The following is a 72,089-nucleotide window of genomic DNA, read 5'->3' as shown; positions in this document are numbered from 1 at the left end:
TGTGGTTATTTTATTACAAAAGAGAAATGTCTGAGCAATTACTTGCAAAAAAAATGTGATGTTTCTGGGTGTTTTATTTTGTTTGTCCTCTGCAATGAGAGTTTGAAGCTAATACAACTTGAGCAAACTGCATTGCATTTCTTTATAAGATAGCAGTAAAAAACAACACTACTATTTTGTTCTTATACATAATTTTTCATTAAGGGATCTCAATATATTTTCAAAAAGGAAGGAAATGTCACTAACCCATTTTACAGGTAGATAAATTTCACAGATTTCAGTTTTTCTCTGCCTATTCCACATCCTCCTATGCAAGGAGGAACAATGGATACTATATTTAGCAACAGCTTCCAAACTGTGGTCTGTGAGAATTCAGTAATTCCCAGAACCATATTCAAGAGTGCTTTTAGGGTACCCTTTAAAAAGTATGTATTGATCCAGAAGTTCTGAAATTTGATAGCTGTTAATTGGGCCTCAAAATTTTGCAAGCCACTGATCATTTATACACATCCCCATGTACTATAAAGTGTCAACGTACAGAAAATTAGATCCTCAACTCCAATATCATAATACTTAAGGCCTACCCATTAATAATAGTTACCCAATTTAGGCTGAAGTTAAGCTGAAATTTTTCTGTCTGGGGAAATATTTCCTATCTCCAAAACTGTTTTCCTTTTACAAATCAAAGACAAAAATGAAAGTCATAAAAATTTGTGGAATATGTATTCCAATGTAATTGAATACTTTGGTTTTATTCTAACAGAAATTTTGTTGAAACAGTGGGTGTGAATTGAAAATAAGAGCTTTTAAATTGAAACTTCCAAGAAAGAACTCCATTTTTTTTTAAATGAGAAATTCATCATCATTTAATTTGGGGTGGTGGGTGATGGGATAAATCTGACAAATTGCATTTCTGCATTGTGTGGGGAGGAGTAAATTTTGTTAGTAAACATCTTTAGAACTCCCTAGGACAGTAATGCTGAGTATCTCCATTTTTTTTATGATGGACTCTTAGTATTCATGATCCCAAAGAATGGCCTGGGGTTCACAAAACCCAGTCCCAGAGTCATGTATGCCTTATTAGCTGTCTCAGGCTATATGAAGGTCTGTAGTTTTAGCAATTATTTCAGCAACAAGTATAAATAACTATGTATACAAACCCAAACTTCATTCAAGTTCCCAAACTATCTTAAATGCAGGACTGGAAGACTAACTTTAGAAATTTCAGAAATGAAAAAAAGAAGAATCTTGAATTTGTAGGGTTTTTTTTTTCCTTGCCTCCATCCATTCATTTATCAAGCTAAATAGCAACACCAGCAAATTATACTAAGTTCAGACTCTGGACACTTTTCTTTAATCATCAGAACAAGTGACTGATAGTTATGGATTATTTGGAATATATGGAATATAACAAGTTTCATATCTAAAAGCTCAGTGCTGTGTCAAGGGAAATCTTTGCACACCCAACCATCTCCTAAATGCTTCTTGGCAGTAGTTGATCAGGCTCTCACTGAAAGATTGAGGTCACCTCAGGAAACAAAGTGGAACTAAATGTTTCCACATTAACATTTGCAAGAGTTTAGGTCGTCAGAAAGATGTTTTTCATGGCTATTGCAAAACTCTGTAATACACATCTTCCATAAGAAAATAACAGAATAAGTATCCTTCCTGCACTCCAGTGTCACCCTCTCTGCGTACAATTTAAGATGCTGAAGCACTGAAATTATTCACCTGTATCAATCCACCAAAATCCACAGAGATGGAAGTCTGTTCCCAGTGTGCTACAGGGCTTAGTTCCCTCAAGCTGTATATCAGAGAGGAAAACCATACCCCATGGATGTAGGTTTGGAGAGCTGAATGTCGGCTGTTGTGCAGCAAACGCCTCTAGACATCAGCTCACTTCTCATACTAGAAAGATGAAAAAGTTCTTAGATTCACAAACAGCTTGCAGCTCCCACTGTCTCTACCAGTGAAGTTGCCATAATTCAGTTGTAAATTTTCTTACTGGGAGACTGCAGCTGTTCCCAGCCCCTGGTACCTGCACCCCCACGCAGCCAGCTGTGGCTAGGTCTGCCCTACTGGTCTTGTCAGGGGAGCAAGAGATAGCAGGAGCGCAGAGTTGGAAGTTGGAAGTGGAAGGGCTTCTGCCAGCCCTCAGAACAGCAATGTAGCTCTAAAGGTTCCTGGCAGCAGTTTTAGGCTGTGTCAAGTCTGAAATAATGCAACCTGTTGTCTCTCACCACCAGGGCAATTTGGCTTTTAGTTATACAGCTTTATTGTTGATAAAAACATTGGATACTCTAGGTTATGGAATTTTTTGCTCCATGGCAAACTTCTGAATATCTCAGGAATAAATATAACAATAGATAAATTCGATTTATTATGAAACACAGAACTTTTAAATGATGAAGCTCAAGAGTTACAAGAGATGAGGGAATTTAGCCACACTATTTGTAACAAAAAGAAGAGCTGTAAGTTTAAATGCCTAGCTACAAGTGACAAAAAAAAAAAAAAAAAAGACAACACAGAAAACAAGTAATCACGAGTACTAGCTAGTATTCTGTTATTCTATGTCATTTTTAAATGCTAATACTTTTAGAATGTCTACACAGATGGAACCAGGGCCAGAAGAAAGACAATATTGTTTTGTGCAAATCTTTGTTATAATCTTTTTCAGGATGAAAAGGTCTTCAGGATTCCACTCAGCACTGAAACACAATCTGCCTTAGAATTTAAAAGAGAAAAGGAAGAAAATTTAAAAAAAAATCCCTCTTCTACCACTCTCACAAAAACTTTGGGCTATGAAGATGATGCTATAAAATTCCTAAGATTATGGTTCTTTCTGTAATTACAGTTTGCAGTTTAAACTTTGGCTATTACATCGAAGACAGAACTATGTAGTAGGTGACTGTATGTATTTTTATCCCAGAATGTAATGCATACACATAAAAATTAAAACTGTTTCATCCATTATGATCTTCATTATTCTGTACAGAAGTGAACCTCAACATATCTAATACAGGAAAAGGACATTGTCAATGTGAATAACAAAAAAATAAATCCTGACCACTTACTTCCTGCAAATACTATGAAATATCAAACCTAATGTCAACAAGTAACTTAGCCATGAAAGCCTTTAAAAGTATTTTCTAGTGATTAAGAAAAGGAGGTATTTTACTTATATGCTAACTTTCTCCAATATTGAATGTTGTTACTTGCACTGCCAAAGTGTTTTCCAGCACTCGGTTTGTACGTCATAACCAGATCAAAGAGCTTGCAGGAAGTAAATCTGAAGTAAATCTAAGCCCTAACTTACCTGATGACAAAACCAAGTAGTAACAGATGTTCTACTTCTTTTTTTTAAGATGTAAGTATTCTACATACCTAACATGTGACTTGAAATCTACATATAGTTTCTTGCTCAACTGAATGAAGTTGAATTTAAAAGAAAGATAAGCTCAAAAATATTTAGTGGCCCAAAGATCTTAAACAAATCCCCATAGCAACGATGCCCAAACTGCATGTTTCTTGACCTCCAACAGAAGAGTGCTCATTTCCAATTACTATCATAAAACCCATTTCACTGCACATATTTTTAAGAAAACACCTTCATGTAGAAGAATGGGACGTTAAAGTCATAAAATCCTTTTTCAAATTTTAATGAAAAGAATGGATGGAAATTCAAATTTCATAATGCAACTGAGACTCCTGTATTTTTTAAGTATAAAAGCTTTGGCTTCATCTGAATGTTCAATATACATATAGAACTGATCCATTCATAGTGTTGTGTGTATAGTATGTGACAACATAATTGCTTTGACTGAAAAATTCACATGCTTTTTCTTGTATCTACATGAATATTTAGCATCTGCTAAATATACTGCAATGTATTTTTATATATATACTGCAACTATTTTTAACAAAATATGTCTTGTGAGGAAAGCAACAGTGAAGGAGTGTTATTAAAAAGCCATGCATCCCCCTAGTTAGAATGGAAACATGCTTTGTAAACTAGTTGGAGAATTTCAGCAACCAAAGCACGAGGCAGAGGAGCCACATGAGGCCCAAGGGACACTTCCAGGGAACACAGCACCCATCACAGGGAAGGCAAGTAAGAACCCCCTCAATTATTTTAATCTCAAAGGTTATACCAAGACTGACATATTTTTTGTTTAGTAACCATGCATAGACCTCTTTTTCAAGTAATTAGCCCCCCTGAACTCAGGTAAACAGTTTTCATGCCATTCATTAACATAGTCCTTGTTCTGCAAATAGTTCTGGAAGCAGCTTCCAGTTGAAACAGCTCTAAAGCCTCATTGACTCCAAACTTAGAGAAAATTAATCACTGCAGAAGCAAAATAAAAGTGACAGAATTATTTTCGAAAGTCAGAATATGAGGGGAAAATCTAATATTCTTTTAGGTTTCTTATAAGCATAACACTTGCATACACAGAGGAAAAAACCCTAGAATTAGGCCTTAGAGAGAAAAGGACTAATTATGAACATCTTAGAGTTAAGAAACAGTTACCATTTGCCTCTTAATGTGAAGATCTTTCTTTATTTCAAATATGCATGTGGTCACTACAGACTCTTCTGCTCTTCTGTTATTTTCATACAGAGTAAATTGCAAATAATATCCTAAGTCTATTCCATACAGAATTGGTAGCCAGAAACTTATCACTTAAAATTTTTGTAAAATTAGGTGTATGAAAACATTGACAGTAGAAAGCTTAAGATATTATTTTCCAGGTTGGTTTTTGTAAACCATGGTTTGCGTATTTTTTACCTGTTTTTCCTGCTACTGCTATCAAGAACATACAAATACATTCCGAATTCTTCAGAGGTGAAAAAACACATGGAAGATTCAGGTCCAGAGTGACAGAGCTGACCCTGAGGCACAATTCTGCTCTCACGTTTTGAAAGTAATGCTAAGACCTTATAACCCAAAGGGAAAGAAGGATGGGGGAAGGTGGGACCTCATGTCATGTTACCTAGGCAATTGGGTCAAAGATTATGGAAGAATGAGAGAACATTTGTTTTTAGCTTTTGGATGAAAAGCTGAAGCAGTCTCTGTTGCAAGATTTTGCAATGCTCGTTCACATCTTTCTCATGTCTGGAAGAACATAAGGGTTGCTCGAACCGAACAGGAGAATTACATTAAAACATTATCCTCTGTATATAAACACTTCAGCAGCTTTTAGCTTGTTTGTAATCACAACTATTTCGTTAAATCATCTTTATGAGACAGCCAAGTATCTGGTCCATTACGTCAGCAATAAGTAGCAATTTCTCTTATCTATCTCAAATCAGCTTCACTTGGATACCACAATTTAATCAATACGATATGTGTCATAATTTATTGCTTACTGAGACTTACATTTATCTATATACAGGTGTATCTAATACCGTGAGGCACCTTCTGCCAATTTACTGGCAAAATTAAATGTTTAGTTAAAAGAAGAGCATTCTGGCACTGCTAAGCTGTTTGCAGCAGGACAAATACCCGTCAGCGGTTATTTTCTTACCTATAGCCTGAAGTCCTGTTTGTGAAAAGAAAAAAAGAAAACAAGCCACAACCCTTACCAGATCTGCATAATGCCTAATGTTATTTCAGATCTTGTGTAACTTTGTGTATTTTGAGACACAATACATGCCCATTATTTGATAAGCAAAGGCAATTGTAATTAGTAGCCTCAAAGCCTTTTGGTAATCTCTGACAAAACAAGAGCAGGCTTTTGTAAGGCATCAATGGAACTTACACATCCTACCTGCAAAAAACTCATTTCCAAGTGGCAGGCAGGCACTGGCCAGTTTGTAACTCAACACAGCTTACATTTTCATTCACACAGGCAGTGAAACAGGCCTTGTCTAGCCCTTTTTGTGATTTTCTGTTCACTTTTGCCAGAAAGTGATGCTATTATTTTTATTCTGTTAACTTCACCTCTCCACTGTTCACCTTCTTTCTACCATCGCTGGTAGCTGTCCCCTCTCTGCAAGCAGATCAAGTTTCCATGTTTTTTCCTACAAAACCTGAATCATGTTTCCTGAAAACCCCAGTTCTTTAACAGTTTCAAAAGTCATTTGGATGCTGGACCCCCTTCCTATAGTGATCGCAAGTCTATGTGCCCGTTTTGTTTAATTTGGTTTTTGGGGACACTCACAAAGGATACCATGGAACAGGTTTCAGAGAGAAAAAAATGTATATAAATTTAAATATTTGAGGCAGGCATGGGGGAAAAAGATAAAATGTCTTCAAGCCAACCTTAGCTTCCCTGATGAAGAAGTGGAGACAGCTGTTTGAGCAGGGATCAGCATAACTGAGCTGCTAGGTCCTGGCCACTGGAAATTTGTGTGCATGTATGCTGGTCTGCATCAGCTGTCATGAAGCTCTTTGAAAATAAACTAATGAACCATTAAAACTTCCAGTGAGGTAAATAATTATCGTCCTTCTTTCACAGATGAGTAAATAAAGATAGTAAATAAATAGCTGGTCTGAAGCCACAGAGAGGATTCGGTAGTTCCAGAAAGAGAACAGCAGTTTCCACGTTTATGTCTTCCCTTTTAAGGGTTTCCATCCCACCCTACTTTTTGGATCAGATTACAGATTCGCCTGTCACTGCTTCCAGCTAGCACACTGAGCTCCGATTCACAGAAAAGCCTCACCAGGGAACAGAATAATGTGTATATTACACAGTGTAATACAACACAGAGATCCCTGAGCTCGATCCAGAAGGAGCAACAGGACAAGCACATGAGCACAAAGTAGTTTATTAGCAGAGGGAAGACTCAAAAAACTGTTCCTGCAGAGCTCAGTTTTTAGTCTATGACAGCATCAATCATCTTATTTGCAACACAGGCACCTTCCCCCTACACTCCACTACCTGCTACCGGCAACAAGTGACTTACTTCGTTACTTGTTTGACACCGAGCTCTATAATGAAATTCCAGCCCAAGATATTTAAACTATAGCAGTACACTGCTTGACAGACCAGCTTTCATGCTACTTAATTACATCCACATGAACCAGAAGCTCAGCACAGGCTTCAGATAGCCTACTAATTAATCTTTTTGTAAAGGGAAGCACTGCGAGGAGCACAGAAGAGCCACTAACTGAGCTGCTGCTAGCAGGGAGCTGGGTTTAAAACACTCTGGGCTACTGTATAGGAACTGCAAACAGACTGCTTCTCTAGAGATAAAACAGAAAGCTTGGCACTCCAGGTTATTAAAGAATAGCAGCACAAAAGATGGCAGCATAAAAATGATATATTTGAGAAAGAGTACAACTCTTAGCAGCAAATCATGGCTAAAAGATAAAAATAGTCTGATCACTTCAACTGTTTGTCAGTACGATATGATCAGTGAAAAAACCTTGATTGAACCACAAGAGGCTGCTTGGTAAAGATGGCTACACAATATTGTGTGTGGCATATAGAAATGGAAAGGAAGGTACATCATTAAAAATAAAAACTGGGTGACACTTGAGGGCACTGCACTTAAGAACGGGGAGAAGTCCAATCTTTTATTTCATGGGGAAGCAGAAAGGTAGCTTATGTCTTACTTCATTCGTGTACTGCAGAATTAAGAATAGTGCTAGATGTTCTCTCCTTCCACATTCCATGCTCCTCTTACAATGAAAATTTGAAATGAAAACTTGCAACACATAAAAGCAGGAAAGTGCAGGAAACAATGCAATTTTTCAAAGCATTAGGATTTGAATTTTTTTACAGCCGATGCATTTTAAGACTTTTATTTTCCAAATGTTTTCCTTAAAATTAGCATCTTTCTGAGAAATGTTTTGCATTTTCTACTTCATTTCTCTAATGATGAGACATTTAGAAATTTAAGAATGACATAGCAGTGTGATCCATTTATAGGCATCCATCTGAACACAAAAGCATACTGGTATGCAGAAGGAAATGTTCACAGAATTCAACCATATAGCCACTCTCTCAAACATTATCTCATTTTACTGATACACTGCATACCTAATAAATATCATCTATATCTCTATATTTAGGCAATATTGCTCTGTCAATTTGCATACATTGCCTTTCACATTTCACTACATCTGCACATGGTCTGAGGTTGTATTTTTATTAAATTGCTCACTCTACAATATATTCCAAGATCTGGAAAAGGTTTTCAGTAGACAATCACTGAAATATCTGGTAACATTAATACACCCACTTAAAAAAAAAAAAAAGACTTAGCATGTTTTCTACTATAAAAATAAAAAGTCAGAACACGTACACAATTAGAAGCAACTCTTCAACTCTTCCAGATGACAGTTTAAAGAGTTTGCCAAACATAGTTAAGGAGCACTGATAAATTAACATGGAATTGGCTGTGTATGACACAGTATGTTTTCTGTTTAGTGGATTAATAGACAACTTTAGCCTATTAGTGTTCTCAGTGCTATATACACATCAAATCACCACTAAAAATACAACTTCTGTGATTCTAAGTTCAACTCCCAGATAAACAAGACTCCTTTAATATGACAGCTACAAGCATTCATGAGAAAGTAAGTCTTCCAAGCAGTCATGTAACAGAAGCCATATGCAGAGACACATACCAGCAGCAGATAAAAATCTTACTACACTGAACTAAATTTCCCCAAGATATGATCCTGTTCTATTTCCAAACACAGAAGAACCACTATTCATAGGAGCACGTTCCTCACATGCTAAAATCAGGTACATGACTTAGTTTGATCCCAAGTGTAGTCACAACGAGGAGCATTTGGAAAACTCCAGTGGGGCTGTACACACCAGGCAGGAAAAAGACCTTTAGAGAACTTGGAGAGAGAGGGAGTTGTGTTTGAAAACGTCACAAGTTTAAAGCGCATAAAACTTAAAACATAAAAATCCATCACATTCTGTGGCTTATCACGTTACAACGCGTATTCTTCTTTCAGTCACTGTGTTCCAATACTGTTACACTGAATGTAATGTTTTAAAGACCTAAGCCCTTGAAGTATTAAACATATTCTACTAAACACTTCAAAAGAGAACTCCAAAGAGTGGAGAAAACACCAGAGAAAGCAGTCAGGTCTCTGCAGAATTCAACTCTTAAGTCTTCAGAGAAAGGGCAGTCTCTGAAGGCAATGATTGGGCAAGCAATTATAACACACCATTAATCCAAAAAAAGTTCAAAACAAAAGTACAGGCAGTTGGGGTTATCTCTCTGAAAACAATACTTTGCATGCTATAGTATTTCTTCAATATAATTTTGATTTGGCTAGAACATTACTATATTTAGCAATTTGGCTATAACATTAAAGAGTTATCTTTAGCAAACCTTTTTTGAAAGGTGGGAAATTCTACAGCACAGACTTTGGTTTGAGTCACTACTATTGTTTCCTTTAAATTTTCTCACCAGCTCATCCTGCATCACTTCCCTTGTTCTCATGAATGAGCAACAGTAATGGAAACATCCATTGGTAAGAAAGACTGAGAAAACTATTGTAATAGATTTTCAAATGCCTTGTCAACAAAAAGTTAACATTTAGTTAACGTTCTAGTGGTTGACTTTTCGAATTGTAGGCAGGAATTAAGAAATTTGTTTCCTTGTTTAATATGAACTTATTTAAACTTAAGTGACTTCTTAACAGCAAATAAAACGCATCCATCTTGTGCAATATTGTTTTATGATCCATTACAGTAAAAAGGAAAGGGAATATGATTTTAATCTTAAAATAATATGCCATTTGTGTAAAGTCAATGCATCACCAAGGCTTCATTTCCCCATAGCATCTCTGTATTTCAGCACAAGGGGAAAAAAACCCACATCCTTACATACCATGAAACCTTACCTCCCTTCAAGATTAATGGGTGCTAGTCTGTACGTACATTAAGAGGTCACTTGACCCCATCTGTTGTGCAATAGTCAGGCACGCTGGGATAAGCGAAGGAGACTGAAAAGCTTAGTTTCCCCTCTATAATTCATTGCATGCAACCTTTGTGTTGTGGGCCCTTCGTGTGCTATGCCTGTGGAACTCCCTTCGATACCAGTGGAATTTCTGAGCATGACATGGTTACAGGACCATCGCATCAGGCTCTGTCAAGTGCTGCTTTCCTGCAGCAAGTTCCACCGTTTGTTGGTCCCTCTTAATATTGGGTCTGGAGGTTAAAAAAGAGAGAAATGAACCCCCACCAAACGAACAGAAACACACACTTACACCCCCACCACCTCACCCCCCGAAAATAAGGAGAATGATCTAGTTTTACCGAACATGTGCAAGCTTGAACAGGTTGCAGCCTGGACACAGGGTTACTCAGCTACCAAGAAAAACAGCAGATGCCAACATCTTTCAGGTTGCCCTTCCACGAAGCAGCACTCTGACACCAACTGACCAGACGTACCTAGCGCAATTTCTATTCCACTGTAACTGCTGAGAGCCCTCAAACACAACTGGCCACAAACATTACTAACACTTTTCTTTCACAACTATAAATGCATGGTTCTTAGGGAACAGCCTTGCAACAAGATTCTCTCTCTTCTCCTTTGCTGCATTTTTATCCATCTTGAGAAAGCCATCCCCAAAAGCTCTTTTCTCTCGATGTTAAAATCTTGTACAGTTAAGCCAAAAGCCCCCGATGCCGTATGTGACATTGCCATCTAGTGACATACCCCAAGGGTGTTTTCTGCCTATGAACTGTTCTCAAATCACTTTTTTTCCTAATGAAATCTAGCTCAGTATTAGTTTAATGGTCCACATAATCTTTTATTAACACTAATGTAGTTTAATAGGAAAGGAAGTTTTATTATTTGATTGATTTTAGAATATTTCCCACTGTGTGTTTGCATTTCCATGATTAGCGCTTCGGAAGCCTGGTGGGTACCTTTTGGTACTGCTAATGAAAAAGACCTTTATATTAATAGGAAGGGGAGGGTAGTATTTTCTCCTTAGGAAAGAGATCACACAGGACTGTTTGCACGGTTGCAGAGCTTGCTGTTAGTACACTGAACAGTCATACGTGGCTTTACTTCTTTTACATTTAAAACTCAAACCTTCTCCTGATGCACGTCTTACATGCCATCATCTTAATCAATACAAGATACTTTCAAAACTATATATCTAAGACCCAGGAGCCTAAGTGGAAATGCTGGAATTAAGTCAAAAATGAACGGGTTTGTGCTGAGGATCAGCGGCATCCACCCACCGCTGGGTTACAGCCTTCTCCTGGGCAGAAGTCAGTCCCAGCAGGTCAGGGGAGCCACCGTGCCACTAGCTCACCTCGCGGACACACCGCAAATCCCCCGCAACAGGAGCACAGTCTTCCTAAAAAAATAAAAGCTCTGGGGAGTCACAGTCAAACCCCCACCCCACCGTAACGCTGGCACGCTCCCTCCCTTAGCTTTGCAAGCCTCGTGGTGTGCACCCCAGCCTGCCCAGCCCAGGGGACACCCGGCTGCGCTACCTCTGGCCGCTGTCATGACAGGTTTATAGCTAACAGTCCCCCACACAGAGGGCATTTCCAAGGGGCTTGTCATCCTTTACACGATTTAATTGGTTGAGAAGGTTACCATTACCTGTCTCTTAATGTATTATTTGTTCCAAGCAGCCTCTGAAATACAGCCTCTTGCCAGAAGTTGTTGTGCACGTGCTGGCAGAGTGGGATGCCCTGGCTGAGTCTGTTTGTAGGCTTTGGACCAAGCCACTGAAGGTGACCATTTGGCTGGCCTTCTTGCAGTTCAGAGATGAATGAATGCGGTCCAAACAAAAGAAATGGAAACCTAACCATGCTACCTGGCAAGAAAGTAATCCTGAGCACCACAAACTGCTAAGTGCAGTGTGGAGCAGATGCTAATTGATTCTCTGTGCATGACTACAGAAGTAGTTACATTTTTTCTCTGAATAAATAAAGTATGTTTTATCAGTAAGCTCTTTACTTCCCCACCAGTTACCTGGTGCTACAGAGGCATCAGCTCTTGGGCCAGGATGTAAGAGGTGGAGGAAGTTGTAAGATTTTCTTCCAAGCCTGTTACCTTTACGCAAAGTCATCCCCTGCCGTAGCTTACCCGGGCGCTCTCAATGTGCAGCACGTTCAAAGCTGTCCATGAACACCACTGATCCCTATTTACAGCGGATCTAGCCTTTGTATTTCCATTCTGGTTTTGATCAAAAAGACTTTCTTAGTGCTTGTACATGAGGGGAAAACCCACAACATTCTGGAACGGGTACAAAAAAAAAGCCCAATAAATGTAGTCCTCCCTCTTTCTTTCACATATATACAGAATATAATATTTTCTTATGCCAGTTATTTTGGTCCCTTTTATTTGTAGTGGCTAAAGCTGGGCAGGGAGAAGATAAAAATAGTGGGTTTGTTGCTAATACAGTGGGAACTGCCAAGGCAGCAGCTCTCATTTCATGCTCAATTCTTTCTGTTGTTTTTAACCAAGGCAGCTTTGAGACTCGTGTTCCTGCAGCAGCAGCGACTGACTTGTATCTTGTCTCCTCGGGAAGCAGCTGTTCCCACTTAGCAGGGGTAGATGCTCAGGACACAGACATTTACCTTGAAGAATGGGGTCAATGCGGTTATCTGTATAGAAATACCACCCCACTTCAAAGGACAGCTATTCGTGCTCCACTGCCCAAATATTTAGGAAAAATATTTGTATTTGGTTTCCTACAGGAAATATTTAGCAGGCAGTTATTTAAGGCAATTTTCAGTGCATTTATTATGTTCACAACAACAGTGGAGCATTAGAAAGAAGATTAATTTGTCCAGTCCTGTCATTCTCTACAGCAACCCCCGCCCCCCTACAAATCCAAGCTGAGAAATTTAACTTGGATTCACAATGAATTAGGTTTCAAAGTGCTTGTGAGAAAACCAACCCTTGCTCCTATATATATTTTAAAAGCCTGTACCGGAGTTTTGTCATCTGAAACTTCTCCTTCAGTCCATGAAAGATCTGTAGGAGCCAAGAATAAGATCCCAGAGCCCTGACTTTGTGATGGACTTTAACTAGAAGGATTGTTTCATTTGCAGCAGAGGACTGGTCAAATCCCAGGGATAAATTAAATAGTACTCTCTTAAATGTCACCAGACATTGAGTGTCTAGAGAAGATAGATGCAAAGATGCCACTTATGTACACGTGTATGTCATTCTGAATTTATTTTTTTTTACCCTATTATATATGGCTTTCATAAATATATCAAACATTCGGAAAGATGTTGCATTAAGATTAAGCCCACCACTGTCTAACACAAAACACCCCGCAAATTCATTCATTGATTTTAAATCTCTCAAGTTTAATGGGTAACAAGCTGCACAATAGCATTATATACCTAAATTTAAAATCAAAGCTTCTTATAGTCTACTGTGAAAATGGACACTCAGTTGTTTTGTAAAGTGAATGCCTGACATCTGCTGGTAATTATACAAACTGTATATTGTTGAATGAAACTGCCTTTAGTAGTTCAGTTTTTAGACTAAAGGAAGATGCTTTAAAAATATATAAATTATTCAAATAAATATTTAAATTATTTCAATCATGATGTAATGAGTTTTCAAAATCAGCTGCATCAATACTGCTATTACTTGTTAGATATAAGATAGTGAGTCTTAAAATTTCCTAGGAAATTTTCCAGCAGGGTTGATCAAATACAGTAGTCAGAAAAACATATTTTCCCCAACACGATTTTTGTGCACATTATTTTTAATAAATAAACAGGAGCAATTCTAGTGCTACAGTACTTCACATTGCCTTTTGTTTAGAGTCAATGTTTTTTTAGAAAGCTATTTCTGTCATCTTTCAACCATGCTACCAAAAAATGCAATTGCTAACTGAAACAGCAGGACAGCAGGAATGCTCGTTATTACAGAAGTCCCACCTGTGATGAAGGCTACAGGTGGGTCTTTATCCAAGAGGGCTTCTTAGCAGCCAGCGAAGACATGGGAGACGACAAAGGATATTCGACTAGAAAAAGCAGCAAATGGGGACTGCACCAAAACTGATAAACTGAAGGCTTTCAGTTTTTCACCTTTTCATGAGTTGCACAGTTCTTTTTCTAAAATTTGGGGACTTAACAGTATCAATAAGTAGGACTCAGTTTTACAAAATCTAAGCACCTGTGATTTTATGAAGCAACTGTGTAACATGATGTCTTGGTAAAACATAACTCAGAAATTATTTTTGAGCAAGAAGGGGTCAGAAAATAATCCTGCTGGAACACAACCAGAAAGGATGAGAGAAAGAAAGAATATACAGAGGAAAATGGGAATTTTAAAAATGTTTTATGAATTCTTTAATATGGATGTAGCAAATAAAATGCTCGGTTTGACAAAGTTTAGAGGAGAAAAATCCTCAAAGCTTCCAAAGTTAACAACTGACCTTTACTGAAAGCCTATGCAGATATCAAATAGCAGAGCTCCTTCAGCCACAGAAACTGATCCTCCATTCCAAACCAACGAACAGAAAATTAAGTATTTGACAAGATTTCCTCTTGCCTTGCAGAAGCATCACCGTGAACCCAATGAAATGTGTGTGTGTGGAAGCTATTGCCTCTGACCATTTTTATTTTTTCATTTTTCCTCTGTACCAACAAAAACAATAAAACAGAATCAAAATCTGGTAGAACATCTGCTGAATCCCTCTATGCATAGTTCTGGTGGTGTGCAACTTAAAAGCTATTTTTCACTACTATACTGCCAAAAATAGAGCATAAAAGAGTTACCTTGAATTTGATGACACATGCATATTGGTTTTCCGAATGCAAACTATGTGCAATTCACTTTGACAAAAGGAAAAAAACCAACCCCACCCCCCAAAAAAAAAGGGGGGGGGGGGGGGGGGGGCGGCGGGCGGACGAAAAAAAAAATAAAAAAAAATTAAAATCAAAGTGAGCAAAAAACTTTACTTCTTGGCTCCAGGAAATTAAGTCATTTACACCTTCTATAGCTCCTCAGAAACAAAAGTGTTAAATTGGTGTTGCACCCAGTAGAATCGGGCAGACGAGTCTCAGTGTTTGACACTGGTTCCCCAGACATATAAGCAGGACTGAAAACAGATTGCTAAAATTCCTGGTATTGACCAGTTCTTGAATGATTACACTGAACTCCAGATACACCTATATACACGCCATACATAGTTGCTGGGTGTCCCTGAAAGGGTAACAGTTTGTTATGTAAAATACAAATGGAAGTTCCACATTATTTGTTTTCTTTAACATTAAAAAATGTTAAAGTACTTGAACAATTCCTCCTTTTGGTGGAATAGGGAGAACATTAAAAAAAAAAAAAAAAAAAGAAAAAAAGAGAGACATGACTAATGTACTCATGACATTATTATTATGCCAAATACCCAGGAAAAAAGACCCAACAGATATACCTTATCTGAAGACATCCACTGACTTTGATGAATATTAATGGATTCCTACATGGAATTATTTGCTTTAAAGGAGTGGCCTACCATCCATTTTCAGGAAGTCAGCAGCTGTTTTTCAAATTTCTGATCAGTTACTTATAAAACTGGGGGAGAGGGGAAAATAATAGTCCTGACTATTCACCAAGCCAAAGACAATATCTTATATTGTCTCTTATATAACTATAAATTATATATAAGTTATATATATAACACAAAGTTTCCTTCACTTTTTATATCAATATCTTTTTGGACAATTTAAATATTTGCAAGGAAAAATCCCATCCATTTGAAGAAAAAGAAAAACTTTAAATCTGCACACTCTTACTTTAGAGACTTCAGACACGGTGTAGACTACTGTTATTATGGAATAGCGTGGTAGGGAGCTGCTTTGTCAGTGTTTCTACTTATTTGTTACACTTTTTAAACAGTAAAAAAAGATAAGGTTATATTTTTGTATAGCAAGGAATTGCATTAAGAATCAGCTTGTTGGGATGCAAAAAACATTATAACCCACAAACATATATCCTGTATCTGGGTCAAAGATGTTATTTTGAATTTTAAAACTAAGCGGCAGGACATCCTTGACGCAGCACAGACCACTGCTTTTAGTCTTTCCAAGCAAGCTTTTTAGAGACACACTTCAAGGTCTTGCAAAACCAACTTCACATGCTGTCATAGAGCTGCTCTCCAAATACACAACAATTACAAACTGTATCACAGAGTCAAGGGTTTAAGCAACTTTCTAGATACAAGGATTTTTTTTTTTCTTTTTTTTTCCCCTTCTCCTTTTGACAGAAAGATAGCAACTCCAGATTCCAGAGCATCAAAGAACCATAGACTACTCTCTGCTTTTTCCAAGACACAGCACTACTTCGTTTGGAGCTATCCAGAACTTATATTCCATCCATCTCTTTGGATTTCTAGCAGTTATAGGCAAGGCATTTCTTGGTCCCAAACCCAAGGGTGAAAATCCACAACTACAAGGATGAAATATTTATTGACATTATATAAGTGGATTTCTGCCTGTACTGAACCGTTTTCAGTGACGTATGCTAAATTGCATGTAATGAATTCTCCAACCACTTTCAGCTTGAAAGCAGAAATTTCCTTTTAAATATAATTATTAGCAAAAAGCACTTGAACATCATTAGAAAGCAGCATTTGTAACACTTCTACTCAGTCCAGGACTATTACAGCATTAGCTGAAATTCAGTTTCAGATCTGTATTTAAGATTATGCAGATACAATTGCTCCTACTCTTACATTGCATGGATTTTTGCAATGGGATAGCTACAGGGAACAAGACTAAATTAAACACAATACGGGAAACTTGCATTAAGTGTGAAGAATATAAATATCACATAATCCTACTGATTGTTAAATCATCTTACTGTTAAGATTCACAATAGCTATAAAAATAGCCAGAGTCACATTCAAACACAAATACTTAATGAAAACTCCCACCCCCAGTAGATGTAACACTTATTTTTCTTCCCACATAAAGTAATAGGCATTTCAAGACCTAGAACTCATGTACTTTTAAATGCACACCCGTGTAAACCATATTTTGTAAAAAAGCACCCCACTGATCTCCTATTCTGCACTTCAAAATGTGGAGTGAATGTACAGCCTCTAATGGCAAAAAACACTTTTAGAGTAACCCAACTCTTATTTTTCTAGAGCCAGATAAACAGGGAGAATAATTTAATATTATTTACTGACTACCTTTGCTTGAATCTCCAAACAATTACAACTTTCTACACCAACTGTAATCTCTAAGTTTCATTAGGCATACATCCTGTTCCATCACCCATCTATTAATGAGTAGTGAATAGCATGAGATCCAGGAAAAAGCAAAAGAAAGGAAAAAAAACCCAAAAACAAATAAACACACACACATACCCCCAAAACATGAAGTCCAACACAGTTTTCCAGTCTGTTACTGAAAAACTCCTAGCTACTAACTCTGTGTAATCTTCCAAATAGTTTTACACCTATCTTCAAGCATTTTCCCCTTTATAGTTCTTTTCCCCATAGCTCATTAATAGCACTGAAGACAGTGGCAAAAGCCTTATTTCAATCAAGATCTCTTGATACAGTCTTCACTGTTTTTAGGGATGCTCCTTTGACTAATTCTCCAAATTCCCCTTTTAAATGCCTTTGGAAAGGCGAGTCCTAATGAGATACTCCATTTAGGAGTGAGACCTGACAATACAGAGAGGTGACAGAGGCAAAGTTCAGTCTTTCTGTGGAAGTGGATCAGAGCTTGTGAAATGAGATAGTCCTTACAGAGAGCTCATATCTGATGAAATATTATGATTTTATTACAGCTTGAAATTCTACACTATTTAATCTTGACATTTGTAAACAGAAAAAATCCCAGTCCTTAAAAAGAAAAATGCTAGTGTTGCCTTGCCACATACACAGCTAGATTGCAGCTGCTCTTTCTGTTTCTTACCGTGCCGATTCCTAAACCAAAAAAAAAAAAAAAATTAATAAATGAACAAGTAGTATTTAATGAGAAATGAGGGCTGGAAGGGCAGGGAAGAAAAAGAAACTCTGACCCTCTCCTTTGCTCGGAACAGGGAGAGAGAAGAAGAAATATAACAGGAGGAAAATTACCTTATAGAATTAAAATTGAAAAAAAAAAAGAAAAAAAGAAAAGACTTCAACAGCCCCAATCTCATCGCTATTATTCCCCAATCACAGTTAAAGTAGTTCCATCTTAATCTTTAACTACCTTACACACAAAAAAGCTCTTTTGTCTGCCTGCCTTGTCAGCCACTCATAACTACACCTGATACAAGTCATTAAAGGCAAGTATTTCTTACACTTAAACCAAGCACTCATTTCTCAACTGATCTCCCATTCCCACATCCAACCCCCTTCTTTTTCTCATAATAGCTCCTATTACCACCCTCTGAAACCACTCCTGTGTAGCAAATCCAACCCCCTCACCTCAGCACAAGCACCCAGGACCACAGCAGTCACTTGGGGGAAAAAAAAAAAGAAAAATAATAAAGAGGCGCCGATAAAGCAAGGAGGCAGCCTGAATTAATAGCACTGTACCTGTTGTGACGCAGAAGCAAAACCCCACAGCAGCATCCAAAGCCTGGATTTTTCCTTTTCCCCCCTTTTTCCTGGCAGCCACCCGTGAAGCCGGGCAGCAGGAGCCTGCGGCAGGTCGGTCACACGCCGCCCTGGCAGTGGCGTGGAGATGGTCACCCGCAAAAGCACTTGCAGGATAGCTTAAGAATACCAGCACCTTTCTGGAAATAAATACAGATTTTTCTTGTAAAGCACTTGGAAATCATTGGATTCTAACTGCCAAATGCATGACAACTACTGCTAACAAAGTTAGGGGCGTAATATAAATATGTCTTCACATTAGAAAACACTATCCTAGAAAATTATCATAGTCCTGTAGCGCTGGAAACAGCTATATTCCCTCGAATCCATTTCTGCCAGTCTTAGGACTGTAAAGGAGCATCAGCTGTTGCCCCAGACTCTGGTCTGGAGGTGACCTTGGTTGGGTCAGCAGCACCCAGCCGGGGGAGGGAGAGGGGTCAGGAGGTCTGCTAGCACTTGTGACCCTGCCCGAGTTTTGAAATATTCTCTTAATGATATATTTGGGTCTGTTGTTTTTATTTTGAATCAATAGTTTGTAAGTTTGGATAATGTAACTGTATTGATGCAGAGGGCCCTTTTTCTTTTTTTGTTTTGTTTTCTCAATAGCTTATGCACAGAGGTTTTAGAATTTCGTTATTAGACCATCTCAGTTTGGAAAAATAAATCATAAACGCAACTTTGTTGCAGCTTGGAGGAAGTGGGGAGGGGGGGAGAGGAAATGTGTTCTGAAACTTTTTAAGTGAAAAAGCAACTTCAACAACAGAATGCCTATTTTGTCTTTACCTGTGCCTCATCTCTTCAAGAACGTGCAGAGTCACAGAAATGGCCCCAGGGAACTGGTGGACAGTGCCAGAGAAAGAACCAGCAGTGGTCTGGCTTGTTCAACCAATGTTTTGGATTTCTTTTGTATAATAAAAGTATGCCTGACGTGACTACTGTCATATGAGCATTTACCTGTGTGCTTAGAATAGGACTCGTCATGCTAGAGTATATGCCTGTTCGCTTGTTTGTCTGCATAAACAATTTACAATATTTTAAAACCAGTTTTAAACTGTTTTTCATGGAGAAAATACCAATTTTAATCCAAAATAAAGGAGCCAAGTAAACCAGAACATTCTTTAAATACCAAAGACTTACAAATAGTTATTTTTGGTGTATTTTCTGACACAGATTTGGAGTAAGATTGCTCCTCCAATACCTGCATTTTTATCTAAGTAACTTTCATTTTACAGAACTGTTCCTGCAAAACCTCTCTAGAAATAATTTCCAGAAGAATAATATTTGCAACATTTGTAATCCAAAAACAATGCAGGCACTCTACATGAACCTGGCTGTTAAGCGGTATAATAGCTAGCTTTAATTTTGCTGTTCAGAATTTGAAAGAATGAACAACCAATAGCTAGAGGTAATTTCTTTTCTCAATTTCTGTTTCCAGTATCTACAGTGCCAATCCATAAAGAAGACCTGATGTGCAGGGGAGCAGAGCTGTAAATACAGATGTTTAAGTTACGTTCTTTTCCTGTGTAGGGCTTTCCATGTTGCACTGCAGGCTCTGAACACTAAACGGAAACCCAAGGCTACTTCAAGAGTTTTTAGTTCTTAAGACAACAACTCCTGTCTCCAGGACCTCAATAAATCACTATCTGAAATGCATCAGAAGTGTTTTTCATTCAAATTTCCTACAAAAAAGGTTTCAAACCCTTTCCCATTAAGTAAATCAGTTGCTAGGGAATACATCTTTTGTACACATCAGAAAACACCATTATTTAGCTAGTAACACATTAAGAGAACAATCAGCTGCCAGCAATAACGGTACTTCTTTTTTAAAAGAAGTATTACAAGACACAACAGGAATGTTTCCCTTTAAAAAAAAAAAAATGTGCGTTCATTTTATAAATGGTTTGAGAATTGTCACAAGATGCAGTAGTCACTTTACTTTTTGAAAGGCTTTAAAGAGCCCTACTGAGGAACTTGCTTCCTTGCTCCCTGAACCAAGAGAACCGTCCTGCTCGGTGGCTGAGAAGTGAAGAGGAACCTATTACAGTATCATTGCAGTGCTCATCTACCCCGGCCTTTCCCTCAGGATAGGTTCTTCTCCCCAAGAACCTGAACATAAACTGACCGACGGTTTCTTCTTCATCTCTTTAAAATGCTCATTTAAGGGTAATTTCACTGGGAGAGGCTGGAGAAGATTCAAGCATCACGTTTGGAGCTACAATTTTAGTGTCTTAATATTCTACCGTTTGCTGCGAGGAATATACCATTTTGGAGGAAAGAAGGTAGATTTCTCTCTGATGGTTTTTGACAGCAGATCCTCCTCTTTGTAGTTAAAGCACCTCTTTCATCGGCAGTCTTTATATTCATTGGGAGGGGACTGCCAAAGGAATGCAGGGAAGTGGTTGAATGCCAAGCCACAAGAAGTAAGTTTAAGTAAACATTTCAGGAATATGATTTATGAATAAACCAACGGCTTACTTGGCAATTAACAAAACAAAACTTTGCCCTATTATTTTAAAAAAAAATATTTTGTTTGTTTTCCTTCTGTGTGACAGTATTAAGTTCTCTATAACAGTGAAGTTTTTAGAGCAATATATATACATACACATTGGATATCAAAGCACAGGAAAAAAATATATTTGTGTGCTGATTATGCTAATCTGTGGAAAACAGCACAAGTTCAGAGAACTGAAATTCATGTAAATGTGCTGGATACAAATGAAAAATTGTCCTAAAATATTCTTGTGAAAAATGCTCGTTTAGTTTTCACACTTAAAGAAAAATTGTTTATAAAAAGACAAAGCATTTTTTGGAAACTTTTTCAACACCTCTGCAATTAATACACCAACATGGGGAACATACTGAAAATAATTAAAGATTTTATTTTTTTTTGTTAGCAAGTTAGCTTCCTCAAAATCCATCAGCTTTTAGGTGAACTCACAACAAAGGGGGAAGACACTGCTCCAGTCTTTTGCATCTCTTTTGAAAGATTTGCCACACTGCAGCTCTTGTAATTTTTCCTATTATTTTTGCTGATTTGCAGTATTTAAAAACTCAAAAAGCAAACATAGTCTGAAAATGAAAGTCCCCAACACATTCAGAACAGCCCATGTCTCACAATAAATTAACTTCTGCCCACCATACTTCATTTGAATATATACAGGTACATTAAGAACTAAGTCAGGAAGGTGACAGTGGCAAGCGCACTCCTCCCGAATATTTGATGACCAAGAAACACCAGCTAACTGGCATAAACCACTGCTATGGCCAAGAGGCAACCCTGACACCCTGCCTCCTCCTTCCGTCCTCTCAGCTACGACAAGCATTTGAAGCTGCAGCTGAGTGAGGGACACAAAAAGCAGGATGCGCAGCCACAGAGGCTGCTTCTTCAGCGGAGGTGCTGACTGAAATTGGTACACACTTCTCCCTTTCCTTGATGCAAATCAGGAAGGCTTGCAGGTAGACCGTGTCCATTATCAAGCTGGTAAATCTGTCTGAATTTCTCTGTGTTCCCATGGGAAATCCTCTACGCGGATTGTTATTGAGAATGTGTCCCATTCCTCGCTGTGGAAGGGCCCCTCTAATAGTAGTTGTCCCAGCCCCCCCTGCAACAAGTTCATTCCTCCTGCTAAGCAGATCCAAATAAAAATCAAGTGGCTGCTTTGTAGACAGTCTTTCTTTACCTAAAGCTTTTATTTTTCTTAATGCCTTATGCTCAACACACTGACAAGATTTCTTTTTATTCTTACAGTTAGCTGGATTATTAGGAGTGATTAAAATGTTTTGTAATGCAGAATTGCACGTGGGCTACATCAGCGGCACTCAAGATCTACAGGCCGACTGACAGATAATGAACTATCAGTTTCAAAGTAGCTGCTGGCAGTCCTAGAAAGGACCAAGCTTACCTTACTGTGACACCCTAAACATGCTTTTAACAAAATGCTGTAAAATATGGTAGCCATTTCTTTCAGGCACTCACACAAACCAAGACCAGAAGGCACATCCCGGTTCCACACAGACTAGGTAAGTATCACAGGACCCCCAAAAAAAAAACCACAGTAAGACTACTTCCTGGTTTAAAAACGTTTATTTAAAAGAAAAGGAAACTATACCCAGATGGCCAGGAGAAAAAAAAATTTCCTGTATTTTCCCCCCCAAAACCATTACTTTGCAATTTACTTTTCCCTTAAGTTTCTGCTTCGATGTTTATTTATTTTTATTTATAAAAAAAACCCACACACCTGAACTTTCATTTCCTTTTCCTCTGCTGTTAGACCTAAGGAAATTAAGTACCTTTCACTGAAGGGCTGCATGGGATGTGAGAAGAAACCGCAATAAAATTTATTCACAATATACAGTATAAAAATATCTTGCTCAGGATTCAGTATTATAATTTAATAACTTTTTGTTGTTTCATAGGTATCTGGGAAAGGTACAGACACATGTCCAGATCCTGTTACAAGAGGTAGAAGGCCAGCATTTGGTACAACATTCCAGGAGAGAGTCAAAGTGACATTCCTGTTTCCCCTGCAAAAGCAACAAAGACTATCAGCACAAATACTCAAATCCACCAATTTAGTTAGTAATTAATAATATGAAATAAATTAGATACAGAAATTAATAAATTAAATACACAAGAAACAGGGCATCTCATATCACAAGGTCATCTGCTAACAATCAAACTACAAAGATGCAATAGACTGACAGAGTATGATATATAGGTACCTCACCACAGCAATAAAAACACATATAAAATGCAAAGTATGCAAGTAAATCAAAGACAGCACAAATAATATAATAAAAAAGGATTTACTTACTTAAGACCATTTCCATCATCAAAGAATAAGTACTTTGCCTGCATGTCTTTTAAGAACAGCCTTGGGTTGTCTCCTCTCAACATGACCTTATCCCAGAGGACCACCTGGTTTAGAGCCTAAAAATACAATTGTAATTAAGTCAGCAAGATACCTTACAAGATCATATTCAGTCACTGGCATTTCATAGCATTACTCATCTGAAAACCCTGAAGTATGTGCTTGCAATCCATAACCATTTTCACAAAATAATGGTTTACAGAGGGGAAATGGTTTACTACCAATACTAGTACACACCGAAGCCTGGCACAGAATAAATGGAAACAAACAAACAAAAAAAAAAAACCCCACAAAAAAAACCGAGTTCAATAAAACATGTGAAAGCCGTTTAAACGAGTCATCAGCTTTCTAAGACTTACAAGTATGATGGGGTTTCCTTTTGAATTGCAAAGGAAGTTACTTTTAAAGCAGTATTTAGACTTGGTTTCAAATAAAGGGCTTGAATTGAGCTATCATGACCCTGTCTAGATATCAAACATTTTTCCAGCTTTCATGGAAAAAAAATATCTCTACTTGAATTGCAAGCGTAATCCCAAGATTTGTATGAACAACTAAACAGACTGATCCCAAATTCTGAAATATTTGAAACTTTACACTGTTAAGTAGGTAGCTGCTAAAGGGTTTTGTTTAGTACCTTATAGAACAATACTAGAAAAAAATATTTCTCAGTATTTGTGAGAACTAGTGATTTACGGAAAGAAATACGTAAAAGATGAAACAAGACAATGAAGTCCCAGATGCTAATAAAGAACCCTAAAAACTATTTTAGCACAAACACAATACCCACATATCCATCGGCATGTATAAAATAATTAAGGTACTTTAAAGGCGCAAAAAAAAAAAAAAAAAAAAAAAGAGGGAGAGAGAGAGAGAGAAAAGTAGGGAGATTTTTTTTTTTAACTTGCTGCTCAAAACGAAGTCTTCACTATATCCTTGCAGTGTGACCACAATAGCTTAAATTAGAATTCAATGGTACCATGGCAGCTTGGTGTTTCATTAAAATAATTTTTCCATAGGCTGTTCCACACAGCTACTATCAAATCAATGAAGAAAGCCTTCAGCTCCCCAAAGTGACAGGACAAAACAAGTAAAAAACCTAAATTACAGTGCACTGTTGCAAGTGAACAACAAGGCATGTGTTACTTTTCTCCCACTCTGCTGGGCACGTATCAAGTTAGGTTTCATGAGGGTGAACCTCCCACCCTGCAGTTAAACTGTCAAGAAAATAACAATCATGAAGGCCAGCAGAAACAGTCCCAGCTAGCAGGAAATGCTGGTACCTTAACTTTTCCCAGCAGAACTTCAGAATGTCAAAAATAGCTGCAGTACAAAATGGGTAATCGCTTCAACTTTCTTTTTGATACTTACATTGTTTTTCGTTGAGTATTCTGCAGACAAATATAGAAACAATTGTTTAACATTCCAGTCAAATACACTCTCCAAATGTATGCAAGTTAAGAAAAATACCATACTGTAATTACATAACCTTGTTTTATTTTTACTAGACCTAAATAGACCATGAAAATTACAATGAGTTCTTACCTTTGAACATACCTCATCTTATTTATACATCAGAGCACTCCAGGAGTTCTAATGTATATTTTAATCATATTAGAACAGGGTTTTCGTTTGGTTTGGGGGTTTTCTGTTTTGTTTCTTTTTTGCTATTTATGAAATTTAACAGCCATTCCCTCCATGATTTAAGAGTTCTATATTTGACACTGCAAGCTAGTAACTATAATCCACTACTAGACAATCTATTATAAAACCTTAAACATAAAAGGCAAGACAGAATTCTTCAGTAAATACCTTCAAAGCAATTATTTATACTGTCAAAGAACCCTGGTATTCAACTGTGGATCAAGATAAAACAGCATTAAACAATATATAAATACAAAACTGTCGGAGAGTAGAGAGTTCAAAGAGCCTGTAACACCCACACTAGGGAAGTTAGTAGAGTTCATATTGGAAGGGACACCAGGAATTAGGATATTTACCTGATTACTACAAAGAAAGTCACCTTCTTATACTGGAACAGAACTCCGCTCAGATTTTGATCAACAGTAAAGAACTGATGACTGCCATTTGAGACTGTCAGTATAATAAAGCTGATATTCTCAATACTTGTCTATTTAGCAATAAAATGCACCATGTGTGACTGTTAAGCAAAAAGCTTTTTAACTCACAATAAAGATGAACTGTAACCTTTTATGTCCCAGTCCTTCTCTTTATTCTATTTTCCACTATCTCAAAGAATAAACTAAACATATTCCCCCGCCAGCCTCAAAAATCTGTTCTATTTTGTCCCACTCATCCTGAGACTGAACCATGGTTTTAAGCTGCTAATTCAAAGGGCAAGTAAGGAAAGAATTAAATAATTAACTGTTGCTGCTGCAAGAACAGCTGGAGCTATTTTACTTGAACACTTTTAACCATCTAACTCAAAACAACAAAAAAGATTCTGAGATCTCTTTTGTAGGATTTCTTAACACTTGCTAAAGTTACTCACAAATTAAGTAAGCTAAAAAGTGGTTTTGAAAACTGCCTCCTCCCCCTTTTTCCTTTCCCCAGTTTCTTTTTCTGTCATTTTATTTACTTCCTTCTAGGCCTAACAACTTGTGTCTGTTAGTTAAGAGAGCCCATGTACCAGTACCTCTTTACAAACTTTGTCCAAAAAAAGCCTCCCAGAAAATTTCATACTGCAAGGTTTGTTTATGCTGGGCATGAACAATTAAGTAAAAGTTTTTATAAAAATAAACGTAAAACTACCACTCCTATTAGAAGTTACTAATACACTGAATCTTTATGTCCGCATACTGCAGACTAATCCTTGTATAAGAACATTTCTTTGAGAGGTCCTGTACTGTCCTGCTCTGCCTCCCCCTGTATACACTACATACAATTCAATTAACCTGCTTTAGAATTTTAGTTTCTGGTCATCATACATATAGGCATTTCAGAGGTAAAACTCAAGACTTGGGAGTTCACCTCTTCTGCTTCCAGCTAATAAAAATAAATCTCCCTTATTCCTGCGCAACACACGCCTGCAAAATCCGATTAACCTGTTTACCCAGTGTTCACATGCATTCAAGAGTAGTATTTTGCTTAGGTTGCTTACACAATGCAGCATTCTCCAAAACAGGGAAACAAACACAGAGGTAATCGGTCTCTTGCCTAACACAGTGACAAAAAACAGCAGACAGGGAAAAATTCCAGGTGTATCAGCCCAGTTGCATAGCAAGACTTAGTGTAATCAGCTGAGGTAAAGCATGCCGCCTTGTATTTGGTACTGACTTCTGCAGAAAAACAGATCTATATTTTGATGTCAAGACCCCTATGAATGATTCCCTGTCAAAAACCTACCCCAAACAAAATGTAACGAACCCACCCACACACAACCCTCTTTGACCCATAAATATCAGACTAACAACAGGAAAGGAAAGTTGCAGTAAAGAGGCCCCAAAATAACGCAATACATTTTGTAGCACCTCATATGCTTCCAATGAATGTCATCCTATGTTAAAGATTACATAGTTTAAAAATCTAAGCAAGTAAAGGATTACAATGTCTTTTTATTTTTAAATGGAGACAGGTACTGGTATGCAACTATATGGCCAGAACTTTGAAAGCCTCACAACTATTCTAGTTTGAAAGGTGTATTGGGAGTGTCTCTAGATTCAGTATGACAGTCAAAATAGTATGTCATATAAATCCTACAATTAATTAACATCTCAAACCATCAATACAAACTTCAGTTAACCACAATACTGTCCAGATGTTAAACCACACTTCCTATTACTAGATACAGTGCACTTCACTACAGTTTGATGTTAAAAACAGGCCTTAAAGAGAGAAAACAACTTGTCCTCTGTCATCTACTAGAGGCAGAAGGTTATTCCAAGTTCCATTTTACTGCCCTAGCTAAGTAAAATACTACTTTTCACTGCTTTAAATTTGTATTTTGAGACAAATTGCTAGTTTTCCTCAAGTTCTGAATATCTGAAGATTATAACAAAAGTAGATGTCAAGATGTTCTTATTTCATCATGTGCACAATTAAGGATATCTGCAGTAATGTCAAATGTGACGAATCCCAAATCACTTCTTTCTCTAGGTCCAGTGAAATCTTCTACATTTTTTCTAAGACAAAACAAAACACAAGATTATCCTCTCATCATTTCTCTTTCATGCATTACATAAATTATTATGTATTTACCTCATCCATTTTCTGTACTTTCTTTTAAATACTTCTGGCTAAAATATAATCAACATTACAAAACAAAACCTGCCTTCCAGAAATTATGGAGCCCCAGTTTTGAACAACAGGCCTTGCCACCACAGTAGTCTAAGTTACACAAATAGCCTACAGACTTTCTCCTGGTAACAGAAATTTGCCTCTTCCTAAACTGCACTGCATTTCATTTTAGTAAAACACGTGTTAGCCATCCCCAAATATATAAAGCTGACTGGAACACCAGAGCATAGCTGTCTGCTGGCAACCACTTGCAATATCATTTCTCAACTTTCCATAAAAAAATAAAAAGCCTCTAGTGGTCAGTCTTATACAAGACACTCCAATCATTCTGATAAAACAGAGTTTATGTCCATAGTTCGCTCAGCTTACAAGATTTCGTCCTGGAATGCATTTAGGTAGTGGTATAAAGAAAACGCTTAATTTCTTCTACATTATGGGATGTCACGTAATTTTTTTAAGACTATTACAAATCCATATTTGGAGGATTATGTGACATGGCACACTAAACCGTATTAGAAAAAGAAACTGGCAAATTACAGAGACAGCAGCTATTTTCACGCATATTCACAAAGCTTATCAATTTACCAAACCTACCCTCTACAAAGAGGAATACCATAAGCAGGTGGCAATCAGCTATGAACCTTAAATCCTCATGCTACAAAAATTTCTTGCTACATCTCATGTATGATCTTGTGTTACAAATGAATTTCTTAATTACATTTACTCCAGTTTCAAAAATAGTCCATTAAAACATCACGCCGTTAAAACTAATCTTAGTAATCTCAAAGACAAAAAAGTTTACGAGCAGATCAAATACTGTTGGAGACAGTAACTAAGAAAAACACCACCAAAACTTCCCAATTTAAGCCTTGTTATGAATTTTCATTCCTCTGCAAAAAGCAACATCTTTTAGTAACCCATAGCAAGCACCTGACTTCGTTTCTGAACCACTGTCAATCTGGTGGAATAACAGATTGGGGTCTGCAGAACTTCTTACGACGTCCAAGAAAAGCAATTAAGGTATAACGCCTCTCGTTAATACCAGATCTCTGCTTCATGGAAGGGAGGCAGTATAAATTTCATCCACTCAAAAATATGCTTTTATGCCAGTTTTACGCTGTTTGCAATCCTCAAGTCTAGCGTAACCATGGGGTTTCCTTTCCTGAGGTATTAAACCAAACAGCGCTGGCCACTATTTATTTAGATTCACCTTCCCTTTCAAACCCTGCTGTTAGCCATCTATTTGAGCCTCTTGCAGCTCATGGAGCTTCAGAGCATCCTGAGATGTCAGCTCACCGACTCGGCCCAAACTAAAGTCATTAGTTGAGTTAAAGCAGCTCAGTAAAGCATCCTATGTGCCCGATTCCCCTGTGCAGCTCCAGTAAAGCCCCATGTGTATAGGGGCAGGTGCGAGGACCACCACTTCAATTGCTCGTGGAACTACAGCCCTTCGCATCATACATACTTAACTGGATGAAAGTTTTCTGTGATAAAATTTCCTTCATGGCGAGAAAAAAAACAACAAACCAACCAACCAAAAAAAAAAAACCAACAAAAACCAAAATTGAAAAAAGTTTGCCCTAGCGCAAGCCTGCATCAGCACACTGTGTCTCGTGGGCAGCACGCTTCTGAAGCGGCGTTACGTGTTCGACACCCGGGGCGTTCCACGGGAAGGTAAGCCATCCCGGGCAGTCTGCTGTCACAGAGCTCGCAAGAAAAGGCATGAAAATACATTACCAGTGGGGAAAAAAAAAAATCTAAGGGAACTACCGATTACAAAAAGAAGGTACTAGGGAGCCAAGTCGTGCGTTCGCTGAGGTCCCTGCACGCCCCAAACCCGCCAAAGCCGTTCGCTCGGCTCCCCCGCCGGCCACCACCCCGGTGCTGGCCAGCGAGGCGGCCCGCGCCCACCGGCGGCGCACCGAGCCGAGCGGCAGCGCAGCGCCCAGCGCGGGCGGCACCGCCCCTCCCGCCCGGCGGCGGAGCGCCGTCGTGGGGCTCCCTCATTGGGCCGGGCGGGCAGGAAGCAGCGAGCCCCGCGGGCCCGGCCCGTGCAGCCGCCCCGCAACGGCGGGCCTGCCCTCGCGTCCGCGGCGCCCCCCGCCGGCCCGTACCGTCCCCTCACGCACCGCGGGCGCTGCTCGCCACGCAGCGGCTCCGCGGCGGCAGCTGCCAGGCAAACCCTTCCCCTCCCCGGCCCGCAGCCGCCGCCCGGCCCGGCCCTCCCCCGCCGCTCCCTCCCCTCGCCCGCCCGCACTCACAGCGTGACGCGGGAAACGGCGATGCTGACGGGCACGCTGCGCCCCTTGAAGGCGGTGGTGATGAAGCAGCCGAAGGTGAGCGCCGCCATCACGCTCAAAGAGAAGGCGAAGAGCGAGTTGGCCCGGGACAGCACCGTGTTCATCTCCCCGCTCGGCCCGGCCGCCGCGCCGCGCAGGCTCCCAGGCTGCAGCCGTTGCTCGGCGGGAGGGGGGCGGCTCCGGCGGGCCCGGCGGCGCTGGGAGGCGGCACGGAGCGGGCGGCGGCGCCGGCGCGAGGGCCGCTGAGGAAGGGGCGCGCGCGCGGCCGGTGGGGAGGGGCGCGGCCTCGCCCAGAGCCCGCCCAACCAGGGCGGGGCCACGCGCCTCCCGCACCGCGCCTGCGCCCGCGGCTGGGCCGGGCCCCGCCCACCCCCGGCACCCGCCGGCCCCGCCCACCCCCGGCACCCGCCGGCCCCGCCCACCCCCGGCACCCGCCGGCCCCGCCCCTGGCCGCCGGGGAGGGGGGGCCGCGGCTCGGGGCCTCCCGGGTGGGCTGCGCTTGGCGTCGCTGCGCCTTTTGCGCGCCGCACCCTGCCGAGCACCGCTCACACGGGGGAGTCCGGAGGAAGAAGGTCCTTGTGCCCTTTGGCTGTCGCGTACCAAAGGTGACTGACTCCCAAGGGAGCCTGTACGGTGCTTCTGCCGCGGGCTGCTTTACCGGCGAAAAAGCCCCCGAAGGCCGGGCGGCCCGCTCGGCTGCGCCCCGTTCGGCTGCGGGCGCTTTGGTTTCCTTTCGTGAGGAGCCGGTGCCGCCGCGGCCTGTCCGCCCTCTGCGTGGCCGTGGAGGGGTCCCCGGGGCTCCCTCACAGCCGGGGCCCCTCGGAGCAGCGCCCGGTGGCGGCGCATCGGTGTCCCCTGGGAGCGACCCCCGGGGCAGGGCTTCTCGGGGCTGCTGCTGGGCGCTTTCACCGTTAGCGCTCCCAGTATGTGTGCCTGTCCCGGTCCATTAACAGCTGGGGGGGGCGAGAGGGTTGTTACGTGGTGGAGCGTATTTTTGTGAATTACTTGTTGCCACGGTGTTTCTAAGGCATTCGGGTTTAGAGGGAAGTTGGTATTTGTAGCTCTGGTGGATTTTTGCATTTATATAATAAAACGTGAATAATATTTGAGGTGATGGCTGGTTTTTTTCACTTGATATCTGTATCTTGCTTTCATTGTGCTTTGCTACTCACTACTTTGTTTCCTATGGGATGTTCCTGTTAGTATCCACTTTGTTACATACATGCTCACTATGTAAATCATCTTGCCAGTATGTAAACTGTCATTAGGTAAGTCTAATCATTTAGTAGCTGGGCATGGCGTTGGAATCCTTTTTCTTTACCAGATGGCTCAGTGATTCCACACCATTTGCAGGCTAAGGCAGTCTCTCACCCTCCTTCTCCACTTAAAATAAGGTGTGCTAGCACCAATTTGATGTGGCGAAGTGGTTTCTAAGTCCTCTTCCCAGGCCCCTGCTCCCCGGACCTGCAACATTATGAATCTGAGAACTGGGGGAAGACAGAGCCTGTACAATGTTTTTTTCCCCCATATTTCACTGTATCAAGTACAGCAGGCCGGATCAACACAGATTTCTCAGGGCGGACAACAGGTGTCAGCAGTGGCTCAGTTAAATATAACTCCCTCTTTCCAGTCCTAAGATTCCAATGGTGTAAATATGGGGAGTAGGAACAGGAGCTCAGACACAGGGGTCTGAAAAGGTGGGAAGCCCCATGGTGATTGAAGGGATAGGGAGGAGAAGGTGTAGACTGTCAGGTTATTCTGAAATATGTGTGTTCTGTGCTGATGGTGCTCTTTCTTTTCCTCCCCTGTAACTGAGAGTCAGTTCTGTGCTTCAGGGAAGAAAAATCTTTGCAGATAAAGGTAGGGAATGGAAGAGGAAAAAGATCATACTCACGCTCTGTGTTTTCACCCAGCTTGAGCAACTGTAGCACATCTCTGTTTAGAACTGTTATTAAATGTAGGATGTGAAAGTACCTACGGGCACGTTCCTTGTAGTTGGAAACCTCTTTTTCACGATGCTGTTGGTTTCTGTGTGCCTGTGCATTTGCCATAATGAAGCCAGTCGCAGGCCCATGGAGGATAATAGGTTCTTCAGCAATGTTTTGATGATAAATGCTTTGCCATTTTCCGTTTGGTAATTCTCCATCTTCCTGATACTCCAGAAGAGTTCCAGAAACACAGAGAGTTTCTTGTGTAAAGGTTTTTGTTGGCTTGTTATTATGTTTTGATTTGCCATTGAAAACATTAATTGTTGTGAGGTAAAGGGGTTTGATTTATGGTCTGTAATGTAGTGTTACTGAAACCTTGGATAGCTGTTACTGAAACGTGGGTCCTTTCCCCGCAATATTTGAAGACTTAGAAGCAACAAGGAAGCTTTTACTGCAAACTGAGGAACCTAAAGGTTTCAGAAGTTGTGAAATCTCTGCTGTAATCAAAAAGATAGTTATAAATGTGAACGCAATCCTTTTCTTGTTTCTCCAAACAAAAGGTTCATTTGCCTTTGGTCTTGTGTTCAGTTCTTGTTTTTGCGATTTGGAGTTTTTCATTAGATATTAAGGAAATTTGCTGTTGGGGATAACTTAAATAACTAAGGCAGAACTTACAGGAGTAAAGTAGTGAAATTTCCCAAGCAGCAGTTAAGTACCTGAAGAAGACCAAAAATCAAAAGGTTTAGCCAAATTCATGTTAGCATGTGTTTTTAAGAAAAATGAATAAAAGTGGCTGTTGCTCATGTGGTTTTGAGTTTGAATAAAAGTGGCTGTTGCTCATGTGGTTTTGGGTTTATTTTAGTAGAACCCTTCAATAAATGTCACTTAAAAGCACAGTGTGCAGGGGAACACAGATGGTGCAGTTTATTCAAGGATTGATCCGTTACTGTTTCAGAACAAAGAACCCTATAGCTTTTTTATGACTGAAATCTTGCAAAATCAAAAGAGGAGAAAAATTTTGAAACAAAGAAGCCAGTTGTGAAGGAAGAAGGGAAGATGATTATTCAAAGCAGCTGTTTGTTGGTAAATTCCAAATTGTTCTGTGAAAAATATTAAATCTGTTTTTTTTTTTAAACAATAGTGGCATAAGTTACTGTCAGCTAAAGAAGTTGTATTAGCCTGAATGGATCAAATACTATCATTATGAAAGCAAATTTATAGAATCTTGGGGAGGCAGGAAATTTTCGGTGACCATTTCCAAGACGCAGTGGTATAAGGTATTCAGTGTGCCTGAGCACAGGCTCAGACCAGCAGAGTGCTTAAGGCATGGCAGTGCTCAGGCTGATTCTTACTTCGAGAAATTTCATAATTTTTCATTACAGACTAATTGAACGAAACGCAGAGATGAGGTCAGGAGCAAGTCTGAAATGTAGAATTCTCCTTTCTTCTGTTTCTCCCCAGAATTATCCAACTTTGGAATTGTGTTCTTATGCACTCTTTGATCTATTAATCATGTGTTCTTTTTTTATAGTGTCAGCACTTCAACAGGATCGATCCCAGTCAGCAGCTGATGATTTGATGATCTCTCAGAGAGAGCAGCTTGCTTGCTTTGGTTGGTATGTTTCTAGTTTGATGGTTAAGTTAGTGAGTGATTCCTTTAATCTGTAAATAAAATGGCAAGTGTTGACATTGACCATGAACAGAGATTGCTGTGAGTTCTTTATTTTTCTGCTGGAGTCAGATTAGTTCTAACATGGTACACACAGACAGCAGCTTCGAGATGGCTGACAGTTTGGGGTGTACGGTTTGTGAATTCCAGGTGAAGGAGAGGTGTTAACTTCAGCCCAGGTGGTGGAACCTTTGACCTTGGGGCTTAAATTTCTGACTGATTTTACAGGTGAAAGTTCAGGTGCCTGTGGCATCTTTGGTACCTAGCTAGTTAGACAAGGGCTGTACAGATAACTTTTTTTGGTCTAGAGCCATTTATATACTTCCTAGATTTTACCATAAATATCAAAATCCTTTACTGAATTTGTCTTTTATTGTTGAAATGTTGTAGCAACACACAACCTCTTAGGCAGTTCTCGAAATGCAAATAAAGATTAAAATAAACATGGCCATGAGCAACTTGAGGAATTTTTGTCTCTGTTGCAACAGCTCCCTTTCACTTCGCACCTCTTCTGGGTGGGCCTTTTTTACAACTGGTGTGGAAAGGCTGTGGCTAAGAGAAGCAGTCTTTCTGGACCACATTGAAGGATTTCTGCTTCTAACCTCATGACCTCCTTTTTTTGCTTTGTATCTTTAAAGTATGGAGAATAAGAAGGTAAGTAAACAGTTTTCACTTGCCTCTGTATTCTTATTGCTAGTCCTCCAGCAAGAAAATCTCAGGGAATTTTAAATTTCTGATTTCAGAATGAACTTGATATTTTATAACACTGTCTCATTTAGCGGTGTAAGAATGCTGCGTTGGAGAGGGAACCAAGTATTCTTGGCTCCAAAACAAACTCTAAGTATGTTTTGGAGCCCAACACAATTCATTTTTGGCTCCTGTCGGATCTGTTGTTGCCCGTTCCATGGCATACAAAGCCATGTTAGGTAAGGTCGTCTCATACATCGCTGATTCCGCTGAAGCTTTCACACTTCATTGTGCTTTGCATTCTGTGGCAAGAAGCCTGTGTGCTACTGATCCACCTCACTCCAGTTTTACCTCATTCCCTAAGTCAGTTCGAAGTTCTTCATCATGAAGTATTTTTATGTCTCTTGTAAAAGCACCAAGCAGAGACTGTCATGCCTCGGCTTGAGGAAAAGAATGTTTTGCAAGCTCTGACATGATGATATCACTTAACTGATACCATTTTTAGTGGATGGAAAAAACCTTTCTGATAGGAACGCTAGCCATGGGAGTCAGCATATAGTGACCTAGGCTGGCAGAATAAATCTTTTAACTCTCGTCTCTACCAAGTCATGAAATTGACTTTATAATTTCCTTTTATTAATAACATTCATGGGCACCAAAAGATACTTTACACAGAAAGGAGACAAATGAAACCACTTTTACTTAGGCCAGAAGAAAACCTGGAAAAACTTTGAAGAGAGGGTGTGTGAAATTAAAGGAAACAGATGATTTCACTGGTTTTAGAAACAGTTTGTCATGAAATAAAATAATCAGTTAAATGACAAGACAGACTAATGTAGAATAAAATTAAAAATTTTGAAGGGAATTCAAATTGGTGACAAAACATTCACAACAGATATTATTTTGAGCAGACTTTTAACTTCAGAATAATTCACGATTGTTTCATCTTTTTGGCATAATTTAAAGGTCTTACACAGAAATAAGTAATTACTATGAATCCCAAATTGTTTCGTAAGTCCAGATAGTATTAATTCAAACAGCTGAAGAGGTCTGTGTAAGTTTCAAAATGGCAGAGGTATTACTTAAAGGTGCAAATACGGTCTTCTGAAAACTGTCAGTTGACATAGAAAATTTCTGTCAAATTCATTTCTCACATACTGTATATGTGATGAAAACCAAATCTGCATGTCATGGCTCCTTTAGGATTTGAGTGTTACTGATTTGTTTTTTTGTTATTTATTTAGAGAGAGCTACTTAATAAGAACACGTGACATTTTTGCAGTTCGTTAAAGAAAAGTTTAACTGTAAAAACTGCAAAAGTACCAGGTTTGGTTATGTGAATTTAGATTAATAGGGTGGTTGCACTGCCTGCTAAGCTAGTTTAAATATCAAAAGCACAGTAGCTCTAGTACCACGTGCCTAAGGAAGAGGGTGAGTGAGTTGCTGAAGAATAGTGAAGTTCTGTAGACATGTGGTTGGCAATGAAAACATTTGTCTGGACCCAAGAAAGGAACTGTACAAAGGGAAGGAGATGCAAAATGAGGAGACTCTTCAAAGTTTCACTGATACAGCTGTATCAGTGCATTGAACCATCAAAAATTCCAGCTAAGTGTCCTTATTAAGAGGCAGTTTGCACGTGCATTTTGGTATTACACTCTCCTCATAGTTTGCTACTACTTTTTAGTAGGTTACTATCTCCATAGGAGAATGGGTGGTAAGGGGTGTGAGTGTTTTTTTCAATGTGCAATCCAGCAGGTTAGTTTAAACTCATCAGCAGTTTAAACTGCCCGATTTTGAACTGAAGAGGCTGAATACCAATACAGATTCCTTCCTGTTGATTTCCAGGAAGGGAGAAGGAGGGGCAGGAACCTTTAGCTGAGGAATGGAATGGGCAGCTGGAGGTGGTAACTTTTGAAACTCTTGGGGGGCAAATTTGCTAGAGTTTGTCTGTCAGCAGGCTGTGTGTGCCTGCTGTCTGACGTGTTTCTGAGTTTAGTAATGTCTCCAAGTACACACATGACTTATTTTGGAATCTTCTATAATACTTTTAATAATTGGGCTGTGTTAGGTATCCAAAGAGGATTGCAACAAACAGTGTAGGACAAACTTACTGTGTTTCTTAGCAGCACTCAGATTGAATTTACTTGTAAGCTGGTCAGTTATACCTGCTTCCCTTCTGTGTACAACTTTACTGTAAGTGATTAAATGGACTGGTTAAGCAGATCAAGCATGCTAATATGATAATGTTGCTGATAGAAGGGATCATTTGTTATTAGACTTGTAGGTGAAGTGGCATCTATCACCATTGTGAGAAGCAGCTATCCAGTGGGTGTCTAACAAAGTGATACAGTTTTAAAATTAGTTTATTCCTTCAAAGAACTGAGAAAGTTAGAAAACTGGAATTTCATCATTGCTTACATACCTGAGTTACTTTTTATCTTTTTAAAGTACATATGGCAGTATGTCTGTTATGTCTAAAGATACTGATTGATATTTAAATTCTTGACCAGGATGTGGAAATCCAGATATGCAAACCTGTATGTTAGAACTGTTTTCTATGATAGGAGTAGGAAAGACAAAACACCTGAATAATACCAATGTAAAGTCAGTAAAAGTTAGCAGAATAAGCAAACTTCACATGATGTGACAAATGAAAAGTTGCATCATTCATGTACCAGAAGAACTTGACTTGTGTAGAACCGAAACTGTATCAGAGCACTGATTTTAATACAGTGGAGGAAGAAAACCCAAACATATTACTGTATCTATCCAAAGGCATGAATTTGGACTTTCTGGAGCAGTTTGAGAACTCTTTGGAAATGATGTGCTACACCAAAATACAGAGGGAAATTATATATATGTAATAGAACTTGTGTAAGATGAATTTTTTGTGTGTTAAAGATTTTTAAATTAACTGGTGTGTTTCATAGTCTTCTGCAAGGAGAGGAATAGTATCTAAATACATAGGTGTTCAGTAGAATGAGTGTCAAAAGTGAGAGCACAGCTACTAAGAGGAGGAGAGTGACATGTTATATGATACTTGGATTTTCCCTCTTAAGACACTTAAGATGTCATTGCACTGCATTTTGAAAGAGATTTTTGGTGTTTAGTTGGGTGATCAGGAGACTAGCATGAATTATGAGAACTGCAGAAATCCAAATGAAACATAATTTTGGGTATCAGCTGTAACTTCATGCTGCATTGTTTGCGTAGATTCTGGATAGACATGGCATTAAGGTACTTCAGGAAGAAAAACTGTAAAAAGGAGATGTAGGCCTTTCATTTATTTTTTTTTAAATGTTGTGTTTACTTCAGGTGGCAACACAGCTCTCAGGTTTTTGTGCTGTGAATATGGCTTTGTCATGCGGCCAAGTAAGTCTGTAGAATTTTTAAGGAAAACATCAGGGTGCAATGAAAAAGCTGTTCAGATCTGAACCAGGCTTGGTCTTTTCTGAACCAAAGTTTGTGTTCTCTCACTTTTGTCTCTTCAGTCCCCCAAAACTAGCACGATGTCTGTATTTTGGCCAGCTCTTTTCATATTTTGCAAAGAATGAGTAATGTCTGGGTTGTGCTAATGGCTTGAATTTGGAAAGAGAGCTGTTTGATGTCTTCCAGTCACTCCAATTTCTGAATTTCTTGCAGTTACCAAATAATTTTTTTCTTTGTTTTTCTATGCCTCACCATGGATGCATAATATTCTTAACTTATGAAGGACATTACTGGAAAGAATGTTTAATATTTTTTGAAGATTGTTCTGTACGATGTCTGTCATTTTTTGAGGTACATCTGTCTTTTTTTGTCTTGCCTTCAATGTTAGCTTAAGGTAACATTTTGCATAACGACATACATGAGCAAATGAATTTAAAAATGGTTGGTCTGTGTCTAGATTTATTCAGTTCAAATGCCTCAAATAAGAAACAATAGAAAAAATTGCTTAACGTACACCAAGGAGGAAATGACATAAGCAACATTCAGTAAGTTTAGATGAGTCAGATAAAATTTTAAGTATTGAGGATTAGCAGCCCATACACCTATTAAAATACAAGTCAGCAGATCACTAAGCAGGTCATTTTTCATGCTGAATTAGACATTGCCTTTTTAGTAGCTCAGGCTTCTCGGCATATTTTAGTTCTTCATCAGGCATTGTATGCTTACATCAGAAACTCAGTACTAGAACTAGTGGCTTCTTACTGATTTTATTTTAAACTCTTTCTGTTTCAAGGTCATTGTTTTCAAAGTTTCTCCTGGTGGCTTGTCTATAATGTTAAAATAATGTATTCCTCAAAGCACCTAAGAGCTCCCATTCCTCTGCCTGGCATCCTTTTTCATTGAATTATCTTCTATTGTATTTGTTATTAGGCAGAAGTTTCAAAAGCAGGATGACTATCTTACCTTCTTGTGTATTTTTAGCCAAATATATTATAGGTGGAGAAAGACATGCAGGTGAAGTGTCATACAAATAATTCCTTATACTGTATTGCATATCTGGTCTTTAAAAAAAATTTTCACTTTCAGACATTTAGATGCATCTGCAAAATACTGAAGTAAACTATTAAAACTAACTGTAATAGGATTTATGCCATGAATATAATTACTCCTTTACAGCATATATAAATTTAACTTAAGGGTATTACTTAAAAAGATTTAATTAGAATTAAGCGTATTTTCTAGAACCAAAGACAGTATACGCTATAAAGAAATTGTGTTGCTAAGGGTTTAACAGTCTTTAGTATTAAAAAATGCCTCGAAAGACTAAATATTATATGTTGTGTTACTTTTCTTGTGTATCTTGCTTTACTGAAAATTAAACACACCAGCCTTCTAAAGCGTCGAGGAAACATCGCTGGAACAAAATAAAGAGTTTATTAATGTGGTTATGTAATTTAGCATAGAAGGTAAAGCATACTTTTTTTCTAAAAGTTACTCTGGATGTGGGTAAGTCACACTAGATTTCACAAACAGTTTGAATTAGCATAAACAGGTGCTGCTGCTGGATACTTTCTTCCTGTCGTTGGCCACTACGCTGTGAGGCATTGAAGGGCAGGCTACTTTGAGCACTGGAGTTTGAAATTAACTACTTTTATAGTCGTTACAAATGGGAATATTGTTGTCTTGAATATAGTGGTTATGTACTTTAGAAATTATAACTGACCAAGCTACATTAAAAGGGAATTTAAGACCATAAATTCCAGTATTTGAAGCTTTTAAAATGGTTTTAAAATTAAAATAGTTAATTGCCAGAAATGAGGAAAGCATATCGGAGAAATGATTACATTGCTCTTGTTTTATTTACCATGAATATGCTAGTATGTCAAGCTAGGGGGATTCTTGTCTGTCACAGCATTACTATGTTCTTAAAACAAAACAAAAATCCTAATATTGTTTATCTGCAGTGTAGCTTGGTGCCAGTTTCCTGTGTGCTATGATAAAACCTTAAATGTTACAAAAATTTGACATGCTATCCCTTTTGTAGCCATTAAGTGAATGAACAAACGCTATTTCGTTTTATTTAGGTTTGTTATCCAAATTTTGTGTTAAAAGAAAAATTAGTAGATACCTAATTAGTTTCAGTATTATTTTCACCAGAATATTGGAATCTTTTGTTAACGGTAATGAGGTCATCTTCAGGGTACTCCATTGAGTGGCCCTTTTAAACCCATTTTACAAGTGAGGAAATTAGGCAAGAGACATTTAATTTCCAAAAGTCAAAACTATCCAGGAAATGCAAATGTCCAGTGTAAACCACTGCTTTTCTCAAGTGCTTTGATATTTTTGTAACTTTTTATATTTGTTACGTATTGCTGGTGCATTTCTATTTGGAAGCTGTCAGTATTCTGCACTGCTGCAAGACCAGACTCCAATTGCTTCACGTTGCCGTGCAATAGAAAATTTGGAACACTTACATGCCAGCTTTTTGCACTCTTTCATGGCATCACATGGAATGTCAGAGCCTTCATTTATTTACTTATGCTTCTACTTCATGATTGCCTTTGCAACATCTGTAGCTTTCTGTTCCTGGTTCTCCCAGTCTGCATGGGCTTGCTCTCAGCTATTTTGTGTTTGTCTAAGTATTCACATTGTTGATTCTCCCAAAATGCCATGTGAGCATTTACATCTGACCAGTTGCTCTGTTTTAATGACCTGGTAGCATGGGCTTGCCAACAAGCTGTAATGGCAATTTCTGCAGAGCTTTAGTAGCCTTAGATTAGGATAAACTTGGTTGTTCTGTGCAGTTGGGAGAGCTCCCAGTTAGGCTGGCGTGTAATAAGTTGTAGAGCTTTAAAAAAGAAGAAATTTTATTAGGAGAGTAATTTTGCCAGCTGCTTGTGGGCATGTGTGAACTGAAATTCTCAACACTCATAATTTCTTTCATTTTTATGTAGTTTATAGCTGAGGAGGGAAATTTTGGAGAGGACAAAATACAAGCTTTGATACAAGAATAACCCTCCTGCTCAGTTTTCATGTCATTCTACAGATCAGAGGATTTTTGAAAGATCACTTACAAAATATTACATGCATCCACAACCTTATTTTTTAAAAGGTTTTTGTTATATTTGTTGACACTTTACAGAAAAATTCAACCCAAAGAAGACAACGACAGAAATTTCTTTTTAGTGGTTTATCTACTGCAGTTATAAAAGCAGGAAACAGTAAGGGGAAGATTAACTCTGAGCGTTGCTGTTAACTCCAGCTGTTATTTATAGTAATTGCTATTTGGATTTTCACCTCTGTAAAGACTACTTTGTTAATTAACAAAACATGGGAGAAGTCCAGATGGGGAAGCACAGTTACTAGATGATGCAATGTGGAGTCACGTAAAACGCTATAAAGAAGAAAAATGTTTTCCATGAGATAATTATGATTCTTCGTTATTCTGTGTGGTAAATTTGCAAAACAGGTACTTTTTAAGATGGCAGGGGAATTTTTGGACTGATTGAATTGAGCTTAATAATATAGTAAAAATATGGAAGAAGTAGTAAATTCCAATACTGGATGTGTTGCTAAGGAAAATATCGGTTCTGTTAATGACTGAAACGGAAATTGGCAGTGGAGCTCAGAACATAATGCCTATTTATCCTTACGGAAAACATGACACCTCAATTCAGTGTCAGATAACAATGTGCCAAATATAACAAGGGATTTCTCATTTGGCATTTTAAGTACACACTCCTGCTTCTAACTATGGTATGAGGAGAGCAGTTCCTATTCTGGCTGGATGAGAAAATGTCTATAAATGAAAATTAGGAGAAAATGCATATATTTTTTAACAGACTAATGTAGTCTACAGTGTAAACTGCTTTTTAATTGCCTTTTGTAGTTACTGTTTTGACTTTTATGTGGATTATTTTTTTTCAAGGAAAAAGACTGTGTCTCTCTTAAGATAAGCACAATTCAGTTAATGTCTGTTAAAAATCTTGATACTTATTTCCAAGCACATTTTCTTTTATCATTGTCTTTTCTTCATTTATATAGATTTACTTGAATGTAGCTTCAGGAAAACATTGTCGTTTCTTACTCTTAATAAATTTCTCCTGGAGCCAGATGATAAGAGGTTCTTTATTCTGCCACTTTCCTTTCAGAAATATGATTTTGTATCATATCCTTAACGCCTGCTATGCTGTTCATTGAAGTCAGAGGGATCTGTGGGCACAGTGACATTTGGATCATACCCTCTGTTCCTGATGGACAGTTGCCAACATTCTAAAATGTTTTCTTCTGACCATCAAACAAGAGAATTCAGGGTAGAATAGAAAGAGTGTTTTAGTTTAAAATTACTGTGGGTAGAGTATTTTAAACTATAGTTCAAGACACTATTTCTTGTACTTAAAAAGAAATATAAAAGTTTAGAACAAGAGCTTTTCCTATGCTGCCGTGATTCTTTATTTTAGGGTTATCACCTAGTTAGGAATCTAGTACTGTCCTGCAGCTCCTCAGTCTGTGTCATGTTGTGACACCATTATTTACTCAGCGATTACTCACACTAATAGAACAACTTGTGTGTAACTCCTGATGACTGTGAGTAATAACTTTATGGTATATAAGCAAATTAATTCTTAAAAAACCTGAGGAATTTATAGATTCCTCTCTCTAAAACTGGCCAAGAAATAAAGTCTGTCATGTCATAGGTTTAAAATAATACAATGCAGCGCAATGAAATGTGTATCATAAGCATCAGAAATTTTCCATGCTGTATATATTTACCATTGCATTTATTTAATTTTAATTACATTTTAGATGCCCCATGATCTTATTTATAAAAATATCTAGGAGTTTGATTCCTAAAATTTGCTCTGAATACTGTTTTTTGTATAATGCTGTAAGACTTGTATACTAGGTATTTTCATTCAGCCAGAACAAAATAATAAGAGGCTGTCAAAGCTAGTATATATTAAATCTATTTCTTTATTAATGTGCATTTCAAGTATTTACTGATGTGTTTTTAGTTTTGTAAAGAAAAAAATATTAGTCTAACATGAAATGAAGTAGCACAAAAGACCAATTGCACTTAAGAAGCAGGAGAACTTATTTTAGCAAAAACTGATTACCTGACTTACCTGGTTTAATAACATTAAATTGTAGTTCTTAATAATACTTTTGACAGTGTGCTTTTACACATGTATTAATAGGGTAAATAAATTAATTAGAAATGCAGAATTTGAAACAAAACAGACCTTTTAAGTGGAACAAGTACAAGCTGGGGTCTTGAAACCTATTTCTGTTATATTCTGCCCCACTTGAATATCACCAGGCTAGCAGGAGCAGTAGTGAACTCAATACTATGTACAGTATAAATAATCGTCATATTTTGAGCAGCAGGCATCATGACCAGCTGATATTTTCTTTTCTCAGGACCAGTTGTTCCCAAGAGTGCATGGCTGGAGCCATATGATCTTATCAACACATTTGAGAGCCCTACCCAAACACTGAGAGCGCTTTTGCTGCAGCAATGACTGTCATAGAAGAAAGTCGCCCTTTTGCCCAGCAGCTATCCAATGTCTACTTTACTATACTTTCACTTTTTTGTTTTAAACTTTTTGTGAAGATCAGCCTTGCTATACTTAGTCATTTCTACATTGTGAAAGGAAACCGTAAGGAAGCAGCAAGGATAGCTGCTGAATTTTACGGAGTTCCTCAAGGACAAGGTATATTTGTACTTACTATATTATCACTACTTTTTGGGGGTTTTGTGTTACTTTTTTTTCTTTTTTCCCCAGGCAATTACTTACCTGCTAGCCTCATTTATATCCAGTTTGTCAGCTAGTATGTGTGAGTGGGGTTTTTTTTCCCCTGTAGTTCTTCTTGTGGTTTTTTTTAACAAAATTTATCTGAATGAGTGTTGTCAGGTTATTTAAGATTTGGTTTTGGTTTTGTTTTTTAAAGTTAATATTAAAGTTACTATTAAGTTCAGAATAAAACTGAAGTATTACAGCCAATGTAGTGTTAGGAGAGAGGCCTGTACTTAAGATGGCTATATTTAAGATTGACAAATATTTCCTAATCTAAGACCATTTTCCCAATTGCTTCTAAGGTTCCTCAGCTTACTGATGTGTGGTTGAAATTTTCCACGCTTGGCATGTGATTATTTTGCAACACTTTAGTGAAACTAGTCCAAATTTTTTCTGAGAATTATTTGTTGATTAAATTAAAATTTTCTTCTAATAATTTATTTGAGAAGATATAGTCCTACCGTACTGCTGGTGTCTTGGTACACATCAGGAAGGTAACTTACTGATTGTAAGGATGAGCTGTTGAACATCAGTGTGGAAACCCATCAAATTTTACTGCCTTGAAAGCTTTTGTGAAAATTCTTTTTTTTTCTTCGCTCAAGCAGAACTTTCCCCAAGCTCATCTGTGGTGACCCAGTGCCATTTTCATGCAGTTCTTTTTCTGGTTCGTGGAACACAGAAAACTTGCTCTTCTCAGTTGTAGTATCCTAGTGCATGCCTGAGCCATGTTTTTGCTCAACTTGAGATCCCTGCTGCCTCACTTGTCTTTATCATTCCTTGTATTCTGGGATGGCATTTAGGCAATGGAACAGGAAGCCTTGTCTTGCATCTTATCACCTTCACCCCTCATCTGTAGGTACTACTGTGAGCAAGAAGAAAAAACCTGAGTTAAATGCAAAGGGAGAAACTCTAGAAATGAGACAGAAATGGTGTCAAACCTAAAGATCTTTTCAGTCTTCAATGCTGGGACAAAAGCTAGACATTTTCTGTATATGTATATGCGGTTAAATGTGCAAACCAGAAAGAGAGGCTTACATCCCAAAGCAGGAATTGGCTTGCTTGGCAGAAGATTTACTTGAGATGGGTTTATATCATATATTCTCTGCGCAATTTAGAAAGTTCTGAAATCCAGGGGTTTTACATCTGATTATGTTAATGACATAATTTGAACTATTATGCATGTGTGTTTGTGTGTGAGTATATGTACAGATATAGATGTATGCGGGAGTGTGTGTATGTATGGGTATACTACTGGTAGGAAGGGAAGGTCTATCCTACTGGCAGAAATACTCGCAGAGAATGTGGCAGACCGCACCTGAAATCAAGAATTTTTTGTTGGAAATTGCTGTGTAGCTCTAAGGCAGCTCATTCTGGGAAGATCCGAGTAAGGAAGGAAACAGACTGGGGGAGAAACTAGGGGGAAAGGAATAATATACATCAAGTTGGAAAGTAAAATAGTCTACAATGTTATCTGTTGCTGAATCCAGGAAACATGGTCATTCATCAAATCTCTGAGCTATTATATCTAAATAAATATATATTCAGCCTTCTAGTAGCTGGCCCATGCAAAAGATGAAACTCTTGCAGGCTACTGTTTTGCTCGGGTGGCAGAGGTTTATATTGATTTAAAGGCTCAAACATATGGTAAAGTTTCTGGGTTTGTTTGGTTTGTTAAAAGAAAATAATTAATGCAAATGTTTTGTGCTTAACTGTACTTTTTACAACTGCGCATCAGCGTGTCTTAATTTTTCGCTGCCCAACTCGCAGTGTTTTGGTCTGGATTTGTAACAGCCCCAAACACATGTTCAATTAATGTTACATAATCTGCAAATTCAGCCATTTGTCATGATTAACAGGACCAATCCTTATTCTTTGGGATGCAACTAAGTCTCCTCAAGATTACTGTTTTATCTCATCTTTTCTATTCCTTTGTTCTGTGTTTGTAAAGGGGGCACGTTACTGTCTCAACTCACAGCATGTTGTGGGATTTGGTTTGTTTACGTTTGTGAAATACAGTACAGAGATACCTCAGTAGAGTTTATACGATACTGTGTAACAAAATATCCTGTTCGAATATCAAGATGTACAACAAGTAATGTGAAGCTACAGCTTGAAACATTAAATGATAAAAATACTGAGTTTCCTCCCAGTTAGTGATCCTGTTCTGTGTTTTCTCTTACGAACAGAGAAGCCTCAGCAGAAAAAAACCCCACAAACAGAAAATTAGCCTGTCATTGCCTAGTTAAAGTTTATAGTGTTTCAAGAAGTAATTCAAATTAGAGGAAATGTTAGTTTTCATTTTCTAATTCTAACCTAATTATGTATTCTTTAAATTCTGTTAGTGTTGGTATTTTCAGTTTGCTCGTAAAAGTGCAAAATTACTTTTTGCTATTATAATGGCTTGGCTAGGATAGAGCGCTGTAATTTTGAAGAAGAAAAGAGCCTTTAGAAATAGTGTGCTACTAGGCATAGCTATTGTTTACTGAATTGAGCTCTTGAGCAAAAATAAGCCTTTCTTTCACAAAGCCTGTGTACTTGAGGACATTTTAGGTACTGAGCAGTGGTACTTGGTGGAACTCCTTTTATCAGACCGAAGGTACACAAGCCGCTACAGGATTTGAGGCCGAGGGATCACACATTTCATAGCTGGCTGACTTTGTTTTGTGGCTTGTTCTTTGTTGAATGCAAGGAGACAGCTTTACCTGTGTCATCTGCCTACTGTGATCTTGTTGCTACATGTTAGTAGTGAAACAGTTCATATTTTGTTCCTTAATATTTCAGGAATATTTTCTCTCCCGTTTATATAGTCGCCAACCTACTGTGTTATCCCTATAATTAATTAGAAACTATTACACTGTGTGTGTGGCGCTGAAATACAAGAACTAGATCAGTGTTCAGCATCAGCTAAGACCAGAGAAGTGCGTTTAAAAGTTCTACTAATTATAAGGCACATTAATTTGTTTATGGAGATGAAGTCTGAGTAAAACTTCTGTGTACAGCTGGAAGGCACCTTCAGAGGTAATTTGGATGCTCTAGGATCAAATACACATGGGTTGTCTGGCAAATGTTTGGATAACCTGTTTTTAAAATGCTTAGTGATAGTGATTTCTGCAGCGTCCTAATGCAGCCAATTACAGTTTTTACTATTCTCATCACTAGAGTGCTTCCCACTCAACCCAAGACCTACCTAAATCTTTGTTTCTGCAAACTAAATACATAAAATATGACCAAGGTATTTATCAGTTTTTCTCCATGTATGACAAGTAATCAATTTAAAGACTATGACCATGCATCTTCCTACCTCTACTCTTTTTGTCTTTTCTAGAAGAAAGGAAAAAGGATTTAACAATCTGTCCTCTTAACTCTTGTTTTTTTAGACTTGGAATTACTGTAGTTGTTCTCCGTTGGACTTGTGCCAGTTCATATACAGTTCGTAGACATCTATATTGATATCTGATTCTCCATGTTAGAATGCTCCAGCTGAGACTTTATCAGTACACCCAGCTGAACTATAAGTTGTATAAAAGTGGAACAGTTATGTCATATGCCATATATATGATAACCTATGTAATACCTCCTGGAATGATGCTTTTTTTTTGTTGCCCTCCCCACCACCCCAACAGTAAAGTATTAAGGATACAGTCTGTAGCCTATAAACCCCATGTTGAAACAGAGTTGCTGTACTATGTGTTTGCTTTTTTTTTCTCTCTAGGTGTAATACTTAATACTGGCCTTCAGCTAACTTCATGCTTTTGATATCAGATAATTTCTCCATTTTACTCATCTGTTTTGGATTGTTTCCCTCTGAGCAGCTGCAGCACCTGCAGTTCACTGTCATCTACTGATTTTATAAAAGTACGGTATTCTGTCATCCACAATATTAAAAACCTAAATAGCGCTAAATGCAGGACAGAACTCTGCAGTCTTTTACATTTGTTTAAAATGAATTAAACACCCTTGTCTTAATAAATTATCAGAATTTAATTATTTTCTCCGTGAAATCAGTGGTATTACTGCCATAAAGAATTAAATGAAAAAGGGATCCATTCTAAGGTCCCATTTACTGGATTATTTTTAACTTTGGCACTCATTTTGTAAACACTTACTCATACACACATACTTGCCCCATTGAATTGAAAGAGACCGATTAGCTGTTCAGAGCCAAGTGCTTTGCGATCAGGGACTATAGCTGTGTTGTAAATACGTTCAGGCGCTTACCTTTTTTTGTTGTCTTGAACACATGTTTATTCATTGCACTAGAAAACTCACAAAAGTTAACATTGTAATAATTTCTTTCTTTATGCAAAAAGTCATAGTATGTATATGTTTATTCCATTTTAAAATTCTGTGCCCTACAAAATGACCTACAAAAAAGAACTTACAAATTAAATTTGGGTATAATTAGCTCTTTAGCAGGCTATCTGCAGTGACCATGATCTGCACAGTAAGATCTCTTCTCTCACTGTGTTTTCAGACTTGTGAAGAGTTAATAACTCAGCCTTTTGTACAGCTGTTGCTGGATACAAATAGAGGATCAAAAGCGACCTTGAGACTCTTCCTACCATACCAACTAGCTGGTCGTATCATGAAAGTGCTCTCTATATACAAGCACTCAGTTGGACCTTCAGCTGAGTTTTATAGTTCAGTTGCTTTAGGAAGAGGTAGTAGCGCTGTGGTATGAAGTGATTTCAAAGTGTAAGTGTATATCAAATCTGAAGAGTTAATTCATTGTCAGGTGGTTTTGGTCTGTAAGATATAACTATTAACAAATACTGGTATGAGCTTGGTTTGTGTGGATGAGGCCATACTTTGATGATACAGAAGACTTTATGGAAGGAGATATAGTTCCCATTCATAAACATTTTATAAAGTAAAAAGAGTCTACTTTATCTAAATTAAACCTGATACTCAGTAACTGTCAAAGTGCTTTTAGCTGTAAGCAGAAGGTGATATTGAGGAACTTTCTTATGAAAGAATAATTTTGCGGAAGTTAATAAAGCATAAACAACAACTGGTCATGGACTTATACAGATACCTGGATCTGATGCACAAGCGAAGTAGTTCTGACAACATAAAATGCTTTTTCTTTAATACCCTATTTTTTAATCATGTTAACTCTGCAAAAAAATGCATAGATTATCACTTTATGCGTAACTACACAATATTTGAAAGTTATTTGAGAGCAGAATTTGCATTTGTAGTATTTGAGCATAGCTTCTCAAAATATATTATACTATTTTTGCAAAGCTAGAGAGGTGAATATGCCCTGATTTCTTCTAAGTTGTTTTTTTTAAAAAAAGTCTATTCTTGAATGAACATAGCAACTTCTAAGCTACATGTCTGTGCTGTATCTGCCTTGGCCAGGCATGGTGGGAATGCTCAGTACACTAGTTATTCCCAATTACCCTAAATTAAGCCACCCATGGGATTGCGATAGTTCAAGACGAGTCCCCATCTCCTTTCAGGATTATGAGGCTTGTAAAGAGCGTGAAGCCTTCTGTTTCCTTCTTTTTCTTGTACTGTGCTTCAGTGGACCCAAGAAACTGGCCAATTAAATACAGCTCATAAATAGGAAATAATGCTGTGTTTCACTGTTACATATCTGCTGTTTGGAAAGCTTGATTACATTTTGAACTGTAGTGAATGATTAGAGCAAAGGTTTCCTATTATTTTATTCTAACAAGTTGCAATTGATAATGTCACTCAGCAACAGTTGTTAGGTAGGGAAGATAGGCACGAGGCATTTTCTCAACTTGCATTCCATAGAGATCACAGTTCTATTAATAAAAGCCATATAAGACCTCTACTAGCTTCCTGGATACAATAGAGATTCATTTAGTAATGACAGGAATATTATACGGCATACCTATTCACCATACCACTTGGTGTAAGGCACCACATTTAGCATTTGCTTTTCATATGCAACGGGTAAGCTAATGGTGTAAAAATGCCTAAGATAGCATGAAGGTTCTTTTTTGAAAGTTCAGAAGGGAGTTGGTTTTTGTTTGGGTTTTCGTGTGTTTTTTTTTTTTTAATGGAGCTCATCACCTCTTATATGCTAAGTAACTTTGTCTAGTATGACGAATAACTGCTAAATGAGTCATACTTCAGAATAAATCTGAAGAAGACACCTGCTTGAATGAAGCAAACGACACCACATATCAGCAAGATACCAGAGCCATTCTCCTCTGAAGAACATAATCTACCTTGAAGGGATTTTGGTGAGAGCTATATGATGCAAGTAGACTGGCATGGCCAGAGCTCTGACTTATTTGCAGCAACAAAACCCAGGCACATCTGCTGGCAAGCATTGACTCTTCCCTCACCTTAAAGAAAATCTTTGAGGCTACAGAAGCTTCTAGTGAATATACATGCTGGAGCTTTGTTTGCACGCTTGCTTCCCTGAAAGCGACTTGAGATATCCTGTCATGTGGATTCCTTTGTGGGTTATTTTTTCACACCTATCTGTATTTGTGTGTCAGGGCTTCCTTTAGAATAGCATTGCCACAAGCCATACTTTAGAGTCAGTGTTGCCTGTGTGTGCCTCCTTGTAATGTGTCTTTTCTGAAGATGGGTCTTAACTTGTCACCAGCCTAGGTCCTGTTGGCTTGCTTTGATGTGCACACCCTTAAGTTAGCTCACAAGGAAATCCCCTTCATCAATTGATCTCTTTATTTTTTTTCTGGATTAGATGGATAATAAGCTTTTGAGCTACAAACAAGGACAAAATGAAACCTTATGAACTCTGATGTAGCTTAAAACATGGGTTTTTAAAGGCACGTCGCAGTAAGACTGAAAGATAATCCTGGAGCAGTCCTCCTGCAAAGCCTTAAAGACAACTGTTGTTAAAGAAAAGCTGTTAGGGAACTCCAGTACTGGAGTGGGGCAAGCTCAAACACACCATCGGCGCTGGTCTTTTTTGCAGTGATGGGGTGTGAGAACACAGGGGAAGACCAAAATAGCATAGCTCCGCTAAGGTGATGTTCCTTCCCTCAGCTATAGACTTGTTATGGCCAGGGTCCTGCTGTTCACACCCCTTTCTTGTAGGGGATGTTCTCAAACATTTGCAATGCAGGCAAGCAGCGAGTGAACTTCTGCCAGGGTTAGATGATGACGGCTTCAGGGGAATGCCTTGCATGCCTAAGTGCTGAGCTCTACTCATGACCGCAGCAATGCTGGCTGGTTGGTCATAAATCCATTATGGCATGCTGCATCTGTTGCACTAGTGGATGTTATTCCCTGCTATGTCTAGAGTCTTTCTGGCAATAGGTATGATCTCTCTCTTTATGGCTGTTCTCTCATAGTAATGGGCTGAAGATTTACTCTGTGGTGCTCTATACCTCCCCCATGCCAACCACTGGTCTCATGCCTTGTCTGTCTTCTCTGTCAGTATCTGAAGACCAGGCCTGCTTGGTAACTGATTTGGCCAGATTCATCGGCGTGACTGCTGTGATTTGTTTTACTTTAGCCCACCCTAGCAAATATTCTGTTACCACTGCCTGTCTGTGTGAAGAGGTCTGTTGGGTACATACTGCAAATCCACAAGCCAAGAAATGTAGTAAATGTATTGTTGTTTCGTATTTGACTTCTGTGGGGGCTGAGACAGAGGTTTTATCGTACCAGAAGTTTAAATCTTCTCTCAACCTTCCATTCTGATTCCCAGCATCCAAGGATACAAGGCCTAACTACTGTAAAAATCTCAGGAGGAGAGGTAGGAAAATCACTAGCCATCCATGCTGTTGCTACCTTAATAATAATAATTTGGATTTCCAGCTAAGACACAGTGATGATACTGTATAAAGAGTAGGAGGGTGTATTGGGTTTTTTCAGTGCTTACAGTGGCGAAGAGAAATGTCATTTTATGCTTAAATAACTAATGACTGTTAAGTATTATCTGTGTATCTCCTGGCATTTGTCAAAACTGGGAGGACAGAGAACTGGTTGGTGACACCTGGGTAATGCCTAAGCTTCTCATTGACTGCTAGTGACATAACATCATTAATTATGTTTAAAAATCTGGTTTTTAAAAAAAGTTGTTCCAGTCCTTTCCCTGTCCTGCTGTTAGAGCTTTATCATTGTGCTTTTATGCTGCATTTAAGTTCCTTGGCACTGAGCCAGCACTGCAGGATGTAACAGTGGCCCCTGTGGCCTTTTAGGATGCTCCGTTTTTGTCAGTAACCACCTTTCTGTAATTATTTCTGAAATTTGCTTCGTCTTGGCTTCTGCTGCAGGGAGAAATGTTCAGGGTCGCTGCTGGTTTGTTTCCGCCAATGTCAAATGATTGACAGCTCTTGGGGTACTGGCACTGAGATTCAGGGAGCCTGTCTGTCACGTCATGGCTGTAGCCTGTGGATCACGTCAGCAGGAAGGGGCAGTTTCTGGTCCTGTTCCAGAATGTCGTGTGGCACATTCTGTGCAGTCACTGTGACCCCTTAATAATCCGGGTCGTAAAAGTGGAGTGAATCTGAAAGTACAGAACAGCTTGAGAGGTGAGGTGGCACCTCAGCTGGCTAGCTTGAGGAGGGTGGCGCACAAGACGCTGATCCGTGACATTTGAAAATAGTGCAATTTTGTCAGATTTTTGATAACATAAATGGTTGTTACTGGAGTTTGGACTGCATTGCATTGGGCTGAACCATGTGTTGAAGGGTGTGGGGTTTTTCTTGTCCTTGTTTTCATTATCACATTTGTGTGTGTGTGTGTTATCACAACTGCATCTTTATTGCCTTAAGAACATTCTTCAAAATAGAATGAGTTCCCCACTGAAAGGGAGGATCAACAATATTTGTCTATTTTCATTCCCACCTGTAAGAACAGCTGCCCCTGTAAACTCAGAGCTATTTGCTGATATAGAAATGCTGAAACTGTCCTGACATTTCTTTTTATAAAAATCTGGATAAATAAAGATCGTGAAGAAAATCACTTGACAGTTTCCTTTAATGATTTTTCCCCTGTGTTATAGAAGTCGAATAGAGCTAATTATTAGTGAAATGCAACGTAGTGTTTTATTTGAAGCTTGTCTGCTAAATTAAGTCAGAATTCCAAACTCATCAATGAAATCCTCCAGTTCCCTTACTCTCAGACTGTAGTGTCTGCCCCTTCCCTCTGGCTGCTTTTTTGCCGGTAGCTGCATTGCTTCCACGAGTAACTACAATCTAAATACTCTCCCTAATTGCTTGTGTGCCAGGGCAGGGAAAATAATGGCCTACTGTATTTTCTATGTGCTTGGATATCTACTTAGTTTTCTGTGATAGGTTTTCTGGCAGATTTTGGAAGTACTTGAGTGTCTTTTGTAGAGAAAAGTCTGAAGAACAGTTTCAAATGTTAATGGTTTTATTACCTAATGAAGTTGAGAGAGACTGATTTTTGGTTTGTAGCTAACGTAACCCAGTGCATGGATGGCTGACTTGAGGAAGATCACGTAGCGGTTCCAAATCAGAGGTGACGCTGAAATACCGAGTTCCTCAGTCTTACTCCATAGTTTTACCTGTGTGTTCATCCCCTCTTTATATCAACATCTCAAGTATATTTTTAGTACGTTTCCAGCTGATACCTGATGTTGGCCTAGCTTTCACTTTTTTAAAAAAACAACTTTTGCTTATGTACTGGTTTAGTAGGACTTTTAAATGGCTTTTGCCTGGAGCTTCAACATATGTACCTAGCAGAATTTAGTCAAAAGGTGCTTCTAGAGACCTGAATGGTATAAACTTTGCCTTCTTTAAAGCGTGAAAAAGGTAGTGCATATCTTCATACATTGCATTCTGATGTCCTCCAAAGTATTCAAAGTAACTTAATGAGTGGCAAGTGTCTGTGGAATAGAGATACTTCTAGTACCCTTGCCTTGAGGGTGGCGGATTTTGAGGGTGGTCTAACCCTATTGGTAGCTCATTGCTTCCTCTGCAGTTCTCTAGATGAAAGTGAGCAGGTGCTGCTGACTCCCCGGGGCCTGCCTCTGAAGCTGTGGCAGCTCTCTGTGGGTCTGCTGCTTTCGTTGCTCCTGCAAGTCACACCCCTCAGAAAAACAAGAGAGGATGGGGGCTGGAATATCTGTGGAAAGCAAGTTGTATGAACTACTTCCAGGTTTGTACCACTCCTCTAGAAGGACCCAGCTTCATTCTCAGCTGACCACCTCACCCACAAAACTCCTACAAAAACATGTAGGTCTTGTCTTCCCAGCCCACTGTCAATCCCTGCCCTGCAGTGCCAGATGCTTTCCTTGATCTTGATCCTCACCACCACCTCCTGGGATTCCATTCCAAAAGGAAGGGAAGTGTAAAACTGAGATGAGCCTCACAGCCATAGCAAGTGCAGAAATTGTCCTTGGTTATTGCTCACCTGGAGAATAGTACTGATATCTTGCTGATACAGACGCATGTATACACGTCCTTAGTAAGCTTTCCTGTTAATTAATAAATACCTTCCAGTATTTATTCACTTGAAGAAAACACTGCAATTTAAAAAGTAATTCTACTATTAAAGTGATATATTTAGAATGTGCCCTTTTATAATGAGCCCTTTTGCGAAAGCTCTGTGCAAGACCCACTTGCAGAGTCTGATTGCTGAAGTGCTTATTTCAGTCTGTGAGATATTCTGGTTCATTCACCTGAATAAAACCTGAAGAAAACAAGGGAAAGCAGCGAAACGTCTGGGAGAGTGCAGTTTTGTTCTCTCTGGGGAGAGTAGCGTTAGCCCACCTGCTCCTGTTCTGTCAAGAGTAGTGCCGTTCCAGCAGGGCAGTTCTCCTGTGCTGTAATTTCAAGGTGAAATTTGCAGCAGCTCCTCCTTCTTCCCCTCGCCCTACCTAACGCTAAGCTTGCCTCTGGTTTTTTCTTAAAGGAAAACAAGAGGGATATAGAAAATGTCATTAAATACCTGTGTATTATTTCAACATTTTAGGGATTAATTTTTCTCAGGTATCTGAAAGGAGGAGTATTAATGAAACCCAGAATTTAATTTCTGGGTTTAGTAATAGTAATATTAATTACCTTTTAAAAACTCTACAAATGTTTTGGGTTTGTGTCAGTAGAAGAGGATAGCGAGGGAGTACTAGAAGGAAGTGACAGGAAGGTAAAGGTGGCATCTGAACATATTATTAGTACAGAGAAATCACTGTCCTCTTTATCCATGCTGGAATTTTATCATGGATTGCTTCTCCCTGCAGATTTCTGTTGTATAGTGTCAGCATGATACACAGTAACAAACAAAAAAAAATATTCTACCACTAGGTGGTCACCCTTGGTTTTGTTACTATTTTAAAAGAATATTGACTTGTGCTTTTCCTGACAAGACCACAGCCTTACTTTCATAATGGGATCAGATTCTCAAAATAACCAGTGAATTTTTATTTTGTTTGGTAGTCAAACCATGCTTTTAATTTTTTCAGGATGTAGTTTCTAGTTGACATCTGTAGGAACCTTGTCCCCTAATAAATAAAAAAAAACCATATGAAAAAAACACCGAGCCACAAAAATGCAGAAGTGCTTCATAGTCTTATGGATTCTTCTGAAGTCCAAAATCTCTCTTAACTGCAAGTTATATATGAGTAAAGCCTGATGAAGTCATAATTATTGTTTCTATTATAAAAATAATTGCCTTTCTGACAAAACAGGTCTAGTTTTTCTGTTTTAGGTTGCTTGTTATTCAAACAACAAAGCATTGAATAGTTACGCTTTAAGAATCTGTTTCCTTTTTGGTTAAATGATTACAAATATTAACACCTTCTTTCCATTTAAATCATGTAAATAGTTAAGACTCATGCTGTAGCTAAGCTGATTCTGTCTCTGCTTTAAAAATAGAAAATGCTAGAGCAGTCCTTCCCTTCCCCCACTATGTACTCACTAGTCCAAGCTAGTAAATGTTACTGAATGGATTTCAGTGTTGTAGCCATTCTACAGTAAGTACAGCAAGATCCTTTGTGAAAAAGCGAAAGGAGGAAAAAAAGGTAGTAGAAATCCATTTGTGGACGTTCAGCAGACCAGAGTACCTGCACCAATGACAGACAGGCTGTCCTCGAGAAACAAATAATGACAACAAACACTGCTGTTCAGAGAAGCCAGAATCTCCCCAAAAGACGCCTAGAAAGTATAGGGGAGTGTCCTGCGAAACGAAAAGCTAGCTGGGGTATTCTGACCAGCCAAGGTTGGTATAGCAGCCATTTCAGAAACTGTGTACTGAAATATGCTAAGCTGACCCAATTTGTGATGTTCTAGCTCTAAACTGCTTTTTGGGTGGTTTTCTTTTAGCTGTAATATAAATGCATGCTTATTTTAGTGGCACTTTCTTGTCTTGCATGGGTTAATACAAGGGCGTTAAAGCTATTTTTGTTCTTTCTGCACTCTTATCAGCTGATCTAAAATACCTTTTCTTGTTTATCTGCCCTATTTGTTTTATGCAAGTGTTTAAGGCTTGACTTACCCTGACTTTTGCTGTCCTGTCACATGGTAACTGGATACTGAAGGCTAATTGTTTACGACAGGGAACTGGGAAATGAAAGGAGGGGGAGGAGTAAGCTTTACGTATAACTTTAATATCAAAAGAAATTTATAGGTAGCTGAAATAGGAGGCAATGGAGGAACTACGGGTGATAGTTATTGTCCTGTACTGAAATACTTAAGACAAAATTACAATTTTAAGGGTTTGCATAGAGAAGTACTTAGGAGGTATTTAATTTGCTAGACACTGACGTTTTCAGCAATGAGGAACAAACTCTGTCATTAAGTGTTTAACAATGCTATTGTTTGTGCCGCATTTCCCTATTTTTTTTCATAATTCAAGTGTGTAAAAGGGTGCTTTGAGTAACTGCAAGAGTCTAATAGCAGTTTTTTCTGAGTGATCATAATTCCAATTAATATTGACCATATCATAAGGCTTAGAGTGAAACAAAAAAGAAAATAAGGAAATCAAACTTAAAATCAGTGATATTATGATACCAAATTAAAAACAAGGAAAGGAGGAGACAGGAAAGAGAGATCTGATATATTGTGCATAAAAATAATTCTAAATTTACTATGTAAAACGTAGCTATATGTTATAGGAATCAGAGTTATTCTTAAAATACCTTGCCTAATTTCCAGCACTGCCAGTTTTAGAATTAAGCAATACTCAAGAGTTTAAGCAACAATTACCATAGCTTCTGAAGTAACTGGGTGCAATGGTACTGTAAGGTTATATTTATTCAGCAGTTTTAATATGCAGTGTATGTTTTACCTTCACATTGTTCACTGTTTGGGCTAAGGTTTCCTGACCCATAGTAACATTTTCAGCTCGTGAGGTCAGTAGTTCCCAAAAAACCAAGACATGCTCCCTGAGACTGAAAAGATATTTTACAGAAGTGTATCAATGTTAGCAGTAACCACTCCTTGATACGGTTCAGAGTTAAGTTCTTTTGCTGTTCTTAGAAAGAAATAGCCATAGGCAGCCAAGTTTTGAAATTTTCAAAATCACAGCAAAATATGGAAAGTAAAATTTTCTGAAGAATCCATCTTCAACATGGTCCGGCTACTTACAGCCTCTTGGTGGTAGCCAGACAGGGTGTCTGTATTTATTGATGGACATCTTGAAGTACTGAGAGGTTCCTGTTGCAGCTGAAGCTTCTGGTTGTTGCAGTTCACCTGAATAACAGGTATATTTAATACCATCCGTGGAGGTGTCCAAACCTGACTTTGTTCCTCAGGCACCCTTGCAGAGCAAAGGAACTCACTCACACTGCAATGCCGTGTATCATTACATATGCAGAGCGTAAAATGGACTAAAAGTGATGCAGGGGTGGAATATGTCATGATAAGATTTGGCACAAGGGTGAAAGGGTAGAGTCAGGCTATAGGAAAAGGTCTTCAGCCTGCTGGCTTGAGGGTCCACGACCAGGGTATTTTACCAAAATCTCCTGGATGTGGCAAAAATCAGCACACAAGGCCCAGCTGCGCTGCCCAGCTGGGTGCTGCTTTTGAGGCCACACACTGCATTCGCTGCCTGGCAGGCTGGGAAAATACGGAGAATTCTGAGCACATCTTGGGGGAAATTGCTTGCAGTCTGGATTACGGCCAAAAGTGCACTTGAGGAGCAAAATTATTCCAGGCAAAATTCCTTCAGAGTCCGAACTCAGCTCAGAATGTCCATATGCCTTTTCTGTCACCTTCTGGTAAGGTGAGGTCTGTTGAAAAGGCCACTGAAAAACCCTTACTTTGTTTTAGTGACTTGTCCGAGGAAATGACAACAGCCAAAGAGTGCTACCAGCTGCTCTGCGTACTCAAATCAAATCTGACGGGGGTCTAACAGATTAATGAATTTACAGTTGACATGATTTTACACCTTGGCGCTCTGGCCATGGCACACAGATCTTGCAAGCTCCTTGGAGCTAGAAAAGCATCCAGCCGGTTGCTTATCCTTTGAGAAGATGGAAAAAACAAACTGTACGTGAGCAACAGGCAGGGGAGTTGTGACTCTGCTTTCATGTGATGGGAGAAGGGGCCTGACACGCTTCTTCCAGCATGTGCAAGGCTCGGCACAGAGCCAGCAGCAGCAACTGCTGCGGCTGCTGCCATCGTCATTAGCAATGCCTTCACGCAGCGTGACGTGGCTTCTCTTGGGAACCAAGCGAGCTATGCTTGGATGTTGCTGTTGTGGGATTTTTAGGGTTTTTAATACATTTTAGTGGCTCATGTTTCTGTGTAAAAAGTTTGCAACAATAAATTGCAACGCCAAAGTACTCAAAATTTAGGACTTCTTGCAATATTGTTGCCTGTGCCACGCTGACTTGGCCCTCCAGTGTATTACAACCCCCTATTTGACAGCACAGTCACACGCAGTGCTTTTCCACAAAGCCCCTGCTTCCTTTGATGTGCAAGATGGATGATGTTCTGCGAATGTGTTAGGCTTATACTTAGAAAAAAATCCACCCTCTGTTTTTCTGTATGTTGCAATGGTTAGAAGACATGTAGTGTATTGTAGGAAAAAAAAGAGTTAACGTTAACTGTCCCTAAAAGCAGATTCTGTTCTTGTTTTTTGCTGTGGCACCTGTGTGTTTTAAGACCAGTCACCTAACCTAAAAGCTTCTTGACTGATCATAGTTATTATTATCTAAGGCTGAAATTTCAGAAGCTCAAAGCTCTCATAACCATAATTAAACTATGCTTTCAGTGCACACCCTAATGCTCACGTACTCTGGATAAAATAAGCTATTAGATTGGGTTTACAATTTAGGCATTAAAAATTTCTGTCTTGTGGTTCCTTAGTTATAAAGTAGTATGAATGGATGATGTTATGAGGATAGATTCAGCAAGGGTTTTGAAGTATTCTTTTTTTTGGGGGGAAACACCATGAAAAAGGCAATATAACATTAATAATTACGGTCAGTTTATAGTTTGGTTAGCATGTCTTAAAAAATGAGAGATCTTGCTAGATACGGAGACAGACAACAATTTGAATGCTAACACATTCACTGAATTACAACAGTGCAATGGCAAAACTGATGTGTGGTGATGTAATGTTGGTGCATCGTAAACAGAGCTGTGTGGGAAGGTGGGTTTGTTTTGATGGTTTTCAAGAATAGGAAATTGTGGGCATTTGCATGAAATGAAATGAAATCCCCAAATTTTGGAAGTCTACCAATAGAAATAATATTGGTTTGAACGAATCAAGGTTTTGTTATTTTTCATGCATTTGTTTATATATTTATGTGTACATATTGTTACATAATTTTCAGTCAAATGAAACGAAAGATTATTTGAAATATGAAAATGAAATATTTAAATGCCACTTGAACTACGTCTTCCCTCTCAGGCATATTTTAATAATCTCTAGCCTAAATTCTGATTATTTTGGAGCTCCTCGGTAGAATTTCATTTGTTAAAAGGAAGTGGCTTCTATTTTTCTGGTCATATCTAATCAGAGTAGTGAAGCACCCCAGATGCATTTCTTAACTTTTAAATCCTTGACTTGAGATTTTTTTCAATAGTTTTTATCATCAAGTATCAATTAAGTAGTTGACACACTTCTTTATCCTGCAAGGGCTTAAGACAGATGGGTAATTTTACAGTGCCACCGTAAAAATCTGTTAGAACTTAATTACATATACAAAATACCAGCCACTTTTAACAACTGAAGTCAAGCGAGTCCATTGATCTTGGAACTATAATGTTACAGAGTTTTTCTGTTATAATTATTGATTGATTCTTCAGTTGTCACAAACTGAAATGCTCAATACATCTTCGGGAATAAAAGGTAACAGTGATGAGCTTCATACATAGCATTTGTTGGTTTGGCAGAAATAAATATTAGCTACAGCACTTTCCAAATGACCTGTGTTTCTCCTCTCCCACTAATGAACTGTGGCGGCTTCTACTTCCAGTTCTTCTTTGATGCTGCTGCTTCCTCTGAGCACTGGGACACCACCTGTTTACTCTTCGAGCAGTATTTTTCTAAAGTGCTAAGCCTTGGCATAAATCTTCTCCTGGTGAAGTCAGTGAGAAGACTTCCATTCATTTCCACTCCTCCTTGTTTTGAAAATCCTTTTTTTTAAAAATTATTTTTGGTTGGGTGGTGGTGGTGGTGGGGTCTTTGTTTTTGTTTTTGGTTGTGGTGTTTTTGGGGGTTTTTTTTGAAGACAACACAACTTTTTAGAAATAAAAAGAAAGGGATGGGATGTCTGGAGTTAATGACTTATGAAAATATTTTTACTTAGTATTTCACTACTATGATCATCACTGCAGGAATGACTTACAGGTAATTGCAGGTAGATGTAAAAGAGTGTAGTCTGTAGGAAAACATGAAGAAAAGAACACTGATGACTTAGGGATCAAAGTCAGAATTGCAAATCCCCAGTTTGGGGGATTTTCACTGCTGAGAATAGTTGTCAAAACCCCTGTTTTACAGCCAAAGAATTGTTTAGAAGGCAATTGAGGCAGTCAAATAGCATTTGAAACATTTCAGGGTATCTGTGCTTATTTTTTTTTTTCTAAGTATATTATAAATAAGTAGTAAAACAACACAGGAGCATTTGGCAGTGCTTCCCTTACAAATCTATATACTAATACTGGGTTTTGAAGGTACAAAACTATGTGTCTTGTTGCATGAGGTTAAGTAAGGGAGAGTTTGTCCTGCAGTTCTTATTCAGCTTGTGGTTCTCCTGATTTCACTGAGGTCCTCTTGAGTTGAAATTCCAGTTAATCTGTCTTGGAAAGCAAATGCACAGATACTGGCACTTTGAAAAATTGTTCTGTTAAAAAAAAAAACATGTGAAAAATGAACAAGAAGGGCCACAGTCCTTTATCATAAGAACCTGGCAGCTTGTATATGTTCGTATCTTCAAAGCTGTGTTTGCTGAAGGGTGAAAGTTCATATTACAGTGAGCTGCTGATCTCCTTCCAAACATAGCTCGAGTGCATTAAGAACAGGTCTGACTAGCATAAACAGATATTTTTTGTAAATTTTTTTTTTATTTTCCAGATTGAAAGAAATGAGTAGGATTTGTAATTGCAATTGGCTGGAAGTGCCATGGGGAGATGGAGATTTAGGTATTGTATGATACTTTGTAATTATTTTTTTTTTTAATTTTGCCTGTTAATGCAGTGAATATATTTATTCTTTCACGTTAGTTTTTACACAGCAATGCAGGCTGCCCTTCCTGGTAAACCATACACTAGAGATCTTGGAACTAATGTGGCTTCTAAATATAGTTAGAGATACTTTGTATTCAGCATCTGTCAGAGGCGACATCGGTAGGGAATTATTGCATTAACAGTTTTGGAATAGACTATGTTTGCTAATACTGCTGTTACAGGCAACAATTAATGAAAAAAATGTCCTCGTTTATATGCTTGTTAATGCTTTCCAAGTGAGAGGCATAGCAAGTTTGTAGATTAGCAACAATCTAGACAATTTATTTTAAGACACCCTTGATGTTTAGTTATGGTACATATTTGTTTTGAATATATTCTTGTCCCTGTGGTATTTAATGATGAATTACGATGTTTACTGATAAATCGGTTGGAATGTGGAGGGGGTTTTCCAAACTTTGTTTGCATAAAATATTTCTGCAGCATTTTGCTTATAGATTTTATTTCTAGTAGAAAATGATACAAGCGTTTTGTATTTAATGGGTTTAGCAGAAACAGCTAGCTGCTGGATGCCTTTACATGAAGACAGGGAGATAAGGTGTGCCTAGGTGCAAAACAGAGCTCACGGTGGTATATGGCATCATATGATTCTCAAATGTCACTGGAGTAATGACATTAACATTCTTCTGAGCAATCTAACAGGGAAGGAGGTGAAGGAAAGAAAGGTGGGGAAAAAATGTTGCTTTGCACCTGCATCTTTGTCTTGTTTAGAGACACAGCTACAAAAATGTCCAAAGTGTGAATGTATTTAACAGGCACAAAAACTTTATGACACAATTTTATTAGATGTTTTTCTATGTAATAGTTGGGGGTTTTTCCCCTCTTAATTTAGGAGTAGGGTAAACTGTCGAGAGAGAAGTTCTCATCCGTAGAGACAGGGGAACAAAATTTCAAAAGTAGCTACTAAATGCAGCTTTTAATTATTTTTGAAGAATCCTTTGCAGCTGCCAGCAGGAGAACTTAACCTATCTAACTCGTTTGAATTAAACGACTCACATGCTTGTTCAGACTACTACCGAAGAAGGAAAACATTGAGCAAAATTCTCATAGTAATTGCACACATCCAACCTACAATAGGATAAATATACCTGAGCTTACTGGGAAGACAGAAAAAAATATGTTTTATCAAAATCAGGTCACTTTAAGATTTCTGAGCTCAGATTTTGTAGTATAATACCTCTTAAAATCCCAGTCGCTTTGTGTGTGGCTTTCTTTTAGCTGTAATTGTAATTCTTTTAGCTGACGAGCAATAAGAATTGTGAAGTATTACATTTAATAAACCTCAAGTATAAATTATAGGGAATGATGTGTGTGCACGTACATAAATGTGCACATACAGATGATCAGAGCTTAGTGCAAATAGTTCTGAAAGAGTTTTGGAAGCCGAGTTTTGCTTATGGTTCATCTGCTCCCACAGATGAAAGAGTACAAGTTGCTTCACAGGTACTGCATACCCTGACATAATAGAAATCTCCATGCATTTTTAAGATCAGGTTTACAAATCTTTAATCTCCTGTATTTTTTAACTTCTGCGATCAGTTTTATGTAGTCTCATGATAATTTAAATACTCAGATGTGCTTTTGTTTTGCTGGGTTTGATCTCAATAGCATCCAGTAGTACTGAGTCCCATAGTGGAGTTAGATGTTCTGTGAGAAGATGCAGTCTTACATCTGAGTAAGTTTCATTCACTAATACCTCAAGGAAAATGGAGGGTTTGCCTCAATTTCTGTATGTGCACTATTTCATGTTTTTAACTATGGCCCGATTTCTCTTCAGGCTGAGCAGTCTTCATCTTTTTGGTCACTCTTTGTGTGATTGCAGGGTGGTGGTAATTGTAACTCAAAGTGTACTTTCAGAAACAGGCTAGTGGACGGAAAAGGGCTCCAATATGAAGCAGAAACGGTCTCTTTCTACTGAGTAGTTTCCTTAGAGCTTAGACTGATGGTTGCCAGTGACTGTGCAATAGCTTTTCCCTTCACAATTCACCGCTTTGTCTCTCAGACGCGGGACCTGGCGTTGCAGGCAGTCCTAGTCCATTGCAACCCACAGTGTCAGACGCGGGAGGTTCATCTGATTGATACTGAGTGATCGTACTCGGCTAATTCTCTTCGCATTTTTTCAGGGATTTTGGGGGCCTTGCTAGAACTCACGAGTGATTGTGTTAGCATTGTACAGTTCCACTGATATTCTTCTTACAGGAATAAATACTGGTAATTCATAATATCTTTTGACGCTAGTTCTTCCTTGCGCAGTCTCTCAAAACTTGATTTGCAAGAGTCATACAACGGGCTTCGGCCGTGCCTGCAGCCCCGTCTGGCGAGAAGGGATCTGATCAAATCAAAAAGGGATCAAAGACTGTCCGTGGCCAGCCTTCCAGAGGGAAGGGCAGGCTCCTCCGCGAGAGCCACAGGGTGACGCTGGGGCCTGGCCGGGGGTTAGGGCAGGAGGGCAAGGCAGGGCGGTTGTTGGGTTTCTTTCCTCCCCTTTCTTTTTTTGGGGTGATAAATAAATGAAAGTAAATGCCAAACCTTTAGCCCTAAGAGCCTAGTAGAATGGGAAGTTAGATTTAATACCGTATTTCTATGATAGCTACCTTTTTTAGTGTAATTCTCACTGTATTTCTCTCCTTGCAGTTTGTAGTAGCTTATCATACATAAGGATTTCCATATTGATCTTCACATACATCAGCTTTTTAAGGACTTTTTCGGGCAGGTTTATGTCTGGTTTAAGTTCAAATATCATTTTCCTTAAGAAGAATATAAATTTCTATATGCCAACTGTAAAAATAAATGGGGTTTGTGTTTTGTTGGGTTTTTTTTAATGAACAATGCAAGAATAGAAGTGGGAAATATGGTAATTGATGAATTTATTAAATCAGATTACTGAAATCAATATATCGGTATTTTGTTCTCTGTATCACATAATAATTGATTAGAGATGTTTACAGTTAATAATAAAACGGGTTTTATTTTCTAGAAACTGATCATTTGATATACAGTCTCTAAAGAGAAAAAAATTGATTTCATGGCACAGTTGACTTCATTCTGTATGTTGTATTTCTGTTTCATTCTATGCATTCCAAAACCCTGCTAATTCTTATGGTTTACTCAATAAATGTTGTTATTATATAGGTTCTTGGGCAGATCGCTCACCTCTGCATGAGGCAGCCAGTCAAGGACGTCTTCTTTCTCTAAAGACTTTATTGTCACAGGTGAAGGCTGTATTCTTAAAATTGCTTTCATTTTTTACCTAATTTCATTTCTCAGCACAGATTATTAATGCAGATTTAGTATGTTTTGCTTTGCTTTTTTCAGAATTTTTCAGAGCAATACACATTTAGGAATTTTTTATATGTTAAGATTTAAGTTTAAGTATTAACTTAATTTATTAAGTATTTCCTCTGTATGTTTTTAAAACTCCCCCCCGCCTAGTGTTTTTTTTCCAAAGCTGTATCTAAATATGTATCAGTCTTCCACTCTTGCATGGTGTAAGTTAATGAGTTAATGTAGTTCCACTGCTTTAAGCCGTCAGGTAAATAGAGCTAGTCAGGAAGATACTTGTTGAGGGAAGATTCCCTGAAGGATTCTGGGGTTTGCATATTGATTTAAAACAATAATAATTTGTTAATAACAAAGGGAGAGACTGTAAACTGCTAAATTTTAAAATCACAGTATTGTCATATTAGCTACTACAATACTGAAAAATTATGTTATAGAATACATTTGATGAAAGCCAGTAGATGCAATTATTCATTCTTAAGAATCAAGCAACATCTACTGCAGAAAATTTCAAGGGCTTGGTGATTTTCTCAATCCAAGAAGTGCATTCCTTGCTAAAATTCATGGCTTTAGATATTTCGGACCTTAAGTCAGAGACACATAGAATCACAGGACAGTATAGACTCAGGACCTTGTTGAGTTTTAAAGAGCACCAAGAGTGGAGATGCACCAACCTCCCTCTTCCTGGGTTTCATTGTCCCCACAGTGAATTTTTTTTCCCTATAACTAATGGGAATTCACTATTTTCCAACTTATGTCTGTTACCTATTGTCTTATTGCTGTGCATCTCAGCAGTCTGTTTCCATCTTCTTTTTACCCTCTATATCATATTGCTATTTCTGATTTTACGTAAAGAATGGACAACTTACTTCTATTCTGTTAGATACATTGATAGATTATTCTTTTTATGCTCACTGAAGATTTATTTATTGCAAGCAGAGTTTTAAGCCTGTTCAGAGTATTGTAAACTATTAATTTGACCAGTAGCGTGAGGAAACAACTGTTAACAGCTTTTCTATGACCTTTACATGTCATTCATGTCTTGTTTAGGGGTACAATGTAGACACACTAACAATTGACCAAGTAACTCCACTTCATGAAGCCTGCCTGGGAGATCACGTAGGATGTGCAAGAATCCTTCTTGAAGCAGGAGCAAATGTAAGGGCTGGGTTTCTGTGTTATATATGGAGTCCAGTGCTAGCCTTGGTTTGACTGAGGAGGATATGTTCCTTGATTTTTTTATTTTTATTTTTATTGGTATTTTTCTCTACTCACCCTATGGGTTGTGTTGATCTCCTTTAATTACAATAAGCTGCCATCTGAAAGCTATCAAAGGAAAAGTGATGGTCAGACACTGAGACAGAGTAATGAATCGGAGAGAATGTTAGCAGCGTGTCACCAGCCTTCTCTGAATTTCATTACGTTATTTCTCTTCCAAAGTATGGAATGTGTTCCTCTACTGGTTTCCTCTTGCTTTGAGTGCTTGCAGGAGACTGTTCTTTTAATCTCCAGAATGTCTTTTTTAAACACTACACCTGTGTGCTCTTAAGATTCTTTGGTCTGACTACAAAAAAGCACCGGCTCTTTTCTGTATTCCTGACATAGCCTATCTGTTGTCCCAAAACAAAAACGTGACTTTACAGACCACTTTCACTACAATCTCTGCTGACATCAGAGTTCAAATGCGTAGCTGCCCAGATCTCTGATCTTTGTGATGGAAATATTTATTGTCCTTACAATTCAGTTTTGAGAATCATGTAGGAAATGTCTTTGTTATTACAGAAAAAGGAAAAATACATAGATGTTTCCAAAACCAATTTCTCTCCACTTCAGCTAGCAGGAGGATTCTAAAGATACAAACTGACAGATACTATAGACAAAACTATAAGAACAAATTTCATTTTCCTTATCTGAATTTTGTAAGTACTTTTAATTGAGTGGGTTTGGGGGTGCATGGAAAAGGCCAGAGTCCTGGAGTGAGCCCTCTCTTAATCCCTGTGCTCCTTCCTTTAGTATTATTAGCCCTCACAAATTTGCCTGTTTTCTCTCCACATTCTTTCATCTTGGGAATATTCAGTTCACCAGTGAGGTGGTGAAGCTGGAATTAAAACAGCCAGCCTGTACCGTTAGCTTTGCCTCCGTTCTGTCAAGTATCGCTCCAACCTGGGGATTAAAACCACAGAAGAAAATGGCAAATAATTCTGACACTTAATACGCAGTTTGCATCCTTGGCAGAGCTGTGCCGAGAAGGTCCCCGTTACCCCATTACTACACAGAGCGTAGATTTTCTGTATCAATGAAACAAGCTAAGCGCAATGATTTTTGAAAATTATATCCTGCTCAGTTGTTGGTGTGTGCTCTTTAGCATTCCGGGTGTATTTTGGTTTATCCAACATAGTTTAACAAGAATAACATAAAACTAGTTTTAACTGAGGGGTGTGGTGAGAGGAAGACAGTAGCACAGGGACTGATCAGTTAAGCTACATGATTCTAACCAGTAAATTTTTTTTGTATTTTAATGGACTTTCTAACTATATCATGTTTTCAAAAATTACCTTTCTGTTCTTAAATAGATTTTATATATTTTAGGTGAATGCTACAACAATTGATGGAGTGACACCTTTATTTAATGCATGCTCGAGAGGCAGTGCAGCGTGCGCCGAGCTCCTGTTGGAGTATGGTGCCAAAGCTCAGTGGGAGTCCTGCCTTCCCTCACCAACTCATGAAGCAGCCAGCAGAGGTAGGAAAACTACCTGTTGAACAAGCACGCAGCAGTTGACAAATCTCTCAATAATAGTATTAAGAACTGTGTCTGGTTTTGTCTGTAAGACAGCTTACTGAAGCCGAGCAAACCCTGCCATGCTTTGTACCGACAGGTCACAGTGAATGTCTGGAGGTACTGATATCCTGGGGCATAGATGTGGATCAAGACCTTCCTCATTTAGGAACACCCCTGTACGTAGCCTGTGTTTCACAGCAGATCCATTGTATTCGAAAGCTTCTTTACGCAGGTATGTCGTGATTTAAATAAAAATATTACTAGTTTGTAAAATAAGCATACCTTATTATTGAGCTGTGCTCAGTCAATGAAACTGGAACCCTTGCTTGCAGGGCTTCGGAGTTCATTCTGCGATGCGTGCTTTCTTATAATAACTTACTAGGTCTTTCATTTTTTTGTGGTGTAGCAAGCATGTGAGGGAAAAAGAAAGCAAAACCAGTAAGAATGGATGCTCAAAATGTTTAGCACCTCCTACAGCTTCATAGATGTTCGTTTTTGGTAGGAAAAATAAAGGTAAAAAGTGAGCTTTGAGAAAGGAATTTTATATAGTAAACACTGAGCTTTCAACAGAGCTTTTTTAGCAATGTAGTCCCACCCTTTTTCATTCTTCAGCATGTTCTGATTGATCTTTTTACAAGATGCAGAGGCTGAGTTGCAGAGAGAATAGGTAAGGTAAAAGGCATTTGATCGTAAATTTCACGTTATTTTAATTAATCAATGGGAAGGAGATGTTGGAGGCTCGCTCTGTTTCAGCACAAATCCAGGGACACAACTGGAATAGCTGAAGCATCATTTGCTGTGTGTCAGGTAATGACATACAGGGCTTTTGTGTCCTGCAGCACAGCGAATGAAAATGCATATATGAATAATTACAGGCTTGCCATCACTGCACTGGAATTGTTTTTCCAGTTAATTGCAGGTTATTTAGAACTTAAGCAAGCAGTTAAATTGTTTCTCATTAAGTCAGTCTCCTTGTACGATTAACTATCCTATGTCATGATTTTGATTTTTAAGAACCACAGAACTATAATTAGCATATTCTGGGATTCAAATAGTGCCATACATTAAAAACAGTAACACAAGGTCATATTCTACATGTGTTGGTGCCCTGAAGTAGAAAAGGGTATGTAAATTGAGAATATAACTAACTGCTTATGGCAATCTGATTTTTTTCATATTTGATCAGTTTATGAGAATGTATTAGAAGCTGAAAAGCAAATAGAGAATGAAATAGGCAAGGGAATGGTACTGTGTATTTTCAGATTGTTAATACTGAGACCAGTGAGTTATTCAGGCTGCAAATTAGGATAGGCCTGTGATATTATTAAATTATTTTACTCAAATGATAATTAAAAAGGCAAGAATTGTTGATTCAGGGAGAAACGTTGGTACAGAAGCCAATTCTTGGTCTCACAAGCTCAGTAAATCTCTCTTATGAAGTCTTAGTTTTTCTTCTGCTAGAATAGTCCAGAAAACTGTTGGGGCAAACCCAGTTTTAGGGGGACTAACAGCTTGCTCGTGAGAAACATTCTTCCATACTAGCTAGTTTTATTTAACTCTTGGTTGGATGATTTTTTCTTGAATATGAATGCATTATTGCAGATTAATTTAGTCCATTTTAATTTAAAATAAATTAGCAATTCCTTATTAATACAGAAGTGTAATAATTAGAATTCTGTGGATTGGGAGATTTAATGCTTTGAGTTTTTTCTTACTAGCTTTCATGACTGTGTATCCCACCTTAATTAAAACTAAGTCCTTTATAGAAAAATCTTTGATAAAGCTTGGATGGGATGGGAGTCTATTTCAAATCCTTTGCCAGCTTCAACACATGAAAAACTACAAAGCATCTGGGTTAGATTCCTTCCTGAATTGGTGTACTTCCAAAAATATAAATAGTAAACTTCAGCTTATTCCTTTTAAAGACTTAAATAAGGAAAGTATATTTTTTATGCAGTGCAAATTTTCTTCAACATGTACAGAATGTACTTTCTCATAATTAGGGCAACAATGATGCTCACATGACCTAATTGGATTTTTCTTTTCCTTCTTTTTGAAAGTATTTTCCTTTAAAATCTAGTTGTACTTTGGTAATAAAACCTAGGATAAGTGTATGGGCTCAAAAAAACCCTGTGATATGAGTAGCTATAGTGCAATGCAATAAAATCAATAAAGTGGCCAAATTCACTGTAGCATTCTAGGACAGTGGGGTTTTTTTGTTTGTTTTGTAACATCATCTTTACTCAATGACGATGTTAATTAATCTCTTCTTATGTCTCTCTGTGTGCATCTACCCACCAGGTGCCAATGTGCAGAAAGGAAAGCATTTGGAAACTCCACTCCATGCTGCTGCCCAGCATTCTAGTACAGAGATCGTAAACCTACTCCTTGAATTTGGGGCAGACATAAATGCCAAAAATACAGATTTTGAGAGGCCTGTTGATTTAGCTGCTCCAAGCAGTTTAGTGGAGAGACTGCTCCTCCTCCATGAAGGTGAGATGCAAATACATCTGTGTTTTTGCAACAATAACCTGTATTCTTTAAAAAAAATCCCACAACGAATCACCCCACCCCACCCAAAAAGAAAGCCTTAACAGCCCAAGCAACCCATTTTACACAAGCTAACTTTATGCTTTATGAAATTAATATATTAACATTCAGGTAAATTCCTTTTAACTATAAAAATACCCAGTAATACTTAGTCTCAGGCCAGAGGCTTTTGACCAAGCAGCACCAGAATTTATACAAGCTGAAAAGGTAACATCACATCTTTACTGGGTAATTACACAATTAGACATTAAAGCTACATTTTTATTGGCTCTTACGCACCTTGTTAAAAAGAAATGGAGTTTTTAAATTGCAGTTTAAAATTTATTTAGTTTGGGCCAGCTGTCCCAATATTTTTTAAAACATATTTTTAAGTGCATATAAAGCACTTTATTTTGATTGTTGGCAAAAAGCGTAGCAAGTTTCACTTTCTAAGTTTTCTTTACTGAATTCTAAGTACCTGAGAAGTAGGAGTCAACACTTCAGACTCTGAAAGGTTTGTTGTCTTAGAGAAAGAGAGAGAACATCCCAAAGGGAACTGGATTTGTTCCGACTGATCCATGTACAGCATAAAAATAAGCCACAAGACAAAGGTGGGAAGTAAGCAGAGAAACTGCTGCACTAACTGTGGGCATCTGTCTTTAGAGGTGAACTGACAAGTAGCACTGATTAATGTTTTTCTCCGGAAGACATCTCTGTAGTCTGAATGCTGTTAAAAAAAACCCCTCTAAAACCAATTGTTTATCACAAAATACCAAGGCTAGTAGGATTTTTAAAATCGACAGCAAAGATGTACAAGATACAATTTAATTGGCACGGGACACGTATGGTTTCACTGCCCAGAGAAACACAGCCATGTGTTTGTTTTGAGGGAGGCAGCGGGCATAGAGGGACAAAGGCAGTATCATGAGCTAGTAGGACTACTAAACCTAGTCCAGGACCTTGGCGTATTTTGCCTGCTTATTCTTGTTGCAGAGATGCATTGATAGTGCACCTCGTAGTGCCGTAGCGTGCATTTCACCTGCCCTGTGAATTTAAAAAACAAACAAACAAACAACTGACATTTTTTTTAAGTCGTTGACATAAGATATTTTCTGGGAGTGAGTTTTTAATTTAAAAACACAAATTATTTGCTGTTCTGCTCTTGCTTTTTTGAGTATTACCCTGATTATTAATAAGGTTTCAGCAGCCCCAGTCTTTATCTTTGAGGGCAAAAAGGTAATGAAGGGAAAGGAAGGAAAGAAAAGGACAAATTTGCAAAATGTGAACTCCTCCCCCCCCCCCCCTCCCCCCCAGCCCGAAATCCTATTGTTGTGCAAGACTGTTGTAAAAAAAGTGCTGGCTTTTATAGTTGCATGATTAAACTCCTTTCTTTTTTGTTTGCAGCCACACCATCTTCTCTTTGTCAGCTCTGCCGACTATGTATTCGAAATTACATAGGAAGAGCTAGACTGCATCTTGTCCCACAACTCCAGTTGCCGACAATACTGAAGAATTTCTTGCAGTATAGATAACAGAGTAATTAACCTTTAGAAACTTGAATAACAAGTACTTTTTCATCTTTCTGTTTATTGTACGTTTTATCTAAAGAACTGCTGGGCGGAAAAAAAGCCTTTTGCGTATTACTTAAAAAAAAATAATATATCTTTGTCACTGGTGTTGGTATGTAATAGTAATTGGAAGCCATTCAGCAACTGGTACCAAGGTGCTAATAAGGCTGAATTGAATAAGTGTGCTGATACTCTGGGAAATGATTGTGTAGCTATAGCTTAACACTTACTATATAGCTTTAGTGCTGTTAATTTTAATTGTATTTATACTTTTAAAATCTGTTTGACATACAGAGCGTTTCTTCATTATTATTCATTATTATTTGTTGTTTGTCCATTTAGAGTCATTATTTTACGTGTTTTTGAATTTCTGTTGTTCGTGTACCTAAAAATACTTGGTGATAGGTGCACTACATACATTGATAAAAGTGAAACAAATAGATGTCAGTTTTTCTTCCTTTCCTTTAGGTGGACAATTCATTAAAGGCAGCGAGAAACTTCCTTTGTTCTTCCTCACGGCCTGTGCTGGGAATTGGAATTACGCTGCTGTGAATTTGATCATAATTTTTTTCAGCCATGCACAGATTGTAGAATCTCTGTTTATTAGTACAGTTAGTAACTTTAAAAAATCCAGAGGAATATTCATCAAAAGCCTTAATGCTGAGATACTTTTGATCTCCTCTTGTAAACCACAGTTATCTGGGCTCTTATCTTTTTGTACCAATTCTGTAATCACAGCTAATGGGCATATTAAATAACTATTTGCCTCAGAGAAAGGCATATATTATTGTATAGTATCTGTGAGGTTTCTGAAGGCATATCGTGGAGATGTGGATACTGAATCTTCAACCTCAAGTCCAGAAGGGAGATGCAAGGCTCTGGAA

At 38.4% G+C, this 72,089-nt stretch overlaps 2 protein-coding genes across 8 annotated transcripts; one reads left to right on the top strand and one right to left on the bottom strand.

The window, feature by feature from the left end:
- Nucleotides 1-22,571: 22,571 nt before the first annotated feature.
- On the bottom strand, nt 22,572-30,224 carry SPCS3 (signal peptidase complex subunit 3). 2 transcript variants are annotated; one of them, XM_055704579.1, is made up of 5 exons: nt 29,889-30,224; nt 27,439-27,512; nt 24,742-24,818; nt 23,317-23,432; nt 22,572-23,026 (listed from the first exon to the last, which is right to left on the bottom strand). In XM_055704579.1, exons 1-5 carry the CDS (start codon nt 30,029-30,031, stop codon nt 22,894-22,896), a joined length of 543 nt encoding a protein of 180 aa, XP_055560554.1. In that variant the 5' UTR covers nt 30,032-30,224; the 3' UTR covers nt 22,572-22,893. The 2 variants fall into 2 exon arrangements, with proteins under 2 accessions (XP_055560554.1, XP_055560562.1); XM_055704587.1 differs by lacking the exon at nt 29,889-30,224 and adding an exon at nt 29,233-29,471.
- A 122-nt stretch (nt 30,225-30,346) lies between these two features.
- On the top strand, nt 30,347-71,647 carry ASB5 (ankyrin repeat and SOCS box containing 5). 6 transcript variants are annotated; one of them, XM_055704535.1, is made up of 9 exons: nt 30,347-30,532; nt 33,387-33,467; nt 43,062-43,354; nt 64,183-64,262; nt 65,380-65,487; nt 66,919-67,069; nt 67,206-67,340; nt 69,410-69,601; nt 71,042-71,647. In XM_055704535.1, exons 3-9 carry the CDS (start codon nt 43,159-43,161, stop codon nt 71,167-71,169), a joined length of 990 nt encoding a protein of 329 aa, XP_055560510.1. In that variant the 5' UTR covers nt 30,347-30,532; nt 33,387-33,467; nt 43,062-43,158; the 3' UTR covers nt 71,170-71,647. The 6 variants fall into 6 exon arrangements, with proteins under 6 accessions (XP_055560510.1, XP_055560506.1, XP_027663940.1 ...); XM_055704531.1 differs by having other exon boundaries at nt 33,387-33,471; XM_027808139.2 differs by lacking the exons at nt 30,347-30,532; nt 43,062-43,354 and adding an exon at nt 60,881-60,948 and having other exon boundaries at nt 33,387-33,471.
- Nucleotides 71,648-72,089: the final 442 nt, after the last annotated feature.

Source organism: Falco cherrug, chromosome 1, assembly GCF_023634085.1.
Source record: "Falco cherrug isolate bFalChe1 chromosome 1, bFalChe1.pri, whole genome shotgun sequence".
NCBI lineage: Eukaryota > Metazoa > Chordata > Aves > Falconiformes > Falconidae > Falco > Falco cherrug.
This window is presented reverse-complemented; position numbering and strand designations above follow the sequence as displayed.

Coding starts and splice junctions, on each gene's coding strand:
- SPCS3 (XM_055704579.1), bottom strand. CDS start 30,031: ATGAACACGGTGCTGTCCCGGGCCAACTCGCTCTTCGCCTTCTCTTTG. Junction 27,513..29,888: donor GCCGTTTCCCGCGTCACGCT/GTGAGTGCGGGC, acceptor GTTTTGTCTTAG/AAAAAATGTAGAAGATTTCA. Junction 23,027..23,316: donor GATGATGGAAATGGTCTTAA/GTAAGTAAATCC, acceptor TTGCTTTTGCAG/GGGAAACAGGAATGTCACTT.
- ASB5 (XM_055704535.1), top strand. CDS start 43,159: ATGACTGTCATAGAAGAAAGTCGCCCTTTTGCCCAGCAGCTATCCAAT. Junction 43,355..64,182: donor CGGAGTTCCTCAAGGACAAG/GTATATTTGTAC, acceptor GTTATTATATAG/GTTCTTGGGCAGATCGCTCA. Junction 64,263..65,379: donor TAAAGACTTTATTGTCACAG/GTGAAGGCTGTA, acceptor TGTCTTGTTTAG/GGGTACAATGTAGACACACT.